The 70,486-nt window shown below is 44.1% G+C and overlaps 5 protein-coding genes across 8 annotated transcripts; 2 read left to right on the top strand and 3 right to left on the bottom strand.

The window, feature by feature from the left end:
- Nucleotides 1-22,244: 22,244 nt before the first annotated feature.
- Nucleotides 22,245-25,632, bottom strand: LOC133905214 (uncharacterized). The gene is made up of 5 exons (XM_062346951.1): nt 25,250-25,632; nt 24,586-25,090; nt 23,387-23,588; nt 22,802-23,275; nt 22,245-22,711 (listed from the first exon to the last, which is right to left on the bottom strand). The coding sequence occupies exons 1-5, from the start codon at nt 25,548-25,550 to the stop codon at nt 22,295-22,297; spliced, it is 1,899 nt and encodes a 632-aa protein (XP_062202935.1). The 5' UTR covers nt 25,551-25,632; the 3' UTR covers nt 22,245-22,294.
- Nucleotides 25,633-31,806: 6,174 nt separating this feature from the next.
- On the top strand, nt 31,807-33,856 carry LOC133904861 (psbP domain-containing protein 4, chloroplastic). 2 transcript variants are annotated; one of them, XM_062346480.1, is made up of 5 exons: nt 31,807-32,272; nt 32,826-32,929; nt 33,029-33,137; nt 33,252-33,479; nt 33,563-33,856. In XM_062346480.1, the coding sequence occupies exons 1-5, from the start codon at nt 31,822-31,824 to the stop codon at nt 33,625-33,627; spliced, it is 957 nt and encodes a 318-aa protein (XP_062202464.1). In that variant the 5' UTR covers nt 31,807-31,821; the 3' UTR covers nt 33,628-33,856. The 2 variants fall into 2 exon arrangements, with proteins under 2 accessions (XP_062202464.1, XP_062202465.1); XM_062346481.1 differs by having other exon boundaries at nt 32,064-32,272; nt 32,822-32,929.
- On the bottom strand, nt 33,593-39,483 carry LOC133904860 (O-fucosyltransferase 38). Of its 3 annotated transcripts, none has more exons than XM_062346477.1 (12): nt 39,282-39,483; nt 38,346-38,421; nt 37,800-37,867; nt 37,499-37,587; nt 37,234-37,411; nt 35,819-35,947; nt 35,555-35,688; nt 35,256-35,469; nt 34,992-35,176; nt 34,512-34,607; nt 34,274-34,418; nt 33,593-34,139 (listed from the first exon to the last, which is right to left on the bottom strand). In XM_062346477.1, exons 1-11 carry the CDS (start codon nt 39,456-39,458, stop codon nt 34,292-34,294), a joined length of 1,473 nt encoding a protein of 490 aa, XP_062202461.1. In that variant the 5' UTR covers nt 39,459-39,483; the 3' UTR covers nt 33,593-34,139; nt 34,274-34,291. The 3 variants fall into 3 exon arrangements, with proteins under 3 accessions (XP_062202461.1, XP_062202462.1, XP_062202463.1); XM_062346478.1 differs by having other exon boundaries at nt 35,819-35,884; XM_062346479.1 differs by lacking the exon at nt 39,282-39,483 and adding an exon at nt 39,139-39,183.
- A 14,856-nt stretch (nt 39,484-54,339) lies between these two features.
- On the top strand, nt 54,340-59,225 carry LOC133904393 (GDP-L-galactose phosphorylase 2-like). The gene is made up of 6 exons (XM_062345880.1): nt 54,340-55,022; nt 56,076-56,179; nt 57,171-57,476; nt 57,562-57,747; nt 58,061-58,321; nt 58,640-59,225. The coding sequence occupies exons 1-6, from the start codon at nt 54,893-54,895 to the stop codon at nt 58,958-58,960; spliced, it is 1,308 nt and encodes a 435-aa protein (XP_062201864.1). The 5' UTR covers nt 54,340-54,892; the 3' UTR covers nt 58,961-59,225.
- A 3,395-nt stretch (nt 59,226-62,620) lies between these two features.
- Nucleotides 62,621-64,741, bottom strand: LOC133904484 (uncharacterized). The gene is made up of 3 exons (XM_062345999.1): nt 64,681-64,741; nt 63,046-63,491; nt 62,621-62,952 (listed from the first exon to the last, which is right to left on the bottom strand). Exons 1-3 carry the CDS (start codon nt 64,739-64,741, stop codon nt 62,749-62,751), a joined length of 711 nt encoding a protein of 236 aa, XP_062201983.1. The 3' UTR covers nt 62,621-62,748.
- Between the last annotated feature and the right edge of the window lie 5,745 nt (nt 64,742-70,486).

The raw sequence follows: 70,486 nt of genomic DNA, 5'->3' as shown, positions 1-70,486 counted from the left end.
TCCCTAGGGAGGTGATCGAGCACCACCTGGTTGTGCATCCGGACGCACGCCCGGTGAAGCAGAAGGTCCGGCGGCAGGTGCCCGAGCGTCAGGTGTTCATCCGGGAGCAGGTCAGCAAGCTCCTTGACGTCGGATTTATCCGAGATGTCCTCCACCCCGAGTGGTTGGCAAACCCAGTTATCGTCCCAAAGGCCAACGGCAAGCTCCACATGTGCATGGACTACACCGATCTAAACAAGGCTTGCCCCAAAGATCCTTTTCCTTTGCCCCGCATAGATCAAATTGTAGATGCAACCGCGGGATGTGATCTTTTATGTTTTTTAGATGCAAACTCTGGTTATCACCAGATTCGCATGGCCGTAGAGGATGAAGAAAAAACTGCTTTTACCACTCCGGTGGGGACTTATTGCTATGTGTCGATGCCTTTTGGTTTGCGCAACGCTGGGTCTTCTTTCCAGCGTGCTATCCGCATCACCCATGATTCGCAGGTTGGCCGCAACGTCGAGGCCTACATCGACAATCTCGTGGTCAAGTCCCGAGACCGCGCCACCCTACTCGAAGACCTTGCCGAGACTTTCAATAGTCTCCGCACTACCCGCCTGAAGCTCAACCCCGAGAAGTGTGTCTTTGGGGTACCTGCGGGCAAGCTCCTCAGTTTCTTGGTTTCCAGCCGAGGGATCGAGGCCAATCCAGAGAAGATCCGGGCCATCGAGCAGATGCGACCCCCGGCTCGACTCAAGGAGGTTCAGCGTCTCACCGGCTGCATGGCGGCCCTCGGGCGCTTCATCTCCAAACTTGGGGAGCGGGGGCTCCCCCTCTTCAAGCTTCTGAAGAAGACCAGTCATTTCGACTGGACACCGGAGGCCGAGCAGGCCTTCCGCGATCAGAAGAAGTATCTCATCTCACCACCCGTACTGGTGGCCCCGTCCGAAGGCGAGCCACTGCTACTCTACGTGTCAGCCACTCCTCAGGTCGTAAGCATGATGCTGATGGTGGAGCGCGATGAGTGCACGGGGTCATGTGCTGGGTCCCAACTCCCAGCCGCCCCAGAGCACTCCCCCTTCCTCGCGGCTCCCCCCGAGCAGGGGGTCAAGCCCGAGCACTTGGCTCCCCCCGAGCAGGGGGTCGAGCCCGAGCACTCGGTTACCCCCGAGCAGGGGGTCGAATCTGAGCACTTGGCTCTTCCCGACCAGGGAGTACAGCCCGAGCACCCGATCAGTCCCGACCACGTCGTCGAGCTAGGGGGCTGTCGCAGACCCTCAGGTGAAGCCGCAATCCGGGCCTACCGAGTACAGCGACCGGTGTACTTCATCAGTGAAGTCCTCCGGGAGGCCAAGACAAGGTACCCCCAGTCTCAGAAGCTGCTCTACGCCGTGCTCATCGCTTTCCGGAAGCTGTGCCACTACTTCCAGGCACACAAGGTCTCAGTGGTTACCAAGTACCCACTGGGGCCCATCCTCCAGAACCGAGAAGGCACCGGGCGTGTAGTCAAGTGGGCGGTGGAACTGGCGGAGTTCGACCTGCACTTTGTCAGCCGCCAGGCGATCAAAAGCCAGGCGCTCTCTAACTTCGTGGCAGAGTGGACGCCCGTCCCTGAGGTCCTTCCAAGAAGAAATCTCCACATATCCCGGGCACGATGTGCCCGGGTACTGGATTATGCATTCCGACGGTTCCCTCACGCTGAAAGGCGCGGGGGCCGGAGTGGTTCTCACCTCCCCAACGGGTGAAGAACTCTGGTACATTGTGCAGCTGCAGTTCCGCGCATCCAACAACATGGCGGAATATGAGGGCCTCATCGCCGGCCTCCGAGCCGCGGTGGGCCTCGGGATTCATCGCCTCCTGATCAAGGGAGACTCCCAGCTGGTGGTCAACCAGGTGTCGAAAGAGTACCAGTGCATGGATCCTCAAATGGCGGCGTACGTGGCGGCAGTCACGAAGCTGGAGAAGCGCTTCGACGGCCTGGAGCTGCGGTACATCCCTCGCCGTGACAACGCTCTGGCCGATGACCTCTCCCTCCTGGTGTCCTCCCGTGCGCGCGTCCCTGCCGGAGTCTTTGAAGAAAGACTCACACAGCCTTCCGTCCTGCCTGCCGAACAGTACGAAGGGGAAACCTCAAGCTTAATTCAGGGGACCCCGGCGGCGCCCTCAGTGGGAAGCCCCGACAGGGTGCCACCGTCCGGCGAGTGCGCTGCGCTTGCTGATTGTTCTCAAGATACCTCGTGGATGGACGAGATCCGAGGGTACTTGAAGGAAAAGTTCCTCCCCAGGGATGAGGCTTCTGCCGAAAGAGTTGCTTGGCAGTCCAAACGCTATGCCATAGTAGATGGGGATCTCTACCGGCGTAGCGCAGGCGGCATTCTCCTGAAATGCATCTCCCGGGTAGAAGGCGGCGAGCTTCTCGCTGAGGTCCACGAGGGCGAGTGCGGTAGCCATGCATCGTTCCGCACGTTGGTCGGGAAGGCCTTCCGGCAAGGTTTCTACTGGCCTACAGCCCTCCAGGATGCTTCCGAGCTGGTTCGGCGCTGCAGAGCATGCCAGTTCCACGCAAAGCAGATCCACCAGCCAGCTCAGGCTCTTCAAACCATCCCCTGTCATGGCCTTTCACGGTCTGGGGACTGGACATTCTGGGTCCATTCCCCCGAGCAATCGGGGGCTATGAGTACCTCTACGTCGCCATCGACAAATTCACCAAGTGGCCGAAGGCGGTTCCAGTCGTCAAGGTGACCAAGAACACGGCGCTCCAGTTTATCCACGGTATCACCAGTCACTTTGGTGTCCCGAACCGGATCATCACCGACAATGGCATACAGTTCACAAGCGCCCTGTTCGGGGACTACTGCGAAGACCTCGGCATCAAGCTCTGCTTCGCCTCTATCGCTCATCCTCGGAGCAATGGGCAAGTCGAGCGTGCCAACGCGGAGATACTGAAGGGGCTCAAAAACCGGACCTACAACGTGCTCGCAAAGCACGGAAAATGGTGGATCGACGAGCTACCAGCCGTACTATGGGCCAACCGGACCACGCCAAGTTGTGCTACCAGGGAGACTCCTTTCTTCCTTGTGTATGGCGCTGAGGCGGTCCTCCCCTCCGACCTCACTCTAGGCTCCCCTCGGGTGCATGCCTACTCTGAAGGCGAACAGGAGCAGCAAAGGCGCGACGACATCGACTATTTGGAAGAGCGCCGGCGGCGTGCCGCCGTCCGAGCAGCCCGCTACCAGCAAAGCTTGCGGTGCTACCATCAGCGTCACGTCCGGGCCCAGTCTCTCGAGGTGGGGGATCTAGTTCTCCGACACGTCCAATCATGTGAAGGAAGGAATAAACTGTCACCTATGTGGGAAGGCCCCTTTACCGTGATCGGTGTCCCGCAAGAAGGCTCCTTCCGGCTGGCTGCAGAAGATGGGCAACCGCTCCCAACCCGTGGAACATCGAGCACCTGCGCAAGTTCTTCCCGTAGATGGCCATGTTTGCAGGCTCAGGTCAACCAGGCTGGGGGCTTCCCCCAGCCCAAGTTGACCGGGGGCTACCACTAACTGGGTAAGTCACCCAACCTTGTAAAAAAATTATCAATACAATATGTATATCAATCTGCAATCCTTATGTCAATTTTCATTTTTCTGGATTCCATATGTTTAATCTGTCTGGTGAGATGCTCGATTGTGCGAGAAAAATTCGCTCTCTCATTTTCCCCGTTGATAAAAGAATCCCGATCGGTATGCGCGCGGGCAGTTGCTGCTGACTTACGTCTGTTGTGGTAGGCTGTGGTGATCGGTGTCATGACAGTCTCCCGGGCACTACCGAGCCCCTGGGGTTCTCAGGTAATCCCATCGCTCGAGTCGCTCGAGTAGTCCGAAAACTAGGTCCCAGGGGCGGGCTGTCGGTGCTCGGTCTGGTCTGTCATACCCGGGCTCCACCGAACCATAGGACCTCTGGGTTATGCCTCTGCCTGCTCTTGTCCGCCAGTCTGGGCATTCAAGAGGTCTCGGGTCGAAAATGAGAGCAGTCCATAATGAGTACCGCACTAACAGAGCGCACCAAGAAAAGATTTTCTCTATTTTTCTCAAGTCACAGATCGACAATCAAAAGTAAAAGCAGCTCGACCGTGAAGGCCTCGGCGCCCAGGTCGCTGCTCGGCTTTAAGGGTCCTCGGGTGGTCCTACTGCTCAGGCATGAGTGGTCGGGATCACCTGATCTGAGCCCCCTTGCGCCTTTCCCTGCACGGGCGCCCCAGCCGTGGGAACCAAGCTTCCCGGGCACCCCGAGCTCGGAGCGCATGCCCCTCCTGGATCGGTTGGTCGGAAGGCTGACAACTGTCCGGTGAGTGGTTAAGTTCAGACGAATTTACATTCAGTAATATTTTGTTCCCGATCGGGGGCCCTCGTACTCTAATCTGTTCGGCGAGATGGTCTCCTCGCGCACAAAACCCTGCCACGTGTCCACTTTTTCTAAGAACGACAGAACGGACAGTAGGAAGGTGTACCGTGCGTACGGCAATGTCTGACCGAAGTCTTTCATGGTGGTCGTGGTGTTCGGTCCGCTTAAAAGGCCCCAGGCACTACCGAGCCTCTGGGGTTCTCGGGTTATTTCACGGCTCGAGCTGCTCGAGCGGTCGGGAGCCTAGACCCTGGGGGCGGGCTGTCGGTGCTCGGTCCGGTCCGTCCTAGCCCGGGCACCACCAAACCATGGGGACTCTTGGTCGCATTCCCGTCCGTACGTGTCACCAGCCTACTTGTTTGAGTGGTCGCAAGTGGGAAAGTGTTCACTGGTCATGGCGTGCTCCGTACTGGATCGATCTATCTCCCGAGCAAGGAAGTTCATGCCTTTGTCTTTTGACTTAGCCGTTACAGACTCGCGAGGGCTCGGGGGCTAAACGTGCCGAGAAGGTCGGTCGGGGCAATTTTGTTCTCGGGGAAGGAAAGGTCGGGCTCGGTCCGACTGAGTACTCTTCGGGGCATCAAGTGAAAACAGCAGAAACTTCATCAAGCACTCAGAAGAATACTGGAGTTGCAACCCCAAAGAAAGGCTTCCATTATATTCACAAAAAAGGACAGCTATACTGAGGGATCACTCCCATATTTACATCAAGACAAAGAAAAAGAAAAACTACAAAAGCCTACTCTAAGTCGGAGCCCTCGCCGCTGCTCCCCGGGTCTGGAGTCGGTGGCGCCTCTCGCGCAAAGCACGCCGCCACCTAGGTGGTGGCGCCCCGAACCGCCTCCCGGGCGGCCTCCTCCTCGGCTTCGACCACCCCTTCCAGAGGTGGTTCCAGCGGGAAGTTCAGGTCCCAGCTTCGGTAGCAGGCCAGGACATGTTCGGCCACTGCCTGGGCCAAACCACGCCCTTCCCGGGCGGCGAGTTCCTGGACGGCCTGGGGTAGCGCCTCGAGGCGCTGGCTGATCCTCTGAAAGCCAAGGGCAACCGGTCGAGGCCAGTCCCCTTCGCCTCCACGTCGACTCGCTCGAGTCCAGCCACCCTCACGGACCTCTGCGTCTGCCGGAGGATGTCTTCCATCATCCGCTTCACATTGGCCCGTTCGGTCTCGGCGGCCTCGAGCTCCACCGTCGCGCGCCGCAGCCGCTCCTCGAAGCCCTGTCCCCCGGCCGCCCCGGTCGCCTGGGCTTCAACCCGCTTCACCCGCTCCGCAAGGGCGGAGAGGGCTTACTCGCGGGCAATCAGCTCGGACTCCCACTTGGCGGCCCACTCCTCCCGAGCGGCCGCGGCCAGCACCGCCTCAACAGCCTCCGTCTCCCGGAGGATCAGCAGTTCCTCCCGGGCTTCCAGGTCCGCTGACGTGATGCCGACGTCGGTCTCCCTGATCGCGACGTCCTCCTCCCAGCTCTGGAGCTCCTCCTCCCGGTGTTGGAGGTCGGTGCGGACCTGGTCAGCCTCGCCTTTTAGGTGGGCCAATTCAGCCTGGGAGGATTCCGCCGCCCTCTCGCGGGCCAGAACCGTCTCCTCCCGCGCCTGCGCCTGCCTCTCCCTGGCGAGCGCCTCGGCAGCCTAGTGTTGCGATGCATCGGCCAGGCGGGCGGCTTCTTCCCGTTCCCGCGCGGCTTCCGCGCGGGTGCCCTCTAGGGCCTTCCGCTCCTCCTCCAGGGCGCGCCCTCGCCCTCGCCCTCGTTGGTGGCGCGCGCCGCGGTGACACGGACCTCAAAAAGGCGCCAGCCCGCGATAAGCCGCGCCCTCTCCGCAGCAAGGGCGGCGCGGTTCGCCTCAAGCTGCGTCATCTCCCCCGCCACGGCCGCCTCTAGCCCCCCGATCACCTCCCGGGTGCTTCCCAGCACGACTGGGAGGGGGTCGACGGGCTGGCTGGGCGATGACTGGGCGCTAGGTCCCCTACGAGCCTCCTCCAAGGGGCTCGGGGTCCCCGAAAATTGCCATGCAGGCACCGCCCACGACAAAGTTGACCGCCCCACGCTCGACGCGCTCGGGGCAGATTCAGCCGGCGCCGGATGCTTGGGCTCAGGCGCGCTCGGCTCGGGGGCTGGAGCCGGCCTCGATGCCTCCGCCGGCGGCCTGCAAAAGAAAAACGAAGGTTGGTCTCCAAAGCCGCTCCGGGCGAGGTATGCTCACAAAGAAAGGGGGGAAACTTACGCAGATTTGGGTCCTCGGTATTTCCACCTCGATGCTGGGATCCTGTACCCCGGGTCCGATGGCGTGGGCCCGGAGTCCTCCCTCCTCCTCTTCCGCGGGGGGCTCTGCGGGGCCGCCGTGCGGTCTTCGGGCTCCAGACCAGGCCCAAGCAGATCAAAGTCTGGTTCCAGAACCGCAGATACCGCCCCCGCTGACGGCCCCGCGCTGGACGACTGACCGCCCCGGCCTCCCTCCTCGCCAGGCGACAGCGACGGCGGGGACGCCGACGCAGGAACGAAAGTTCGGGGGCGCTTCCCTCTATTCCCAGGCGCTATCGTCGCCCCGCTGTCGGCGGTGCCTCCTTCTCCGACTTGGCGACTGCTGCCCCGCAGCAGCCCCACCGCTGGCCTGCGGCTCGCCGCCTGCGGCGCCCGGGCCACCGGTCTGCGCCAGATCGCTTGCGGCCTCCTCGTCGGCCGCCTCATCCGCCCCAGGGATCTGAATGGTCCCGGGGTTTCGGCGCCTTGGCCTATCGACCAGCCCCTGGGCGTCGAACTCCAGCAGCTTCGCCTACAGCGCCACCCGGTCAGGATTGGCGTAGAGCGTCAGCTCCTTCCACGGGAGCTCCGCCCGGCTCAGGTCGTCCACCCTGATCACCACCCGGAGCAGGCCCTTCAGCGCCGGCCTACCCAGGTCCCACTCCTCGCCGATCTGGGTTTGGGTGATGTTCTGGGGGCCGGTGTAAAACCAGCAAGGTCGGGCCCGCTCCCGCAGGGGCGCCAGGCGGTGGCACAGGTAGTCCGCCACCACCATCACCGAAGTAAGCCCAGCCTGGCGCAGGAAGTCGATGCGCTCCAGGACCGGCGCCATCCGCGCGTCCATCTACGGCGGCACCTCCCAGGTCACTTTCTGGGGTTCCGCCGCCATCTCCGGCAGAGTCAGACGGTCATGGGGGCTGACGTTGACGTAGAACCAGTCGCGCCGCCAGTCCTCCCACTTGCTCTGCAGCACCTGGGGAATGTATTGCTCCCCCAAGCCGTCCCGCAGCCGGAAGTTGTAGCAGCCGATGACGTCCGCGGTGGAGAGGCCCCTCTTCTTCTCGGCCGATCGCAGCACGAAGAAGTGCCAGAAGAGCATCACCGACGACGGCACCCCCACGAACATCTCGCAGAGGTGGGCAAAGACCGCCAGGATGACGACGGAGTTGGGGCTGAGGTGCACCAACTGGATCCCGAACGTTTCCAGGATTTGAAGAAAGAACGCCGAGAATGGCGGCACCAGCCCGGCCGCCACGAAGGAAGTAAAAAGAACGATGCGCCCTGGCCGGTTCACCACCAGCAGGAAGCTCACCGGCGCCACCACCGAGGCCCTCTGCTGGCTCTCGGGAACCATCAGCTTCCGAACCTTGTCTGCCGCCTCCTCGTTCACCAGCCGGGACTCCGGCAGTATGCTATCGGGGGTCTGGTCGCGGCAGCTTCCTCCTGCTCTTGACATCTCGTCGGGGTGGGGGACGATCTGGACGGTGGGGGAAGAAGGGTGCTCTGATCGCCTAAGGAAAGTCTAGGGCTCAAGAGCGCAAAGAAGACAAGAGCTTGATCGAAGGATGGCGTAAAGAGGGGGGCGGTTCGCTCCCCTCCTCCTTTTATACCCCAGGGAAATTCAAACGTCACCTGCCACGGCGCACTCGGCGGGACGGTTTCCTCGATCAGTGCAACCGCCAGGCGAATCTCCCACCATGCCGCTCCTCGATCCCACCACCGCAAACACACTAATTTTCCCCATTTCACACAAGCAAAAACACATATACATGAGATCAAACAATCATATGATATTCTTCTCCCTTTATGCCACAAATCAAGCTATTCAAACCAAATTTACAAAGAATTTACAAAAAAATCGAACTAACACTACACAATTCATCTATACAAATGAGCTCTTTTAACTTAAACAAATTCAATGATCAACTACAACCTCCGGCGACCATGATAAAGCCCTGCTCGACATTGACAATGATGAAACCCACCTTGGTGCACCTGCTGCATTCTAGCTACAAGGGCAAGGGGAACCGAATCAAGGGAAGGGGAAGAGGTAAGATTCAGATCGAAACAAGGGAACCGAATCAAATGGAAGAAGAAATCCACGGACCTGGGTGACGCGGACTGGGTAGTTGAGCTCGCCGAAGCTTGCTCCCGAACTCGCCCCGCTTGCAACACCACCTCGTTGTCACCCCCTTGTAGCGCCGCCTCGCCAGCGCTGTCCCCCTTGCCTCCCCATGCTGCCTCCCCATGGTACTCCTCCCCCTTCATGCCCACATCCCCCATGCCGCCACCTCCTCCTCCTCCTAGATCGAGAGAGAGGAGAGAGAGAGAGAGAGAGAGAGAGAGAGAGAGAGGAGAAATGAGAGGAGGAGAGAGGGATAAGGTTGAGCCTGGAATAGATAAGGTTGGACTTGGTTCAGTCGGTTTGTGAGCAGCCATGTGAGGATTTAGAATTTTTTCTAGCTTGGTTACTATAGCAATCATCAGTGGCGGTTCGTGGCTAGAACTATCAGTATCGGTTGTAGTTATGAATCGGCACTAATGTATCAGAGCCGGTTTGTAACATGAACCGGCACTGATTATCGGTTTTAGTCCCGGTTCTTAACAGCTCAATCATTGTTCGGACGCAAGAGGTTAAGAACTGACAGTAATACATTTTCAGTGACGGTTCTTGTACAACCGACACTGATGAGCTACTATCTACGGCCTGTTTTATAGTAGTGACATGAGTAGAACCACGGAAACTGGTGCTAGCAGTTTTTCCACACATGTTGTTTTCATTGTTTTCTCCCTTTTGAAGTATCGTTGTTTTTTTTCGCGGGAACCTTTGTGTTGTTATAGAAAAGAAATTAAAGATCATATAAATAAAATCGATACGTTGCATTTTTATAATGTTTAATAATCGCTCCCAAAAGAACTATCTGTGGACTGTGGGAACACCATCTATCAACGCTATTGAGAACAATAAAGAACCAACAAGAATTTATTTTTTCGTTGATTTATTCTCTTGTTCCGGAAAAAAGTTGTTATACAACACGAACAATTGCGAAGGGATATGATTACAAGCTACAAACCACAGAAAAATATTGAAGTACACAAAATATTGATTTGTTTGTATTACCGTGGAAAAGAAGGGGGAGACACTAAAAAGGAACATGAAGTTTTCATATTCTATTTGTTTGCACATATAGTAGCATATTTGATTTTTCTTTGTGAGAAACATTGGATTTTTTTTATTTGAGAGGTATAAACAGGACACACATAATCTACACATTTCATACTCACACTACACGCACACACGCGTGCACGACCATACATATGCTAAGAAGGGATGGGGAAGCAGACGAGAAACACCGGAGGAAAGGAGGGAAAAATATATAAAGCAACTGCTTGTCGAGCCCATGTTCACTGGGCTTCTTGGAGCAAAACAAAGAAAAGGTTCATTTTGGCTCCTTCAACTCTTACCTCAGTCTGATTTTGCTCCTTCAATCGGAAAAACAGTTATGCAATCTCCCTCAATTATAACCGTTTGTTTTTTTTCCTCTAGCGGTTTGGACAGTGATTTTGTATGACATAGATCACACATGGCAGTGGGCTCTACCTATCATATGACATTTCATCCTCTTCTTCCCTCTTTTTTATCTCCAAAAAGGAAAAAAAAGATCGAGGAGCCATGGTGTCGGTGTATCAGGAACCGGGGGTCCTCGAATCCCGATGTCAGGCCAGCAATCCGCCACATGGCGCCATCTCGCGGAGTCTCTCCCGCAAGGCGAAAAAGATCGAGTCCCGGGAGAGGGCGCTCGGGGCCACAGTCGGTGGCCCCCGAAGTACCCCAGTTCCCCGATGATCCACGAAATCTAAGTACCGGGAAGAAAGTGCTCAGGAAAGTGTACGGTGACCTCCGAGCACCCAAGTCCCCCGACGACCAGGAAAGCTAAGTACTGGGAGAAACGTGCCCGGGGTCGCTAGCGGTGGCCCCCTGGGCACCCAAGTATCCCAAGGACCCACCGAAGGAAGTTCCGGGAGAGTGTGCTCGGGGCTGCGTGCAGCAGCCCCCGAGCACTCGGTTCCCCGAGGATCCGTACAATTATGCCCAGGAGAGTGTTCTCGGAAGGTGAACAGTACCCCCGAGCACTCGGTACCCCGACGACAAGAAAGGGCATTCTCGGGAGAGAGTGCTCGGGGAGGCGAATGGCGACCCCCGAGCACTCGGTACCCTGACGACCCAGGGAGCTCCTTGGCAGTGGCCCCCGAGGGGCCCACGGATGAGGTGTCAGCCCGTCAAAGGCCCAAGACCGCATTTAAAGAGCGTGCGTGGCCTGTCACCTCCAACTACTCCCGCCGCGCTCAGCGTCAGTTCCTGCCACGTTCTGGCAAAGGGGCGTGGGGTTATTAATTGCACGGGTCACATCCCGTGCCATCCGGCCCGTCTCGGGATAATGTCGTAAGGGCCGAGGCGTTCCGTCTGCCGCGCTGCTGTGGCAGGGGAACAAGACAGGGCGGGCACGCCGGGCCGCTCTGCAGCTGCCCGGTGGGCCCTCTCCACGGCGCCCGTTGCCAGTGCATTTATGGTGACGGATGACCAGGCGTGCAATGCATTTTCCACCCCTGGTCACTTCGCCCAGAGGAAATGATGACGCCCTTTCCCTTTATGGTGTCTTGGAACTCGTGCTCCCCCTCCCGTTCGGGGCACGCTACTGCCGGCGGGTATTTAAAGCCGCCAGCGGCACAAAAAAAGGAGAGCTCAGTAGTGTGAGAAACACAGCACAAGAGAAACAACGCCTGAGAAGTGAACAACACGAGACAGGCCGAAGAACAATGAGCCCCAGGCTCTAAGATAGACCAATATTCTTGTAACCAGCAACATCCTTGAGGGACTTCCTCAGGGCATTTATAGTATCCATACAGGAGTAGGGTATTACGCCCCTGTGCTGCCCGAACCTGTCTAAACACCAGTGCATTTACTCCTTTCCGCATTAGATCATTCCGCACCACCGGCCATCGCATTCATACCCATTTATTTCTCAGGCGAAGATATTCAGGATCATCCCCCCGGCCGAATCTCTAAAAAAGGGTCCCCCAGGATCCCTGCGACAGGAGTTCACCCTCCGACACATGGATGCGGAGCTCCTCGACGCCATGGATGAGGTATGCTCGAGCCTGGCATCCATGTTGGCAGCGCTTCAGTGGGATATCTGCTCATCCTCCTCCCTAGGCGAGGCTGTCCCTGAGACCCATCAAGCAGTGCAGTTGGGGAGGTTGACATGGCGCACGGGCAAAGATTCTGTAGGAGAAAATGATCGACGGGCGAGCTGCATCCCCTCTACCAAGAAAGCATCAAGCACGGAACTGTAGAAATTCAATCAAGAACATACGTTGTTGAGCCTTGCAATAAATTATTCATGTCGAATCTTAAATGTCGTACGAGCAGCCGAGCTGCTGCTCGCCGCCAATCTCTGCGCTCTGGCTCAACATGTCCAAGCCACCCTCTAGATCCACACGGAGTGCTCAGAAGCACCGTCGCAGCTACTTGTTGTGGGGAACCGGAGCAAGATAGGAAAGATGAATGTGGCCGAGGCAGTTGATTAGACAATTTTTTCACATCCACCAAACTAGTACAGTGGCAGAATATATAGAAAGGTTTGATGAATTAGTTCACCAAATTTTACCTCAGGACTCCACCATCAATAGATCAGGCATTACCAATAGATTTATAAATGGTCTGAGAAGTGATATAAAGGTTGTTGTGTTGATTCCTAGGCCCATAGACCTAGATACTGCTAGTTCTTTGGCTATCTTGCAGGAAGAGGTACTTCAAGAGTCACCTAGGAGAGAAATTAAGAAGGTGGAGAGTGTCAATTTCTTGAGGAGTTCAGTGAAATCTGGGGGTTCTATTTCTGTAAATCAGTGGAAGGCTACTCCTGGTCATTCTAATCATGAAGAGAAGAAATCAAATCCTGGCAATTCAGGTCAGAAAACTGGCAGTAATGAAGACAAATTGGCCTCCCTCAGAGCTTATAGGAGGTCAAAAGGATTGTGTTTCAAGTGTGGAGAAAAGTGGGGAATGAGCCATAAATGTGCAAATTCAGTACCATTGAATGTAGTGGAAGAACTATGGCAGTTGATCTCTGATCCCTTAGAAGAAACTGAGTGCTAGCAAACAAATGTGGAAATTGAATCTGAAGAAGATTTAATGGCCTTATCACAATCAACCTGGATGGGCACTGAAGGAGTCAAAACTGTGAGGATGCAGGGTTATATAGCACATTGTGAAGTTATGCTTGTATACTCTGGAAGTTCTCACTATTTCATAAGTGAGCAGTTAGCTGCAAACCTGTCAAGTTGGTAGGAACAGCAGAGACCTATGAAGGTGAAGGTGGCTGATGGGAACATCTTAATATGCACTCATGAGTTGAGAAATCAGGAGTGGGGAATTCAAGGACACACCTTCTCTAACAATTTCAAAATACTTCCTCTGAATGGTTATGATATCATTTTAGGGATGGATTGGTTAGAAGACCATAGTCCAGTGCAAGTACATTGGGTGGAAAAATGGATGTCCTTCAACTACAAACAATCTATTGTCAAACTACAAGGTATAAGGCCTCAAGTCACCGTGGGCTCTCCTCTCACTGAAAGTCAAGTGAAAGCCATTCAAAAGGTTGATGGGCTGATTTGTATATTACAGTTAAAGGCAATAGACAATAACAAAAGTGAGCACTCTGAGTTGCCAGCAGAAATAGACGAACTACTCAAGGCATATGCTTCACTGTTTGAAGAGCCTAAACAATTGCCATCAAGAAGGCTCAGTGACCATACTATTCCTTTGCTACCAGGATCTCAGCCTTTCAAGATCAGACCATATCGATATAACCCTGCACAAAAGGATGAAATGGAGAAACAAGTAGCTGAATTGTTGAAGAATGGTATGATTCAACTCAATTCCAGTCCTTTTTCATCACCTGTACTGTTGGTTAAGAAGAAAACTGGTGATTGGAGATTATTTGTGGATTTTAGAAGGTCGAATGCTATGACAATTAAGAACAAATATCCCTTGCCTGTGATTGATGAACTCATGAATGAATTACAAGGAACTTGTTTGTTCACATCCCTTGATCTCAGGGCTGGATATCATCAAATCAGAATGGCAAAAGGGGAAGAGTTCAAAACTGCTTTTCAGACTTACCATGGACACTATGAGTACAAGGTGATGCCATATGGATTAACTGGAGCACCAGCTACTTTCCAAGGAGTTATGAACACTGTGTTTGCCAATTTACTTAGAAAGTGTGTAGTTATCTTTATTGATTACATACTTATCTTTAGTAAAAGCTAGAAGGAACATATTCTGCACCTGAAGCAAGTCTTTGACACTCTAGCAAAACAGTAGTTGAAGGTCAAGCTATCTAAGTGCTCTTTTGCTCAAAACAAATTGGCCTACTTAGGACATGTGATTAGTGCAAAAGGTGTATCAACAGACCCAGCGAAAATAGAGATTGTTGAGAAGTGGCCCACTCCAACAGGTGTTAAGGAGGTTAGAAGTTTTCTGGGGATGGCTGGATATTATAGGAAATTTGTGAGAAACTTTGGACTGACCAGCAAGCCCTTAACCAGCCTATTGAAGAAGGGTGAAATATTCTTATGGACTCAAGCTACAGAAGATTCATTTCAGGCCCTCAAACAAGCTCTAATTAGTGCTCCTGTTTTAGCAATGCCTAATTTTCAAAAACAATTCACAATTGAGACAGATGCTTCTGAAAAAGGAATATGAGCCGTTTTACAACAAGATGGACATCCAATTGCTTTTGTAAGCAAGGCATTAGGACCTAGAACTCAAGTTCTATCCACATATGAAAAGGAATATCTAGCAATAATAATGGCAATAGATCACTGGAGGTCCTATTTGCAACAAATTGAGTTTCTTACCAAAACAGACAGACAAGTTTGGTTCTACTCCTTGGCAACACAAAGCCCTTACCAAATTGTTAGGCTTACAATACAAGATATCTTACAAGAAGGGTTCAGAGAATAGAGTAGCTGATGCTCTGTCCCGAGTCTCACATATTCAAACAAATGAATTGGCTAGCATCTCAATAGCTCAACCTGCATGGCTAGAAGAGCTAGCTGCTGCTTACCAGAACAATGAAGAAACATGCAAATTAATGGTTGAATTAGCTATCAAGAAAACTGTTGGCAAATTTACCTTAAAGGATGGTATTATCAGGTATAAGAATAGAATATGGGTGTCTTCTGATGTTAACATTCAAACCAAGATCATGATGGCTCTCCACTCCAGTGCTATTGGTGGCCACTCTGGTTTTGAAGTGACTTACAAAATAATTAAGAAAATGTTTGCTTGGCCCAAATTGAAGAAGGCAGTCAAAGAGTTTGTAGCTCCGTGCACTATTTGCTAGCAAGCAAAATCAGAGACAGTAGCCTACCCAGGACTACTTGCTCCATTGCCAATACCAGAAGGTGCTTGGCAAGTGGTGACCCTTAATTTCATTGAAGGACTACCAACCTCTTCAAGGTTCAATTGCATATTGGTGGTTGTTGACAAATTCTCAAGGTATTCACATTTTATATCTCTTGCACACCCATTTACAGCTTTTCAAGTGGCAATGGCTTTTCTAAATAACATCTTCAAGTTTTATGGGCTACCTAAGGCTATAGTGTCTGATAGAGATAAAATTTTCATAAGTGTATTGTGGCAAGAGTTGTTTAAGATGGTTGGCACATATCTTAGAATGAGTACCTCTTATCATCCTCAAACGGATGGACAAACTGAACGAGTAAATCAATGCCTGGAAACTTATCTCAGATGCTTTGCCAACGCTTGTCCTAACAAACGGGCTCAATGGTTACCTCTCTCTGAATTCTGGTATAACACTGCATCTCATTCAGTTCTTGGGAAGTCTCCTTTTGAAGTTTTGTATGGCCATGAGCCGAGGTAATTGGAAATAGATAGAGTGGAGTCCTGTCAAATTCCAGATTTGCGAGAATGGCTCAAGGAGAGATAACTTATGACTAAATTGTTGCGTCAGCATTTGCAAAGAGCTCAGTTGCGTATGAAACAACAAGCTGATAAAAAGAGGACAGAAAGGCATTTTGAAGTTGGAGATAAAGTATACCTGAAGTTATAACCTTATGTTCAAACCTCAGTAGCAGCTAGAGCAAATCACAAACTTTCATTAAGGTATTTTGGTCCTTTTGCCATACTGCAGAAAATTGGAGTTGTAGCATATAAATTACAGTTACCCAGTTCATCTACTATATACCCGGTGTTTCATGTATCACAATTGAAGAAGGCTATACTCCCTCCTAACCGGGTCAGTTCAGAATTGCCCGAGACACCAGCTCTTTTGCAGGTTCCTGAGAAGATATTGGAACGACCCTTGCATAGGCATCAGCAAGGGGCAGTGCCTCAAGTGTTGATTAAATGGTCTTCCTGGCCAACTGATCTAGCTACATGGGAGAATGAAGATGCACTGTGCCAACGCTTCCCGAAGGCACCGGCTTGGGGACAAGCCGAAACTCAAGGAGAAGGGATTGTCACCGGCCAACCTGACCATTCTGACGCTACAGACATGAAGGAAGAAGAAGAAAGCGCCAAGATGCAGAAGGAGCAAGGAAGGCCGGTGTGCAGAAGGAGACCGAACTCCAAGGTCCATGGGCCAGAATGGTTAAAGTAGGGCGTTGGCCCATGTAATAGATTTTGGATTTATCCTTTTGAGTAACTGAACGTGTGGGTGTTAAAAAGGGAGGAGTTCTGTTCTTGAGAGACAAGAAAAAAGATACCCGTGAACTAATAGAACGGCGAGTTCAAGCACGGCAAGTCGCCGGCTGCTCTGGACCTATCCTCTTCTCTTTGATTTGCTTGATCATCTCGCTGGTTGGTTTGATTATGTTTTCGATCATTAACAGTGCGTAGGTTCCCCATAGCGCGCACCGTCGTACCCTGTCGAACGCCAACAACGCCGAACGCTGGATTGCGCCGGCTGCAGCCAAGGCCCGATTTTTTTTTTCTTTTTGGAGAGAGAGAAGGGGAAGAAGAGGAGGAAGAAATTTCATATGATATGTGGGGCCTGCTGCCATGTGTGATCCACATCGAATAAAATACTGTCTAAACCGCTTAGAGAGAAAAAACAAACGGTTTTAATTATTGAGGGAGCCTGCATAACTGGTTTTCCCGTTGAGGGAGCAAAATTAGACGGGGGCAAAAAGTTGAAGGAGCTAAGATAGACTTTTTCTGAAAAACAAAAGAAACTTTGTGAGCAGCTAGCAGTCCATGGGCCAGCCAGGCCATTTTGCATTGTCCCTTTGGGCCCCAACCGAAAATGAAAAAGAAAAGAAACATGAAAAGAAAAGGAGCATGCACAACTCCTTGGTTGTTCGTGGCACGGTTCAACACGATACTCGGAAAAACCATGAATAAGAACACTGTTGAAATGACGTCTGGATACATAGAATCAAAGAAAGGTCTTGACGTCTCTAGCCATTTTTATCTGTATTTTTTACTGCATGTGACAACAGGAAAGTTCATCAGCAAGCACTATAGTATCTGGAATTCTTGATCATGCGGCTATCTAGTCCTATGAGTGCTGCTGATCTTGACCGACAGATGAAAATACGTATACGAATAGCATGCAATCTCCACCACCATCACGTGGCAGCTAACGATTCCAACCGGTAAGTTTCTGCTCTCTATTCCTGGCTAGGACGCTGGTTTATATCTAGTCTGAGCATGCAAAATTGCAGAGCACTACCGGCCGGTCGCCGCCGTTGGCTACTCGATCGAGTAAAAACCAGGAGCAGTGTCAGCGAGAAATGGTTTCCAATGCTGACACATGAAAACTGACAGATCGACCGTACCCCATCCACTGCTACTTATGTCACTGTCAGCTCTAATTAAGGACAGTTTCAGCTTAAATTTTTTTTGAAATTGGTTATGTTTAACTTTAAAAATTATTACAGTTGAAATTATAAGTAGATTAAAAGTCTTTAGTTTAGATATCTTCTTCTTATTTTAGATTGAAAATAAATATTTAAACTATTTTATTTCATCCTACAAACTTCAAATTATATATGGATCTCGAAGCTGAAACTCTGTCAAACAGGATCTAAACCCGATCAGTAATTACAACTCTAGTAGCTTGTACAACAACTGCAACTCTGTAATTCCGACTTTCTAGACTTTGAATACCCTGATGCCATAGTTGAAATGATCGGGACTGATTATACGAAAATTTGTACTGCTAGATTTGTCTTTAAAAATACTTTCAGACAATAGTGAAAAATTATAAATATGTCTTAATAATGCAAAGTTGTAAAAAGTAGTGATTGAACTTATCGGAAAGCACAGATTTATTAATTCTGCTCTTACATATCCTAGAAACTGAACGCAGAAATTAAATCATGGTGTGGAAAACTGCATGAACATGAACAGAACCGTAGACACTACGGGTAGTCGTTTCCATTTCGGTGGGCAGGAAACCAACACCGTTCAGTTCGTCAGGGCTCCAATGCATGCAGACTTAGGTCGGTGTGCGTGCGTTGATAATTAATCGAGCGTCAGAAAGGACGCAACCGTATTGATTTTCTCAGGACTGAGGTAGCGTCAATTCTGCTGCCGCTGCTTTCAGACAGGTTCAAGCTCAACTAGCACCTATACAAGTAAGACATACAAACACAGGAACGCCTATACACATCTTAAGTGAGTGTATCCCACTCCTCCGTATCGTAATATTTATTATTACGATAACCAAAAATATTTTATAATATATTTTCCTGCTATGCCTCGAGTGTATGCATGTATTTACTCTAACGCTGGTGAGTTACTTGCTTTTATTCTTACATTAATTTCACTATATTTTTTTATTTAATTTTAGTATTTTTTATTTTGTACGTAATAATAAATATAAACAAACATTGTAAAACATATCTAAACGAGGTTGGATGGTTACTCTAACGTAGTGCAGGCACGTGTTTTACCGTTGAACACACTCCCCTATGTACATACTATTTTCTATCTAAAATTTAATTTTTTAAAAAAAATGAACACCCGTGTCGAGTCAGGATCCAATTCTAGTGGACAAGATCTCACACTATAACCAATTGAGCTTCTCAGTTCTCCACATGGTCAAGATTTTGCTAGTGGAGTAGAGCCGAAGTAAAAAAAAATGCAAACTACAAATTAGGACGTACAATATATAAAATGAAATATTAGTATGAAAGGAAAATAAAAGGAAATGGTCCATTTTACTTGTTTGAAGTCTTTTGGTAGTTTTAGATAAACATTAAAACTTGCTCCTTAAGTTGAAATTTTATGGAGAATTGGATAAGATCCTAATGCTGCACCTTGCCCACCCGGGTCCGATTTCTATACTCAGCACAGGTGCTCAACTTTCTTTCAGAATTAAATTCTAGGTAAAAATAATACATACACATGTCGATGTATTCAGTGGTCAAAATATATACCTACGCTACATGAGTGTAGACTTCCAATCTAGTTTAGATACGTGATGGGATATAGCCCCGTAGGGTGTGTGGATGTGTGTATGTCCAATTTATATTGAAAAAATTGAAATTGTGAAATGATGGATGACATCATCAAGGATCGGAAAACCGGATTAATAAAATTTACTATTGTAGGCCTGTACGACCCGTACTTCCCCGTCTATTTTGGTTTTTACACATTGTTTGCTCAAAATATTATATATGTTTCGCCTTTCATAATCATTAGCACCTAGATTACATAAAAATGGCATGAAAAATTAATCACCTCTTACCGGCCGGTACGGCATTTACTGGTCTAGGCCGATATGATCCGTATCCTCCTTGTTTAACCACACACTAATAATCATTAGTGTTGTAATATTCATGTTACGTCACACTGATCAAAAAAGAATTTAAAGTACCAGCACATAAAAGAGCGCAAGATATAGTCTGTTGTATTTTATTAATGATTATGTGTACAACTTGAGAACCCTTCTCTCTTTATACAGAGGGAGATGAGGGATCCCTTTTACATACATAAGTAATATGTGACTAAATTTTCTACCACTAATGGGTCTGAAGACCCATGCCCTATGAGTCTAGTTTAGATTAAGTGTCTACATGTGTAGCCCATTAGATAAGTTTATATTATAAAAATTAGCACTTAGATTGAAAAAATGTGTAGTTTCTGAAAAACAAATGTTTATCCACAATAATCCTGTCTTTATTTTAGAAATTAAACGCACAAATCACAGTGTAGATCAAACGGTGCGAATATGAACACTGCTGTAGAAACAACGGCAAGCCGTGTCAATTTCGGTAAAGCTGAAACCAAGCTCCGTTCGACGCTTCACTGCTTCAACGAACAATCAGGTCGGTGCATGTGTGTTGATCCGGGAAGAATTAAATCCGTGATAGATGTCCAGAAGGACGCCAGAATTTCTCAAGAGTTTGAACGTTGCTGCCGACATATCAAATGAAGAGTATTAGTTGGGAGCCTTACGATAAAAGTAAGCAGCTTGATTGGAGACAAGTTCAATTCAACTGTAAGTGGACTAGAACAGAAGAGAACAGAGAGCGGTAAAAGATGATGAGCTAGTGGAGCTGAACGGAGAGGAAAATGTCGCATCTGCAACCCCCTCCTCTTCGTCTGCTGAGTTGAAACTGTGGTTTCTTGAGTTGAAAAAGGGCATATGATTAGTTAAAAAGTTGATTATGAATTTATAGTTTTGGGGATTTGGGGTTCAAAATGAAATGAAACTTACATTAAGGAATATTTTGATATGATAAAAATATTCAAAAGTTTTTTTAAAACTTTTAATTTCTCTTACAATATATTGTTAATTGCTATAAAATCAACATCATATTAAAAACACTTTGAAAAATAATTACTATTTAAAACTTACAAAGTTTGATTATTTTTAAATAAAATACGCTTTATAAAACTGGACGGAGGGAGTACGGAACCTGTTCCATCTGTTCTTGGCCAGCCCAGCCTACGTTTCATGCATTCAACATGTCTGCGCGTTCAGAGCACTACCGGTCGATCGCCGCCGCCGTCAGTAGCGAGCGAGAAACGACTTTGGCTTGGTTGTGATCGATAGGCTATGGTGAATGCTGATACATGACATGACCTATGACCCCAGGCTAACCTTCTCCCGAGTCGTAAAAACATCTTTAATAGTTATAGGTAGTTGCTATCTCTTTTTTTTAGCATACTTTTCAAAATTTATACAGATCTCATCATTTCTAGTTTTTAATAGCTCATAATGCTTAGAGTTATCTTTTGATTTCTTTCTTAAAAAACTAGCTTTTCAAAATTCCCCTCTACGTCAGTAAATTAAGAGCTAACTATTTCAACTCTACTTATTTTGTTCTCTTTTTATATTATAATAATAAAAACTAATGCTACCTATAAACCATTAGAGTTGCCCTCAAACTCAGCTCCAACACTTTTGTCAACTCGAAACCCGATCCGTCAGCAGTCACAGCAGCTGTGGCTCTGGTGACATGCTTGCTCTGACCACAGCAGTCAGTAGCTGCTGGAGTAAATCACAACATTGACCTGCTTGTACAGCTGCATGTACCGTTCAGTTTTATCTTTTGCACTTGCTCCCTCCGTTTCATAATATAGTAAGGGATCCCATAGAGTAATTCCTTTTGCTCGTAAGGTCGCCGCTTCAAAAAAGAAGAAAGAAAATTATTTTTTTCCTCAGGACTTTGAACGTTGCTGATGAACTGATCAAACAAAGACCTGTAGACTCTCCTGCTAGTTTGCTAGTGCTAGTATGCAGTTGCTGGACTTAACCTGCTAGTTTGATATTAAGCTGCTGCTGCTGCTGCTGCTTTATGATAATACAGGTTCAACTTCAACTAGGAGCAGAACAGACAATACAGGTTCAACTTCGCCGTCGTGACGCAGTCGCAGTTGGCGTGTACGTGGTAAAAAATTAGCTTCGTTTGTTCTTTAAAAAGTAGTCGAATAGAACCGAGAGGAAAATGTCACATCTGCATAGTGCGAAGTTTGGAACGGAAAAAAGGGAATAATAATTATTGAATTAGGGTGCATATTGAAAATAAAATGGGTTCACTCTCATGTGGATATTGACAATTTACTGTTTGGTATCTGCAATGGGAAAGCGATTTCCTCGCAATGTTTTCTACCAATTAGGTCCAAATAACCCGGGATCATTCTTACAATCATAATATGATACTCGACCGTGTGCCAAAGGAACAACATTAAAAATTGTGAATTTGGGTTCTATCGCTTTCAATTGTGGAATGCCAATCAGCCGTACGTCAGAGTAGTTTCATGGCAGTGATTGACTTGCCACACAGCTGTTAATTCTTAGTTCGGACTCAAGAAGCAAGACTGCAAAATCAACAAGCAGACATAGAAAAGGAGGGCACCATATGCCATTGCAATCAACTATTGCCGGTGTAGCATTCGTAACAGTAAGAAATATACAGATCACCTGCACAATAAAACTCTTTGTGATGTACATGGAAAATAGCATTCTCATAATTCGGGAGCCACTTTCTGCACAAATTTATTTTCTAAATATTTTATTGACTCGGCTCAATGATCTCGGCTAGTACTATTCTCATATATTGTCAAACAAGACATTTTTGGTGAGCAATTACCGAAATACTCGACAAAGTTTTAGTCTTATTGCTATAGCCGAAATGTACTAAATATGAAAAAGAATCATGTCAGGGTCTACTCCTTTTGGGACAATGACAACCTGATGACTGATATCTGTCAAGGAGACTGCAATTTTCTTGGCACTCTCTAAGTAGCTCTCAAACTTCTTATTATTTGCCTCAAATTTCTTTTTCGGTTTATCCGCAACCTTTGATATGCCATTTTCATCTAGGAAACCAGCACTTGCGGCAAGAGCCAGCTCCTCCTTCATGATGTGGTACTTGATCGCCTGTTCTCGAAACGTCCAGTCACCAGTGATCCAGTCGAATTTGTAGAAAGGGAGGAAGCGGTGACCGTATGCCGCAACAAACTCAATGGCATCGAGGATGAATTTGAACTCCTCCTTCGATAGATAGTAAGCAAAGCTCAACCTAGTCCATCCTGGTTTCAATCCATTATACCCCTGGGGAAAAAAAGGTGATGATGAACAGTAATATTAGTAAAATATTACTGGATAAGTATTATGCTTTACTCCTGGCACATTCGACCATACCTTGAGAATTGCAGACCGAATGCGAAGGGAGAGATCGTTCTCAATGTTGAGCAATGTATGGCCGTAGGGGCCTGCGCATGCGCAGCCACCCCTCGCCTGAATGCCGAAAAGATCGTTAAGAAGCCTTGTAACAAAACGTCCATGGAGAGGGAGACGCTTGTGCCTCGCATCATTCAATATCTTGTCGCAACATGGCTCGTCAGCCACATCAAACAACGAATTGGACTCCGGAGGGTAGATGAGGAACGAGAAGATGGGTAGGCGTTCAGCATTCGTGTTGCCTAGCACCCTTACATTTGGGTTGCTAACAAGCCTTTTCATCGCCATCTCGGAGTATACTCGCTCTCGAAGGCTCATGGTGTCATATCCGATGTACTCCTTGACCCAAAATGCGAGAGATTCACGGATCTTTTGGATGATCGGTGGCGTGCCAGCATCCTCCCGCTCCTCAATGTCGTCATGGTACAATGTATCCTAAATGTTATACACCAAAATTTGATTAGGTTTTCAGGACACAACAATGAACTGTGGCATCAAACATAGATAGTAGTAGCTGCTATCTGCTAGGCAAAAGTAGCTGCTCACCTCCTCGTTGAAGCCGTTGACATAGGCCACAGTGCCACCGCCGCATGTCGAGGGAGGCTGGGATTTGAGCCGGTACAGTGCTTTGTTCAATACAAGGATGCCTGGTGTGCCCGGGCCGCCGACAAATTTGTGCGGGCTCAAGAAGACCGCATCGTAGCCGTCGATTTCGCCAGACTTCATGTCAATCTTTACATATGGGCCACTACATAAATGGCAAAGTTAGACCTGGTGCTGAACAGCTCTGATGGTTATTTATGCGGGACTGAAGTTATGGCAATGCTGAAAAATGAGAAATTTCGCAGAAAGCCATAAAAAAATTGCAGAGTTGTCAGACTTTTTGGTCCTCCTGTCAAGATCCACAAGGAGTCACCATACATAGTTCCAGTTCATACTTCGCAGGGATATATAATGCAAAACAATTCGGATCAGATCAGCAGGCAGGTGGATTGTGCTGTCATATTTAATGCAAAGAGTAGAAAAGGATAGAATTACTGACGAAGCAAAATTAAGCAAATATAAGCAAGACATTATATATCAATGTTTGCTTGTCAACTTTGTAAACTTCTGTATTTTTTCAGTAGTAGCATAGTAAACTCAGGGTTCGCGTTATCACTGGTTACCGACCAAAAATTGGCGGCAACCGGCCCTGTCGGCCATCGCAAATCCTGATTAGGAGGCGCCCCCTCCGACAGACCCAAACTTTCCATTTTTGGGGAAAAAATCTGAAAACTTTTTCTCAAAATTTGTCTGAGCAAACTTTTCTCATTAATTTTTTTCTTAAAACTTGTGCTCAAAACTTTTCTCGTTAATTTTTTTGGAAAACTTGTTCAGAAAACTTATTCGAATTTTTTTTTCCAAAAACAGAAAGTTGGAGGGATTGTTTGAAAAGTTGCTACTTTGCCTCATGGCACGTGCGTGAAATAGCAGCATTCGTCGGCCATCAGATTGTCGGTGTCCAAAAATGAGTAAATCTTTTAAATCTTTTCCAAAAAAAAGTAAAAAATTTAAACTAGCAACATTAACCCTAAGTTAATTTAATCATAAGAATGTAAAAAAATAACCGACAAATCTGACCAAAGCATAGAGTGTCAAATAGACACGTGATATGTTCCACGAAAATGATAGTAGTAACATTCCATCGCATCGTGAAAATTACGTATGCTTTGCTTAATTTTCATATGATTCTCACGGTATCTCACCTGGCGGCGAAGTCGAAGCACGCGAAGGCGCCGTGCTGGTGCAGAACGCGTGCTAGCTCGCGCGTGTCCGTCATGACGCCGGTGACGTTGCTGCACGCCGAGAAGGATCCCAGCAGGGGCCGGTCCGCGTACTCGTGCGAGGCAAGCGCGCGTCGAAGCGAGGCGATGTCGACGAGCCCGTCGGCGTCGACGCCAATCTCCACGACCTCGGCCAGGCTGCGCCGCCACGACAGCAGGTTGGAGTGGTGTTCGTAGGGCCCGACGAAGACCACCCACCGCTCCTCGGGGCGGAGCTGCGCCGCCAGGCGGTCGCGCAGCTCGGCGGACGGCACGGCGATGCCCATGACCTCCTGCAGGCGCTTGATGGCCGCCGTGGTGCCGGAGCCACAGAAGAGCAGCGCGTCGCCGGGGCCCGCGCCCATGCAGCGCTTCACGTAGCGCGCCGCCTTGTGCACCAGCCGCGTCGTCTTGCTCCCGACGTGGCTGTCCTCCGTGTGCGTGTTGCCTGCACGTATGTACGCATGGACAAAACTCATGAGAGACGTCGTCACAACTCACACGTGCCATATGTGCAACGACTTCTTTAAAAAAATTAAGTTGCATGCAGCCATGCGCACGAGCAAGAAGCATCAGCTCATGTCCATGCATGCTCGTGCGTGCTCACCGTAGAAGGGGAGGACCTCGTTGACGATGTAGTCCTCGATGTACCGCAGGCTCCGGCCGGACGCCGTCTGGTCGGCGTACGTCAGCGCGCGCTGCCCGAACGGCGTGTCGAACTCGACGTCCTTCCCGATCAGCTGCGACCGGAGCCACTCCACCTTCTCTTCCCCCGTTCCGGCGGTGGCGCGGGCCTTCTCCTCCGAGGTCGCGACACTACGGAGAAGGCTCAGCAGGGTGGCCATGCCCTTGGTCTCCTCCGCTGCTGGTGCCTTCGCCATGGCCGCCGTTGCTTGCACAAATGGCATTATGCCCTCGATCGGAAACGTCGGCTCGCTATTCACGTCAACAATGGCAAGGGCGATAATGGCGATGGCTTGTAGTTGTCTCCCTGTGTGTGTGCTTTGAAGGCTTTGCATGGACACACGTATATATAGCCATGAGTGATATTACAAATGAGTTGGGTTGGTCGATGTTCTAGAGGTGGAAGAAGAAAGTTGGATTGTGAGTAGCTGCTTAATTTAATGCTAGGTCAACGCAATTGCATGCTTCCTTGTGGTCAATCCTGCGTTTCAGCGGGCACTTGTTGGTAATATCCGGTAGACCTTTCATTCTCACATCAGATTGGACTTGACTCGAACAACCCTTTTTTCAAAGTCTTTTAGTGCTTTGCATGAATGAGCTAGTAAAAGTATGTGGTACGTACTACACCTACGCGTAGTCGCATAAATACATACAAGATTTGATCAGGGGAATGATGGGCTTTCTTTTTCTTAATTTCTTACTATTAAAAAGAAACCATTGGCGTCAAGATCATAAATCTCGTGTTAGCTACTTGTCAAATCCGTGTTTAGTTGAATTCGTTCTCACATATGTGGAACTCTTTGAGATGTATACCATGCATATGTACGTACTCCAAGTGAAGTCCGTGGCAAGGTGTGCCTTATCTTTGACTAAGCGGTGAAATATTCACTTGGCTCTCAAATAGATGTCATTTAAAAATGCATGTACTCAAATTATAAAACCTTTTACAGCTAAGGAATACAAAATTGATATGATTTGACATATGAAATTGACATTATTATATTTTTTTTAACATTTTTTTACTAAGAGCTAGTTATAAAAATAGTGTTCCAACGGGCAATGTATCTTGGAGACAATGTCGATGTCTTAAAAATGACAAGTAAAAACTAAATGGATGGAGTAGAGCATAGAGATTGATCCCTGCTCAGATCAACAAAGGCGTGGTGGCAGCTATAACTATTGTCGGATAAGGAACACTGTTTCAACCGGCAGTAGAGATTATTGGTGTTAATTCGGATACAACCACAGCAACGTAGAGAAGCAAGATTGAGATTATGTCTCTGGTTGGAGGATGAAAATTAAGCTGCTGCAAGCAGCTTTTGTTTTTTCGATAAAGGAAGATTTTATTGATCTCAAAGAATTACATCTAGGTGATACAATAAATCTGAGAAACCTTCCGGCCTCTGCAAAATATGCACATAGCCAAAACAAAAGACAAAAGACATTAAAACCAACGAAGACATGAGATGCTATGACGCCCGATTGACCATCTAGACCGCCACCCATACACCTGGATAAAACAATCCTTGACCACCCTCTCCAAATACTGACAAGCTGTCGTAACCGTAACCCGAGATTCTGGCTTCTGCAAAATAGCCCAGGTACGGAGCCAGTGTGTACAAAGGTAGATAAACTGCAAAGGAGATGAAATACATCTTTTGTCAAAAACCATGTCATTCCTGCATAACCAAAGCGACTAGCATACAGCCGCCGCCCCTAGCAGGACTTTCAGTTTCAAGTCCTTCCTAATACCATATAACCAGGCATCAAACATATGTGATACACAACGTGGTCGGAAGAGTCTTGAAGCCGATTGTATAATAGACCAAACGGTACGGGCAAGACGGCAGTCGAAAAAAAGATGTTTAATTGTTTCTTCATGGTGACAAAAACAGCATCTCGTACTACCTTGCCAATTCCGCTTAGCCAAATTGTCTTTAGTGAGAACAACACCTTGTCGTAAGTACCAAAGGAAGATTCTAACTTTAAGAGGCACCTTCAGTTTCCACAGTTGGTTGTTAATATTTGGAATATCACAATGCACTAAGGCAAGATAATGAGATTTCACCGAGAACATCCCACTCGGGGTTAGATTCCAACAGAACTCATCTTGCTCATGAGTAAGCACGATATTAGTGGTTTGAGAAAGCACAGCATCCCACGCTACTAATTTTTGCCCTATTAGGTCTCTTCTAAAGGAAATATTTGGCGGGAAAGTTTGAAGTACTTCTGCTACAGTATCCTATTTGTTCCTTACAATATTGTAAAGACATGGATATTGTTCTCGCAGAGGTGAGTTTCCCAATCAAAGATCTTCCTAAATCTGATCTGAGAGCCATCTTTGATGAAGAAGGTTCCGAAGCGTAGAAAATCCTGCTTCACCTTCATAAGACTAGCCCAGAAAATGAGAATCCCCGGTTTTGCACTGGACCTGCGATAAGGGTTTAGACCCTAGGTATTTATTGCGAATCAGCTGTTGCCACATTCCATCAGACGTGAGCAACTTAAAGAGCCATTTACTGAGTAAAGCAATATTTTTTGTATCTAGATCTTGAATCCACAGGCCTCCTTGTTCTTTGGGTCGGCACAAAATGTTCTATTTAGCAAGGCGTTATTTTTTCTTTTGACCGTCACTTTACCAATAGAACCTAGATCTAAAGTAGTCAAGTTTTTTTAGCACTCCTCTCGGTAAAGAAAAGAAAGACATCATATACATGGGAAGACTACTGAGCACTGAATTTATCAATATCAGTCTCCCACCAGTTAAAAGATGCTTTCCTTTCCAACTACTAAATCTCTTTTCCAATCTTTCCTCGACCCCTCTCCAATCCGCATTCCTCAGTTTTCTATAATGAATAGGAATTCCTAAATAACGCATAGGGAGGTTACCATTCCCACAGCCAAAAAGCTCAGTGTACTGATCGGACATGAAACGGGTCTCACCAAAACAAAATAACTCACTCTTATGGAAGTTGATCTTAAGACCCGATACAAGCTCAAAAGCACAAAGCAGAAGCTTCATATTGTGGGCCTTTTCGAGATCATGATCTATAAAAAGAATTATATCATCTACATATTGAAGTATAGATATATCATCATCTATGAGATGAGGCACCACTCCATTAAATTGGTCATCTGCTTTGGCCCTTTTGATAAGGATTGCAAGCAGCTTTTGTAAAGGCTGAAACATTCCAAGCTCACTAAGTGGGATCCGAACATAAATTATTTCAAATGTTGCACTGGCCAGAGCCTTAGACTCGGTACTGGACTGGGACACCGTATCCCATTTTTGTGAACTCTAAAAGACTAGGTTATATATATCACCAAGAATATTGCAACCCAGTGGAGCCCTATCATCAGAACAACCTACTCAATCAGCATCGGCGCTAAGCAACTTAGTTTGCTGACTCGTGGATCATAAGTCACGTCTGCATTGGGTCTATAATTCTGATATATTAATCTCCTATTCACTGCAGACATATATTCATCGGTTGGACCGTTGGAGAGTGAAAAACCGTCACACCTTGTTTACTCAGAAACATATGTCAGGCCCAGTGAGGGTTAGATGTACTTTTGCTATGTGATCCCTGACCACTGGAGATTTGGGCTAACACCCAAATAGTAAATCCTAAAGCCTACTCATGCATGATAATAGTTCATATGCATGAATGGTTCGGTGATTTTGTACCTACTCGGTTGTGTTGTTATCGTGGCACCTCTGTTCTCTTGGCCACCATTCTGGTTACTCCGTTCTTGTGGTCATCCATGGGAGGAGTGGTGTCTCCAAAGCCAGCATCTCTCAACATCCTGTATGGTTTGGAGCGAATCAGGTTTTTAAAAGCGCTTACATGATTTGTCATTGTTATCTACTCAAATAATAGAATCAGATTTTTTTCAAAAAGAAAATAATATAATCGAACAACCTACTTACAATTCTACCATGCACTTGTCATTACTTAAAAAAGTGAAACGAAACAGATCTCTCCTGCAACCCCGAAGCTGATCTGCCGAAACCCTGGACAACTAATACGCTTCACCATTTCATAACTTTTTTTTTCTGAAGTACAAAAAACATAGTAATAATGTCATTTCTAGAAATTAGAAAAGTAACCATCTATATCCTTTTGTCTTCAGCGCCATAAACTACTTCTGCCATTAACTCTGCATAAATTACACATTAAGACAACTGATCTCGTCGACAACCAATATAAGAACTCTCCCTTGCGAAACAAAAAGAAGAGTAAAATAAAATGTTTCCTCCTTGCCAAATACCAATCTATATATGTTCCTTGTCAGAAACAGTTTTGCAGATGTAATATGCATATACCTCGGCCAAACAGTTTTTGGTGCGATCAAGAGTCAAGCGGTAGACATCAAGGTGCCGTTTAATTTGATCGCAATCGTGTTAGCAATTTTCCCACATTTTTCATACTGTACTTGTTGAAACCAATGTCTCATCCTGAATTTGACCCCAGAATAGTTGCCGCACGCAGGTGAAAACGATTCTGACATAGGATTAGCATTCCGCGTTCCAAGGCTGCAAGTTTGAAGCAATCATAGATTTTGACACATCCTTCGATCTGATCTTCAGACTGACCATGCTAGTCAAATATATATATATGTTCTATTTTTCTTGCCATGAACTATAAATAACCAAGCAAGTCAAATAACTAATTCAGTATTGTTCTAGCAGATAAGGTTTAGGGTAGCTTAACTAGGAAAAACTTGGTTTCCCAGAAATTCAGCAACTGGAAAATAATAACGAGTAGAGGATTCATAATATATAAATTTAGGCCGATGAAAAGCATGCATGGTCTAGTATTAATATAAGGTACATACAAATGACAATCATGTGGGAAGAACAAACGGAGCTCTTGAATCTTGAGATGTATGTACGTGAGCATCCTAGTCTGCTACACATGGCAAGACTAATTATAAACTGAAACCTTCCATGAACAAGTAAACTTAAACCAAATCGGTCTGAATCTGCGAACGAAGAATTCATGGTCGACGTACGATGCGGCTGATGTAACAGATCAGCTTATAATTTTCAACACGAGCGTATCGCGTACGCGTAGATCAGATCCAGCAAATGCATTGTGGAGTGCATTATATATCAGGCCAATTTGCTGTCGTTTTGTTGTGCTATGTTTTTTTCTTCAATTTCTGTCCAAAAGCAGTTGTGAAAAACTTAGCACCATATTTGACAGATCACATTATAACTTAAAAAATTCGGTCATAAAAATTCCGTCTTTTTCTCTCATGCAGACATTTTTTTTTGTTACTACTAACTAAACCATGTTTTCTGTTGTGACATGGTGGTTAACTGAAGATCAACTTCACATGTTGTAGAGTCAAACAGAAAGCTGTCATGTTGTATCGTCAAACAGAAAACTGTCATTGTGGTTAGCTGAAGATTGTCAACTGAAAGATTGTCATGTTGTAAAGTTAAACAGAAAGCTGTCATGCTTGTAAACTTTGGCACAAACTTGAGTAGAAAGAAGCACATGTAAATTGTGTTACAAACTTTGGCTTGTACAATTCAGTGTAATATCAGTGTGTACTATGATCGGTAATCAATATAAATTGTGTTATCAATTTGAGTGCTTCTGCATGGATCTGAACAAGCATTCATACAAATGTACATGACATCTGTCTGAACAAAAGAGCCAAATAACATTTTGTCTGAACAAACATTCATAGAAATGTACAGGACATCTGTCTGGACAAAAGAACCTTGCATCTGTCTATCATGCAGACCCAAATATCTTGTGGGCATGCATCTGTTTGAACAAAAGGACCTTGCATATGAACAAAAGGCCGTCGCCGGAGTTCATCGTGGACGTCGTGCAGGCGCAGAACAAAGTGGCAGGTCTCACGTCGAGGCAGTCGTCGGATCGCCGCATTCGAGGTCATCGCCAGATCGCCGCATTCGAGACCGTTGCTGGTTCTCCGCCCTTGCCGCATTCGAGACCTTGGTTCTGCTGCGGGCGGGCAAGATAACAGACCAATTTGTCAGATTGTCAATTCGCGCAGGGGGGTTTTCTGAGAAATCGACGCCGTGTGATGGTGGGATCAGTTTCAATCGTTGGATGTGGATCAGACAGATGGGAAAGGGTGTTTGCACCCAAATGGTCGTCTTCACAGAAAATTTCGCCTTTTTTTAGACCACGTATATGCCATATCTGTGACACCTAGTCTCACACATGTTCTACCATGCACCACAAGAACATTCTTTTCTTTGCATGTCGTTCATGTTTTTAAATTGTCTGACAAGAAAAACAAACCTGAAGAAAACACACATGAAAGAAAACCTTGCTTTGGTAGAATTTGATTTTTGCATCAGGTTATATCTGCAAAACCAAAGTAAATGGAAAAAAAGAAGATTAAGGATTGAAGAGGCAGTACTGAAATAATTTAAGGTGAGGAGTTTTGTCTGAACTCTGAGATCATCCTGTCCACTCATGTCTTGTGGTCCAAAACAGCCTATGGAGCATGGATCAGAAGTTCAGAACTCAACAGAAGAGGACTCTCTCTTGGAAAAACCAGAAGCAAAGCTCTTCAGACTTCACGAACAGCCAGAAAGGCAGAAGACTAAGGAATTACAGAGAAGCAAGCTCCCAACTAATCTCACATTTTCTTGCAGAGATGAGCAGCACAGTGCTGTTCTTGCCAAGCTCCTCTCTGTTCCTCACAAAGCAAGCCCTCCTCACCAAGGGCAGGGCAGCTGCAGCTGTGAGGTGCAGCAGTGGGCCCACCCTGTCAGTGTCACATCAGGAGGAGGGGGAAGGGGAGGGAGTAGCAATGGTGGGGAGGAGGCATGCATTAGCTTCTTCAGCTGCTGCCTGTGGAGCTTCTGTGTTTGGTTTTGCAGGTGATGGCCTGGCAGCAAATCAGGGCCTGCTGGCAGGGAGGGTCCCCGGGCTGTCTGACCCTGATGAAAATGGTAACTTCTTGCCACTACCGTTCTAGTTCCAAGTTTGCCGAACATTAGGATGTTTTTTAATATGTTTGAATTTGGTAGATGTGTTATGGGTTTGTTGGAGCAGTTCAGAAATTATAGTTTACAGACAAACAAATGGTCCATGCTCTTAGGCCTTCTTGGAACATTTTTAGATAATGGAATGAAGTATCTCAGCCTCTTCATCCATTGGATGCACACAGCCGTAGGCCTTCTTTGAACTTAATTGTGCAGAAGCTCAGTTATGATAGACACAGTGTTGCAGCTTGTGGGAACTCTTGAGTTTCAGCTTTACAAATGAAACATTTCAGCTTTTCTGCAATTTATTTTCCACAAAAAAATATCTACAAAAGTGCTTTAGAAGCTAGATTTTGTAACATCTGAATCCTAGTTATGCAACAGTGCACTAATAACATCGTCTGGATGAGTAACTCTATTTCTCCAGTCGAAAAACTACAATAAGGGTTCGTATAGCAATAGCTATCATTTTGTCTGAGAGAAAGTTGAATTGTTTTCATGATGCTGATTGTTCAGACAGGTTGGAGAACATATCGTAGGCCAGACGATAAGTCCGGCGGTCACGGAGTCGGCTGGAGTCCGATCATCCCCTACAGCTTCAAAGTTCCTGATGGCTGGGAAGAGGTGAAGCCTGAAGCTACTGACAGAACTTCAATTTCACAAAACAGTCACATACTTTCTGATCTGGTGCAAAACTGGTGCTGTCACCATGCTACAATTTAGGTCCCTGTGTCGATTGCTGATCTCGGTGGCACGGAGATCGACCTGCGGTTTGCAAACTCGAAGCAGGGCCGATTGTTTGTCATCGTTGCACCGGTACGCAGGTTTGCAGGTGAGGAACGCGTCCTTCTGAAGAAAATGATGTACTGCAAGATCTTCTCGGGATAGAAATGGTAACTTCGTTGCTCTGCTGATATGATTTTTCACTGGTGATGCTGTCATTCAGATGATCTTGATGATGCCACCATCCAAAAGATCGGCACACCTCAAAAGGTGATCAACGCCTTTGGGCCAGAGGTCATCGGAGAGAATGTGGAAGGGAAGGTCTTGTCCATGGAGACAGCAGAGCATTCAGAAAGAACTTACTACCAGTTTGAGCTGGAGCCACCCCATGTGTTCATTACAGCTACTGCTGCTGGAAACAGGCTATATCTATTCAGTGTAACTGCAAAAGGTAAAACCATTGTCCTTACCTAAAAAACGTTGACATTCTATTCAAAACTTTGGATCCTGAACAAGAGCCGTGCATTTTTGCAGGGCTGCAATGGAAGAGACATTACAAGGATCTGAAGCAAATAGCAGAATCATTTCGTGTCGTCTAGTGTTTGATACAATTCTTTTACAGTGCCTGATTGTGATAATACAATTGGAGGACATGAGGGATGCTATTATGGTGGAGAGGATTAGTAAACATCAGTTTTGATGATCACTTAAAAACTGCAAAACTGAAGCAGTTCAACAGTATGTGTAAACCTCCTCCTTAGAGGGCCAAATTCTAGTTACAGAATTTTTCAGATATTGCCCTTAAGGCAACAGATCCTCCCAAAGGCACATACCACATGTGTTCTCCAAAATTTTCATGGCTACGACCTACATATCAACTCACTGTATTTTGTGGCAATGAACTGATTCATGTACAGTTGCTTGATTACAATGACCAGACCTCCGTCTGGGCCAACAAGGTCATTGGATGATGATCACTGGAAGTAAGACGTCCTTGACTGAGTTGCGTCATGGAGTATCGGTGTAGTTTCAAAGCATCCGTAGAGCTCCAATGGCCAAAGAGAAGCACTAGCGCAGTTCCAGTGCGAGTGAGCCCATGGGATGTACATAGCTGCGATTAAAAATAGACACCAGTTCATCCGAAAGGTTATCTGAGATGCTAAGGCTTGGACAACACACTTTAATCAACAGTGTTGTATCTTCAAACTAACAAATAGTATCATACTGCGTAGGATAGTGGCATACCTATGCATCAGCATAACATCAGTGCTTCCCGGTCAGACAGATGCACTCTGGAAGTGGGTTTTCATAGAAAGATTCCTCCGTCCGAAGACGTGCTTTGCCCTTGCTTCCTGGTAAGGATCCGTATCTCTTCCTAGGAGCCCCTTGTCTTCAAACAGAGATGCATTCTTAGTACAATATGTGAATTGTGGAACAGAAGTACTGTACATATGACTATCTGTAAATATAAATAAAAAATCACCTGTATTTATGCATCTCAGTAACAAGTGAGGACAGCTTCAGACCTTCCATGAGCTCCCCCTTCTCCAGTAAATTAAAGAGTTCCACCAATCCTCTCCTGCAGATTAAATAGAACAAGAATACAAGATATTATTTCTAATGTTGAAAACGAAATAAACATACACTTAGATACCTAATGAAGATTGATAGACACCAAATATCAAGAATAAATGCAAGTATAAGGATAGAGTACTACTAATGGATCTCTAACTTCATCCACACGTGAAAATGTGCACTGACAAAAAAACCATCCATGAGATATTGGGATCTAAGAAAAAATTTCAAGATCAGTGCTCACTTATTTACATAAAAGCCTTGTTTTGGAAGAACAATATTTATAGAGCAAATAATATAGAAACAGAGAAAAATCATAAGTCATAAAGCGAGGAAATAGCAAGATTGGATAAAGTAACACCTGTTCAAGGAAAATTCCATGGTTTACCTATCAGGAGTGATAGTTTTGCGATGCCCCAGAAATCGACGATGGCCTTCCACAGCTTTTGCCATATTGCCAGAGTGTGATGGAACAAACACATCGCTTTCAACTGAAATTATGTAATCAAGGGCTGCAACTTGAGAAGCATGATTGTCGAACTTCTCAAGCTCTTCTTTTGTTGCTAATGCCTCCTGCATAAGTGCATGAAGTTTAGTAACATAGCTAGGAAGCAGTCAATAGAATCAACAAAATAGGTAAGTTTCTAACAACCTTGCTAACCAAATTTGGGAAGTACAATCTCAATTTTGATATATACTTCTCACCACCATAAATTTCGCCAGCTGCAAGGTAGATCCATGTGGATTCAGGATAGCCCATTGCGCGCAGAAAAATCCCCACCTCCTTTGGAGTCAGTGGACAGTTGCCTTCAGATCTCTGTTCAGTTGAGTTTATGTCCTTCAATTTCCAGTGGCCTGTTCTCTCTCTATTGAGAAGACAAAGCAAATTAATACAACCAGCATGTACAACTATAGTTGTATGGATGTGGTTTGGTTGTTAATTAATAATACCGCATAAGTCTCAATTCGTTTGCTTCTGAATCACTCAGACCGTAGGTGCATCCCGTAAATGCAAGCATATCTTTTTCATATCGTAGATGAAGAGCAATAAATTTTCCACGAGATCTTAGGCGCTCCACTAGCTTCTGTTGTGTAAGTGTTACGTTGGCTCAGAACCTAGTTTAAAGAGTGCCATAAATCTCCAACTGCAAATTGAAGACTACAATGCAGATCCTGAGTAGAAGAAATGTACAAGTTATTAAGAGTTGTTCATGCCTTTCCAAGGTCCTCAATTGGATCCGAAAAGCGCAGTGCTTGGTAAAGACAGCGGCATCTCAATCTCTGGATATCAATTGGAAGTCTGCTGTTAGCAAGTCGTGAGTCAGATTTTGGGATGTGAACTACCTGTAAGAAATAGTGAGGTGAGATAATATAAATGAGTTGTAGACTTCAGATCCAGGAAAAAGTAGTACTTTTACATTAACTCAAATAATGGCTGCAACTTACTTTTGCAAAGTGAAAATTGTAGTGCTAAGAACCATTGTTCTCGAGTGTCCAGTCGCTGGCACCAACAGACTGGAGCCATCGACCCAACTAGCAGACCAGGTCAGGCTACTTTTACATTAACTCAGATAACGACTGCAACTTACAAAATTGTAGTGCTAAGAACCATTGTTCTCGAGTGTCCAGTCGCTGGCACCAGCAGACTGGGGCCATCGACCCAACTAGCAGACCAGGTCAGGCTACTAGGTAACAGAGCCTAGTTGTAGCAATGGCTGGTTAGGCAACTTGTTGTAAGGCAGATCAAGAGAGAGGTGGGAGGAGAGGCAGCGCAATCGGAGGAAGTGAGAGAAGAGAACATGGGAGAGGGAGTTTAGCAACACCACGGGCCACCATGGGAAGAGGAAAGTGAGGGAGAAGCAGCAGGAGCTTAAGGTTTCCAGGATAAGCTTACTTCTTGGGCCAAGTGAGCTGATGGCCTGGGCCAAGTGGCCAAGAGGGAAGGCACATAACAGGGTATCCAAATACTACACACCCTTACTGCATCTCTTCAGTCAGCCGCAATCCCCTGGCTCCACCTCGCTGCTACCTCATTGTGCTACTACCACTACCGCCTCCCACCCTCACTATGCGTACTGTTCCAATATCCACTTTCTTTTCTTCCTCCCATCCTCCACCCTCAATATATCCCTAGACAAGTCTACCAAGTTGTTACTTATTTGGCAAGTCGTCCCCTGATGACTCAATTCGATTTTATGCTTAATAACAATGCTAACAACAATTTGTATCAAGTTAATGTCTCTCATGAAAGTTCCGTATCAAGAACAGCTACTCCATATGTATTTATGTTGGTAGCATAGAAAATTCCAACAACCACATCAACGAGAATGTGTGATGTTAAAACTGCATATAGGCAACATTAATGATAGTGGTATTTCTCCCTCAAGCAAAATGCAAATGATTGCAACAAGAACTAAAGCAGTAACATTCTCAATTCTTTTAGCCAGAACCAAATCCAACATAACGTATCACATCAGTTTAAAATCTTAAATGATAAGGAGCAAAAAGACAGTATGCCGGTTTACCTAGTTTTATTAAACAGAAAGGTCACTGTTTTATTTCATAGCAAATGAAATATTCTTATGCACAAATACTGAGGGAACAATTGTGGAATTAAATTGAAGAACTACCTTGTGATCCTTCCAGAGTTCTTTCAATTCCTCATAATAACTTGCACTGGACCATGATGTAAAGTGCTTACGGGCTCTTGGAACAGATTGCAAGCTTTGAGGCAAATCACTCACAATGTGGACATCCCCTTCCAGAGCTTTGATAAAATGAGGCTCATCAAAGATGTCTTTAAATGTACTGTAGACAGGGGTGCAAGCTGTTAAACACAACAAATGAAGGACACGATATATGCCAACAAGCCAACTATATCCTAATAGTCAGCACCTGGTATCTTGCCAGAAGGATCGCTTATCTAACTGAGGGATAACAAGTGTTGCATTCACCAAACGGGCAACTGCAACCATATCACAGATCTGCATAGGGAAGATTAAGCTCCAAATAAATCTTGGTAACCATACTTTTTGGAAAATTCATACAGAAAGGACAAGTAACATGATAATAATTGTGCAAACAACATAACAGCACTGAGTACTAAGAAGGGCACCCGGCACCAGCAAATAAGAACATGTTTGCATAAGTGAGATAACATAAAGCTATAAGTTAAGTTTTGGTGCGATGGACTTACTCCAGTGCGCATTTGGTTGAGTCCTCCATTACTTCTGACGGTCATATAGTGATCTGACTCTCTGGGAACTGATAATGCAAAAGGCAGTGTTAGAGCTGTTAAATGAAGAATCATATTGAAGAAAACATTATCACATACACATGGCATACAGGTCGATCCAAGCTATTAAAACCAAATAAGAAATTACAATGGTATCAGAAAAGAATAAGAAATCTAGACTATGAAGCATATGTACGAAGTTGATGTCAACGCGAAGAGATGGAATCTCCACTAAATTCTACCTTAAAAATCAATTTTCTTTTCTCGAACACGAAGGAGAACTGTATGTCACTGTATTAAAGTAGGAGGAAAAGGGTCCAAATGCATCCCAAAACCAACAGAAAATGGGAAAAAACACACACAGAGACCCACTGCTTATGGTAAACCTTAACATCAATTGCAGCTAGCATTTTATGTTACAGACACCAACAAATTCTATTTTAGTAAATGAAAAGAGAGCCATCACAGTTTTGATAGAAAAAACTGGCACAAAAGAAAGAAAATTACCCGTATATCTAGAGGTTGGTGTAACACAAGCATGATAACCGTAGCCATTAGAAGCCCAGAGCTTGTCACTTGACACCTGAACATTAATAATTTATTTCGTTCAATGATTTTGGATTAGCAAAAGTAGTACTATCAATTTGTCAGTATCAGTTTCTTTAAACAGGAATGACCAGTACACAATGTAACCTTAGACATTTAAAATCCAAAGAAATATGTGCCTCTACTAGTAGTTCGAGAGTCTCCTATTGCACATGTCGGTGCGTAAGAAACATTTATAGCATAAGAGAAATCGTAAAAAACAATATTTCTCGTGTATCTAATTTGACCATAACAAAAAGAGGGAAAATTCAAGCACCAAACTTAACGATCAGGCCCTTTTGAAGTTCCTCTATCTTAACATTTCAAAGACGCTTTCCCTAGCTACAACATTTCAGTTTATCTTGGCGACATATTCGGAGTTGCCCTATTTTTAGTCTCTGGAAAACTAGGAATGCTTCACCCTGGTTTACCCTTGAAACTAGAATTGTACCACTACCACTACTATTTTCAGGAATAATTTGCTCTGTGTAGCCATAGCATTCCACCTTAACCTATCTTTTGTTCAAGGACACTAATAATGTTTCTTGGCCTGCCACTAGTACTAGTGTCAAGAAACCGATAAATCCCCAATCAGGAAGGTCAGCTGAAAGTTAACCATGCCTACATACTCAGCTGTTCAATCAACAACCAAGACAAAATTATGGCGAGGGACATGTCCACAGACCACAGATCACAAGAAATGGGATAAACTTACTTACGACATGAGCACAAACCAAGACCGATTCATCCAGGAAACAGCTGCATTGCACTCGAGAACCTAAGCCTAACGCACCAATTCGTGCGGTAAAACTGCAATAGCAGTAACAAAAGTAGAGAGAAGGGGACCAAGAAACGGGCCTGGCGGGGCGGGTCCGGGCGGCGGAGGTCGACCCGCGCGACCTGGCGCAGAGAGTAGAGGAGGAGGAGCGCGGCGAAGGCGAGGAGGAGCCACGCGCAGCGCGAGATCGGCGACCGGAGGAGCCGCCGGAGGCGGGGGTGGAGGAACGGAGGCGCCGCCCCTCTCGGGTTCGCCATGGCCGGGAACGAGAGAGAGAGAGAGAGAGAGAGAGAGAGAAGGCCCACGCAGCGCCCATATTAAACCCAACAACGTGTAAAAAAGCGTCCGGCCCAGTTGTGAGCTATTGGGCTTCTGGGCTTTTATTGGGCCACAAAGTTGGGCCTATCTTTCTTCGGCCACCTCTCTAATTGTCGACGCGATTTCGGCAGCCTAAAAAAATAGAAGCTCTCTTTTGTCTGCATATTAGTGGTATTCGGTGTTGGTGTGTGCTAAGACTTTTATTGTTTGATTTTTCGTTTTGATCAGGAGAGTGCTTTGTTGTAAAAATGCTTTTTTCTTTTTTAATGAATGGTAGAGCTCATGTCCTCTTTTCGGGAAAAAAAAACTGTGAAGCCTGAGCTCCATCAACTCACCAAGACAGATATCTTCTAATCGGCTGCATTAGCGTCATTCGGCAGCATAACATACTAATGGGATTGGGATGGTTTATCATAATTCAGTCGGCAGCGAAAAGTGTCGTCGAGTTCATATTGTTTTTGTTAGAGAGAGATGGAGAGAGAGATGTGCAGAGAGGAAGATAACGGGCTCAAAAGTGTCAACTAAAAAGAAACCGATCGAATGCGTGGAGAAGAGTTGGAATTTTTGCAAGTGGAATGGGAGGAAGCCTTCTCTCCTCGTGGCCTTCGCCACAGCCGATCGAGCATGCTGTAGGTAGGTAGGTCTCGTGGCTATGGAACCGGCTCCTTTAACAAAGTCAGAGAGCCACCGTACCGGGAACAATGTTTTATGAGGGTGCAAGCAGTAATTTACCGTAGCATCTGTATTGTGCTGATTTTACTACATGTACTATAGCGGTCTTGTGTCGTTGAATGTAGATGGGCGGTTTCCAAAAGCTCTCCGACTTTGCTTAATCAGAGGAGCCGATTATCATGGCTATAGATTAGTATGTAGTTCGATCAGTGTCTACTTCTCAAACTCTTACCTGACAGGGAGGGATCGTCGTCATGGCTGACGTCTTGCTGATGTGCCGACTGGTCATATTCATCGTCGTCTCCGACGAAGCCAGCTTCTTTTGGTACGATGAGGTGATTGGGTCCGGAAGATCAGATGACACACCAGTACGCCACATCGCCTTTTTTTTTTTTTTGGCCAAAACCTCTATCACGCCTTGCTGGAAGCTACCGCCAAACGTGCAGTTTTGATTAAAATTAAAGAATTTATTTAAAAACTTTTGAATGTTCGGATTAAAATTAAAAAGCACCGCGAGCTAGGACGCCTTATTTTCAAAATTAAAAATGCTTAGGCTTGCAATTGAATGCTCGGATTAGTTGTGATTGGAAGTTCGATTTGTTTAAAGGTTTAGAAATGAATTTTCAAAAGATCCCACGTGACGAGAAATTGCCCACAACGATATTGGTAGTACATGGTCTAAGCGCACAACCACACGATATCAGTTGGTCCGCAAAATGGCCGGTGCATATTCTCTCAACAAAATCATTTTGATGCTACTGGACTTCAGCAAGCTCATTTTTGTGCTAGAGAAACGATACATGACTGTCTATTTATATGCTTTGGGCTGAACCATTTTGTGGGAATAATCCAATTAATTTGCTTTTCCTACACCATTCCAATATTCAATCTATAGGAATGGGGTACAAACATTACTCGATTCCGAATTTCCGATACGATTAGTTTTAAAAAAAATAGTTCAGGCCAGAGAAAATATGAATGATGTGCCCCTCCCCCCCCCCCCCCAAAAAAAATAATAATCTGCCCTCTATTCATCAGGAACAATTCTCGTGGAATATTCTTCACAGCTTTTTTGGCTGCTTGCATAAACCTGAAAGTTATGGTAAAAGGTGGTCAAAAAGCATATTCATGTTTTCGTAATTGAGAACGACTTCAGTACTACATTTCTTCTCGTCCGTGTAAAATAATCTACTTTTATCAAATCATGTCACCTGATATCTTTCACATATTTTTGACAAAATTAAAAGATTGTAAGAAACTCTAGCAGCCAGGAGTATTTAGAAACAAAACCGGACCACACTTTTTTCTGGCCAGCGATGAATTCTCCCATGATTTTGGTCGAGTTCATGATAATCTTGGAATGGTGTCTAACACAGTAGCAGTCTTCGATGTTCACGAGGTCCTTTCACGTGTGGACCTAATTATGCTCTCTCTTTTATTTTCAAAAAAATGTATGCTCTTTTTAAACCTAAAAAAAATACAGGCCATCGCATCATGTGGGCACCTATTAGAATTTAGGTGAAGACAAAATGTGGTCACTCTTGGTCCCAACAACAACTTGTCGCATGGAGATCTTAGGCTATTTTTGGTTTCTAGATTGCGAGCCATATAATAAATCGATCTTGGGACGTTGTCAAATGTCAATATCAAATTTGGATACGTATCAGCTCCGATTTTCATTAGATGGTTCATAAATCATCAACCGGCCGGGATGCATGATTGATTAAATAAATCGATACAAGGGTCTAGTCGCAAAAAGATTGATAAGGTAAAAAAATATTATTTCAAAATAAATACTATAGATTTTTTTTAAACGTCTCGTGACATTGATTTCAAGATATTATTACAAATAAATACTGTAGAAATTATTATCTATTATATATAGTATCGGACCAAGATTCGATGAGCACGACCAGTAGCACCAAAAGCAAGGGGGCAACCTCTCAAGTCATCTTCAGTAGCTACTCAAATTTTTTATCTTTAAAAATACTATTATAGCATCCTCAATCACTATTACAGTATCCTTTATTTTCTCATCTTCAACAGCTACCCTATTTCCTTCCTTCTACTACTCTTTTTCTCTCCTTGAATCCACTGTAAGCCTCTGTAAACAGTACTGCTACAGCACTGTTACAATGTGCAACAGTACTACTGCAGTGTTCCTCCGACTCCGGGCCTACCGTCAGCCTCTGTGAACAGTACTGTCATAATGTTGCGACTGCTACAGTAACCCAGCAAAAAATACAGGCCCAAGTTCTCTCCGCAATACTGTAGCAACAATGTGCGGTACTTTTCCAGTGCTGCAGTAGTCCGAAAACACTGTAGCACTGGATTTGATTTTAGAAGCTCTGCTGGAGTTGGCCTCAGGCCACCTAGTCCTGTAGCTACGGTATCTACTGTAGCTAACACGGCCGGCAGCGCTCTGAAGCATAGGTGGCTTCCGGCTTCCCATGTCACAAAATACTGTAGCTACCGTGCTGAGAATCAGCGGCCCCATACAGGCACTTCTAAAGAAATTTAAATAGTCGGTTCGGCCTGGCACAGCACGGGCCCAGTCAGGCACGGCCCGTTACAGCCTGTTAGCTAAACGGGTCGTGCCGTGCCAGCCCACGTGCCGTGGTTGCAGCCCAGATATGACCCGTTTAAGATCGGGTCATGCCGTGCTGGCCCGTGGCACGATAGGCCCATTAATATTTTTTTGCCTGGCGGCCCGTTAACACGTGAAAATTCGAAAAAAACATCAAAAAACTGCCGAATGTAGGAATCAAACTTAAGATCTTATACATGGGAAGCAATAACTCTACCACCCTGTTAAGCATCTCTTTATGTATTAAGGATAAACAAATTATATAAAACCTTAGAAAAATAGAAAAACTTAAATAGGCTGTGCCGTGCCGGCCCGACGTGCCGCGGCTCCAGTCCAGGCACGGCCCGCCTAACCGTGCCATGCCAGCCTGACCCATTTACTCTCGTATCATGCCGTGCCTGAGTCGGGCTATTTTTCCCGTGCCACGGACTGACCTGTTAGACCCGGCTCAGTTAATCATCTTTAGGCACTTCATCCAGTCAAAACTATTCAGTCCAATAACTCACATAACACATATAATGTTGAGTTCAGCAGGTGCGCAATACAGAAAGCTTACAATGTTGGGTTCAGTGGCCTCAACGGATCGCATATATTGGTTTGCTCTCTATAATATATACATACTATTTTCACATGTTGAGTACTTCTTATCTCATATACTTAATTTCAAATAATATTATTGTATACATATTATCTAGATATTATCTTTTTTTTAAGATAAAAACTAAAATCCTATAGACGCGCCTATCACCTAGTTAGATACTGGAGCAATGTCTCTCCTGTCGATGCGACTGGCTCCCCAATAAAACAATCAGTGTTTGTGCCACACTCAGAGTTCAAAGGGAGGATAGGTTTTCTCATGAAAGCTAAAAAAAAATAGGGACAAAATTTTTCTATACTATATAAAACACGAATTGATTCTCACATCATATCTTTTTCTACTCTCCATCCATCTAATAAAACATCTAAAATTTGAATAATATACCAACTTTTGACATGCACTCTCGTCCTTCAGTCTCCCCGTCTGTTACTAGCTACGGATATAGGATCTATTTTACTAATAAAAATAAATAAAAAATTAGAAGAAAAATTAGCGTCGGGTCATGTCTGAAATCAAACTACGATATCGCTCCCGATATTTTCGTTAGATAGCGGTCCTATGACATATTCATATCTCTATATCTTAAGTTTATACTTAATGTTATCACGTCTAATATTTATATATTTTTTAACGTATAGGTACTCATCTAGTTTTATTATAGGATCCAGATCAGCTAATATGCACTCCTCTCGTGGGAGGAGCGTCGATCCAGTGGATATGAGCCGTCCATCTCTCTTGATGGTGCCCCTCTTGTCTTCCACCATTGGATATCTGAATGTGGGAGCTACAGAACTAGGATCCTCTGTCAAAGACTCCAGAGAAACATAAAGGTAAACTATTGAACGGAGAAGATGGCACCAATTCACCAGATATATAAATTTTTATATTTCTTCTTCCAATCACTGTGCACTGTAGTCGACGCACGTTCAGACGTCGTCCTGAGTCATGCCCATAGCGAGGCCACTTGTATATCGACGGTGGGCACTGCTCCGTTCTCAAGCTCATCCTGCATTATCTGACACTATCGCAGCATCAATGTTTTTTTCTTTGCAAACGGGGCACAAATTATATCAAATTAATATCAGTGATTACAATTATGGTATTTAAAAAGAACCTAGAGATTAACTAGTGTTTTCTTCCTTAAATGGGTTGGTACATGTACACGATAATCCTAGATATACATATGTCTCTGTGTTTAGTTGTCTGAATCGTAGCATCTAACAAATTGTTATATATTTTAAGAATATTTCTTTAATATTATATACTAAAAATTGCTCGAAGAACCGTACTGTCAACTTCGCTAATCACTTTCGGTTAGTGACGATTACGGACTATTGGTGGTTATTAAGGATCTTTAGTTATCATTAATTACAATTAGATGTTATTTACCCATAATAAAAGTATTTAGTGATAATAGTTGGCAACTTAACTTATAATTAACTGAAATTAGTAATGATTAGTACTATTTAAGTATAATTTGATGATAATAACAAATATAAAATTATTATTTCTATAAAATAATTAAATTATACATGGATATAATACTTGCATTTTAATCAACTAAACATATTCTTATATCATCCAATGTATCTAAGTTTATCCAAGACAATCTTTGGTTATCATTAATTACGATTAACACTAAGACTATAGATGTTAGTTGCCCGCTCTGTCGATCACTCACCAATGCTTGAGTGTCCAGCTCGATCTGGTTCAATTCGTACGCCCTTAGCTCCTTAGAATGCTAGGACGGACATCACCATTGTACGACAATTTTGTGGGAGAGAATGTATATACCGTATTCAGTAGCATATTTTCTCTGATCATAAATACTTATCACTTTGACCAAGAATCGATCAAAAATTTAAAATTTTGACCGATAATAGCCTCTAAGTTATTTAGTTTGGAAATATAAAAATTACACGTGTAGAATTATCTTAAAAAATATTTTCATAATATTATTTTTTATTAGATATTATAACTATATTTTAATAAAAAATCATAACTAAAATTACACGCAGAAGATCAGAAGTGATAAATATTTATGATCAAGTAAGTATACGCATTGCAAGCAACACATGAATATAGTATTGAGTACGTACGTGATCATAGTGATCCGTCGGCATGCATATATCAATAATTTTCTGCCGTACTTATAGATATGCACGGACACGTATCAGACATATATTTTTGCTTCAGTAGTTAGTAGTACTACAAGTACGAGAACCAAATTTTGATTTAAGTAGTTAATGGAGATATTTTTCATTAGACGATGTGTGATCGTGTGTGTATATTGGGATCTGTTTGGTAGAGCTTTCAGAACAGCTTTTCAGTTGGAATTAGAGAGAGCTCTGCCAAACAACAGCTTTCAGCTTTTAGCTCTCTGAGTGGAATCCATGGAAGTGATTCTTTGAAATGAACTAAAAGTTGAAGAGCTGAAAAAAACAACTTCCCGTGATTCACTTTCCACAGAGAATCATTTTTTTTCATATTTTTTATTTTAAAGAATTATTTTCAGTCACATAATTACTTCATCTAGATAATCACTTTCCGTAGAGAATTTAAATCGAAAAGAGTTGTATCAAAGAACCCTTAGTATAAGTGTATATATATGTTTGCATATTGTATCGGAGTTTTAAAAAAAATAGTACTACATGTACCATTACGCAGATCAAAAAGGCGCAAGAGAATTTCGTAGCAAGCTGCAGTCGCTGACATTCCAGCTGACCATGCAGACTGCCAGCGACGTGGCCCTGTGCCAGTGCAACACTGCTGTGTGGATCAGAATTAACCGACGAATCCGTCAGCAGAAATAGAGTAATCAATTGAGGACAAAACAACAAGAAAGAAAAAGAAGACCACGAAGAAGGAACGGCCAAACTAAATGGCAAGTTGGCAACCATTCAAATTTCAAAAGCACGCGCGGCTGGAGATGGCACCACGTTCGGCGCGCCGCCAGCTTTCGTTTTACGTGGCTGATATGATGAATAGATTCCTCCTGTGCCACTGAAAAATCATCTAATTTCTTGATGTGTCATTAACATATTTAATGGCAAATAAGGAATTGAGTGAACTTTTTGTAACAAATATCATAATACTGCTCCATCAACACGTACGGATGGGACTTTCATGTTTGGCCTCTTCTGTTTGCAGACACTACACTTTACTTGTTTTGCACAGTAAAACGGGAGCTTTACGGTTACAAAAGCTTAATTACCCTTTGAATCTAGCTAGTGTGAGGCCGACTGACAAGATGATCCATCGTATCCAGGCAAGTTCTGATATACAAGACCATGCACCGTAAGATTAATTCCTTCGTAATTATGGATCAAAGTATTCAGTGACCGATCTAAGTTCATCAAGTAGGAACTCTTCCTCCTGTACGGCTGTACTTCTCCTCTTTTTCTCTTCTTTTACCTATTACGTGCCTAAAAATTGAAGAGGAGCCTTGGGACTCCAGGTGCACGATGCACCCAGGGGAGGGAGCCCCTGATGAATCCACCCCTTAAAGTATCCTATCTAGAGAGTAGAATGCACCAAATAGCTACAAGAACATACTCACTCTGGTCATAAATACATATCATTTTAGATAAAATATGGTTTCCAATACATACCTTTAATCACTATTTTCTATTAGAATATATTTATAACATCCATTGAATTTATAATATTATAAAAGTATTTGACTGAATTTTTTTTAAATGACACGTATTTATAACAGGAGGGATTATTATATACAGGAGGTTGCTGTAAGGTTGCTCGATCATGTCTAAGCAACAGGGCAATCTTACCTAGAGCAACAGCAAACAGAGAGGCACTAGCACCTTGCAAGCTGTTGCACCCTGATATCCATGGTGCAATTTACTTGCCGGACCAGTTTTGAAACAAACTGTTAATTATTTATCTCATCACGGTATTGGAACTATTAATTAGTTTATGCACTCCTAACTTAAAATAGCACCCACTGTAGATTCCCTTCTCCCTCTTATTGTTTTATTGGCTTTTTTTCCCGGCCCACTAGCACAAGCACATGTGCATCCATGCATGCGTAAGAGAGGACATCATCTACGTAACAATCCGTTTAGTCTTGACTCGTGATCCAACACAAAATAAGAAAACCATTTCGTGTTGACTCGTGATCCAGCATGAAAGTATGGTCTGGTATCCGGTTTGTTCTACAATGTGTGCAACCAAAGGTGAGGCAAAAATAGCACAAACGACAAATATGCTACTCCCTTCATCTTAAAATATAGAACATATTAGGATTTAAAAAAGTCTTTGAAAATATACTTTAACTATTAATTTATTTTGCAATATACTATCAATTGCTACAAAATCAATATCATATTAAAAGATCTATAAAATACAGATTTATTGATATAACTTTTGTACATTGCGTATAATTTGATTAATTGTTGAACAAAATTTACGAAGTTTGATTTTTTTAAATCTTAATACACTATATTTTGGGATGGAGGGAGTATATATTATTTATAGTAGCTAGGCAAGTTAGGGTTATTAGCTAGCGACTAAAGGGGGTGATGATAGAGTAATGACGGCATACATAATGACAGCACGGCAAAGGATTGGGCTAGGGGCACATAAGAACGTTGGTAGGTCAGTTAGGTTTAGCCGGAGTGCTAGAAACGTACAACACCGACATTAGGGAGGAACTAGAGTAACACATAAAGAGTACGAGAAAGAAGATGGGCAGGGTTTTAAAATTTGATGGTTACCGAGTGAATATCGTGGTTACCAACCTTACTGCTTTGGATCAATTTTGAAATACGAACCGTTATTGGATTTGAATTAAAATTTCAAATCAGATTTGACAAAAAAAATCCAAAAAAAAAAACTAGAGGCAATTCTAAGACTGTATGTGAAAACAATTTTTTTTTAAAAAAAATAACGTTTGCATCGAGAAATATGTGCTCAAGTATTGTAACTTTGGAAAAGGCTGAGAAAAGAAAAAAGGCCGAAACGGGCCGAATGCACAGTGCAAACGGCCTGTTTCGGCTCAACTCAATGGGATAAGATCACTGGCTCCATCGCGAGCTCATCCCCATGTTCATCGGTTCGGCCATAGCAAAAACTTCACCTCCGTCGTGAGCTCCACCAGATCCAACGAGTGAGCGGTAATCGAGTGCATCGCGGGGAGCTTCTCGTGTCTGGCGACCGAGCGCATCGCAACGGTAACTGAGCTTGTGCGGTCGGTAAGTCACTAAATCTGAGCGATTTATTGCTTAAATAGGTCGGTTACCACTAGTAGGAGCTCGACAATGCGATTCGGTGTTGATGCAGTCGATTTTTTGTGCGATTCGCTCGTTTATCGGCAGGATTTGCTCAGTTACCGAGCTTGGTTAGGGTTAGTTCAAAGTGGTTAGTGTTGGTTAGCGCCTAGTACTTAGGTTAGCTCAATGTTTACTCACTGTTGGAATTTATGGAGTGCTAATAGGATGATATATGTTGTTTTGCAGTAATCGATGACGGATATAGATGTGGTGTGGCAGCACGGGGATAATTTGGCTCTTGGGTTTAGGTGCAATTATTGCAATAAGGAAAAGAAAGTTAGTGGTGCCACAAGGTTGAAAGAACATTTTGGAGGACGCGGATCGAATGTTATATATTGTGATAGTGTGCCTCCAAATATGCGTGATTACTTTAAGCGTGAGCTGGATAGGGTAAGAGATAAGAGGAAGGGAAGGTCTGAGGAGAGGCTTCAGAGGTAAGAGTCAGCAAAAGGTCAGGTATATTTGATAAGTGATAATGAGGAGACGGAAGAGGAACAAGTGTAGCGTGCCATGGCTCAGTCTAGGGAGGAGGAAGAGTTCAGGAGGAGGACAAGTGAGTCCTACGAGCATAGAGGTGGTAGTGAAAATATCAGAGAAGGCAATGTGTTAAAGAGGATGTTTAGGAAGGCATCTTCAACCAGGGAGCCACCACCAAGTGTCAGGGATTACAATGTTGATGTAGCAAAAGCCCCTATTGAGCAGAAGATTGACACCAGATCATGGAGTGCGAAGGGAAAGAATGCAAAGGTAGCTATTGGTTTGGCATGGTCTAAATTTTTCACACTTTAGGTATTTCTGGTAGAAGGGCGGACGACGCATTCTTTGTTGCTGCAGTGAAAGAAACACAGAAATAGGGTGAGTGATAAAGTTTGTAATAAAATTTATTGTTGTCATATTTTTTTTCATTTATGACCATCTGTTGTATAACTGGAGAGGGTGTCCTATCTCCAACTGACCGGTATATAGATGGTAATTACCTAGACGAGAACGAGAGTGCATTGAAGAGGATATTTAACAAGTGGAAGCTAGAATGGTCAGAGTATGGTGTGACCATCATGTGTGATTCTTGGACTGGACTGATGCATATGAGTATCATTAATTTCCTTTTATATTGCAATGGTCGTATGTTTTTTCACAAGTCCGTAGATGTAACTGGCTACATCCAAGATGCTAAGTATTTGAATAATGTACATTGTTTTGCTGCGTTTTTAACTTAGTATTGCAATTGTTGCATATTTATTTGGTTGATTCGTTTATGCAGGAGATAAGATCAGCAGTCAATGATGTGGGGCCACAAAATATTGTGCAGATCGTGACTGATAACAGGTCCAACTATAAGAAGGCATGTCAGGTTCTCAGAAGGGAGTATCCTGCTATCGCGTGACAGCCTTGTGTGGCGCATATAATAAATTTAATGTTGAAATCAATTGGTGAATTTAGGGATCACGATATTGTCATTCAAAATACAAGGTCCATATCGCGATGGTTGTACAATCATTCAAAGCTCCATTAAATTATGAAGACCGTGATTGATGAAGAGTTGGTGAGGTGAAATTCCACAAGATTTGACACAAACTATCTATTTCTTGAAAGCTTTCTACGTCAAAAGGATAGGTTCATGCAATAGATGGCATCTAGTGATCTACAACAGTCTCGCTACATAGGTTCTGACATTGAGAGATACGCATATGGTTGCCTATCCAGTTTAACATGGTGGGACAACTTTAAAATTGTTGTCAATTCCGTTCATCCATTGTATGTCTTCCTCTGATTTGCAGATCCAGATAAGGTGCCGACATTGAGTGAGGTGCTCCTGAGATACAACATTGTCAAGCAGGGTACGATTCATTGTATCACAATGATAGGGATACCTTTGAAAAGTATATGGTAGTTGTTGATCGCAGAATGTATGATCTAACGAATGGGAACTACTTGAATGCCGGTGATACACTCTTACCAATTGCATTCTTATTGTATTAATGCTTATGGTACTAATGCTTTGATCATCAACTTGCAGCGACCGCATTGAATCCCCGAACGCACTACACGTATGGCATGGGTCCAACCTTGTTAGAAGATCTCCGGGAGGCATTCGAGAGGATGACCGATGTCGGTACTGCCGTGAAAGTACTTAATGAGGTTGAAATGTATCAGATAAAGTCTCGGTCATTCGCTGATCCACTCACTTCACGGATGGCATGTGACGGCAAGACTCTACCTGGCACGAATTGTGTTGATATATTTAACTGTTACATTTATTTATCTATTTTTCTAAATGTTAGATCACTATACCTACTTGCAGCGTAATGGTGGTCTATGTTCGGTTCATCTGCACCTACACTAACGATGCTTGCCAGGTGCCTAGTGTCTCAGTGCGCTTTATCTAGTGAGTGTGAGAGGAACTGAAGTACATTTTGCATTTATCCACATGAAAGTTCGCAACTGGTTAAGCTACAAGAAGCTTCATAAGTTGGTATATGTAAACTACAACCTGAGAATACAGAATAATTTGGATGCAGGCATCAAGTCGACTGTTGATGATGATCCATTTTAGTGGCTTATGGAGTTCACATTGAATGATAAGAACAATCCACTCAAGGACTGGATGGAGACCGGTAGATCAAATGCTACCCCAGAGTTAATGAGGAGGACACAGGCAGTGACATACTCCTGCCAACTCACATGGTGATAGATACAGTGAACCCACATGATTTGCAACGACAGACTGGGGAACGTACACTATCACAATGGGTTGCTAAAGTGGTAGGTGACACACACACGGGAAAGAAAAAGAAGCAATTTACATATCTAAAGAAGAGCAAGAAGATTAAGGGTAAGAGCAAAAGGCAAGTGCAAAGCGATGAGAGCAAGGATAATGCCTCAAAGAGTCCAACTTACCAAGAGTCTAATGACAGCAGCTCAAAGACAGATAGTGGTGACGATGACATTCAGGGAGGCGGTGCTCCTCCACGTTCATCCTCTGTCGTTGCTCTCGTGCAATTCACTGGTGAGAGTCAGTTTACACATACCACATAGGCCGATGAACATGATGCCCCATTCTCACAAAGGCATGTCATATAGGGTGGTTATGATGGACCACAAGATAGTACGAGCTATTCCAGCAACTATAACACAAAGAGTAGTTTTGGATCGTATCCATACGACTATTCTGTCTCTGATGCTTAGTCAGATCCTCCTATTCAGTGGGTCTATGAGTGGCAAGACTCTGAGTTTTATGCCTTATTGCAAGGACAATGGTCAACCACTTCTGTATGGACGGGGCAAAGTTGGACAGAGTTTAAGGCAGGGTTGCTATCTACACGACGGATAATGCTCATGTCCACCGAGGAGTACAATACAACCGAATTTAATCGGCTCCTGTTAGAAGCTGGTGGTACCGAAGGTGATGATAATTTACTTTCTGCAACTACTTTTATCTACATACCATGGTATTGTACTAATTTTTTCCATCTCGTAGGTTGCTTGTGGTGTGAATACTGTATAAACTACATTTGGTAAGTATTGATAGATGGCATGTGATTGTATTTCTAGCTTTTGTATGCAGAATTTGATAAATATATTAATTTAAGGTGATGCTTACGTAATGTATGCATATATTCGATGAAATAATTATATGATCATGCTCATATTGCTATTAGTATCTATTTATTTTCTTGAAAATTTCCCAAATATAACAAAGTTCATGCCAAAATTTTTCCTCATTTTTTACAAATTTTTTTGCCTATGTATGATATATGCAAGGAGTAGATATTATGATTAAACAAAATATAGCAAATCTTATGCCATATTTGTTTCTATTTTTGCTGTATTTTTTGTTATTTTTTTATGATTTTTGTGATTTTCCTAGAACTTCATGCAAATTCAAATAATTCGTTCGATAACCGCCAAAATTCGATGGTCATCGTCCAAAATTGCTTGAATTTTGACTAGTTCAGTTATCGTAAAAATTGTTCAATAAATCGCATAAACTGATCGGTTATCGATCCAATTCGCTCGGTAACCGACAATCCAATTTAGTTGGGTTTTGGCACTGATTTGCAAATTTGACCTATTGAATTTGTACAAATTTTCGATGAATTTTGAGCGGTTATCGCGATAACCACAGTTTTTGGCAACTGCTCGGCCTTTGGTTTTCATGCGTCAAACAAATTTGTAAACCTTGATATGATGTTGTATCCTTTCATACCATGCTTCCATGCCCTATCAAAATTCTTTTATTTTAAGGTTTCAAGGATACTAGTTTGATTGGCGTAACTACGCTGCATCTGTTTTTATTTTGCTGTGTAGAGTACGACAAAAAAGACTAAAAAATTAGGTTCACAAATTTTGTATATTTCGATATTTATTTATGGAATTATTAATATTAAATATATTCAATTAATTATAGAGAAAACAATAGTACTTTTATGCATGCACATAGTTTTAACATGTAGGTGGAAGTAATACTAACATAAAATAATTTGTTTCATTTTTTTGAGTGTTAGATATTTTTCTTTGCATTTTAGATTTTTTCATCTGATTTATTAATGTAACTAATATTTATTTTGATATTTTTTAGAACGTCCGAAAAAAATACATATACACGTATATGCGTATGTATATACATACATATAGTAGTTGATTCCAGGCACTTCAATATATAGTACTAGTTGATACGTGGCGGCTAGAGGCCGCAAGTACGACAAATGTGAGGCAAAAGAAGCACAAAGGATAGGAAAAATGACTCCATGCATACCGATGACTTAACCAAGGATAGGAAAAATGGACAACAGAGAGAGTGTCGATTGGTTTAGCGGGTGTGCCAGCCGGTAGAATATCAGCGCCCGGGAGGAGGTAGGATTACGGAACACGGGTAGGTAAGGTTACGAAACACGAGTGGGCGAAAGAAGGTGTGAACCGCAAACGGAAAGCACATGCTCTTGGAGATCCAAAACCCTCTTGTTGTCCGTACGGTAGCAATCTAATATGACGTATTCGTATAATCTTAAACGGATATTTGTTTAGTTGCTTGTATATATTATTTTAGTTTGTTTGGTGAATATAAATGTATGTATGTAGTCTAGCCTATGATTTGAGCTTCTCTTCGTAGCCTGATCTGATAGATATAGATCATGTAGATGAACTTATTTGTCAATGTCACATAATTATTTTCACACGAGCAATCAATCAGAGTTTCAACTTTTATATCTACTTAGATGGCTCAAATTCAGTCAATCAAATAGAAATTCAGCTCTATCTATATAGACAGATACAACCAAACAAACACTATTCTTTTTAACAAATACTTCATTCGGTCATAAATACTTGTTGCTTTTGATTTTTTTAGTTTACGACGTGCAACTTTGACTATTATTTTCTATTAGAATATAGTTATAATATTTAATAAAATATAATATAATGAAAATATTTTTCAAGAAAAATCTACACATATAATTTTTATATTTTCAAACTAAATATTTAAAAGTTATTAATGGCTAAAGTTTTAAAATTTAATCAGATTTTAATCAAAATAATAAATATTTATAAAAAAAATATAACTTTACTTAGCCCTATCTTATCTCAACCTGCATTTACTATATATACATGCAAAACCCATACATCCAACGAATCACACTCACAGAGTCTCCTGCCGTTCAGCGTGTCCGCCCAGATCCACCATACAAACCACACCACAGATCCACCACCACACATTCACACAATCGGCTCCACCCCTATTTATTAACGCCGCCTCCACCTCTCCCAAACCGAACCCAAACCAACCCCCAACGCCACCGCCGCCGCTCGCCGGAGAAGAGAAAGAGAAGAGAGGAGAGCCCCTCTGGCGGGGTTCCCGGAAGCTTCGAGAACCTTCCCCCGATCCTAACCAAGCCTTCCCCTTTACCCCTTTGGGCGTCGCGGAGTTGTAGGCATCACGGCTAGCGTTGCAGCCCTCCGGCGCGGCGCCGCAGCTGCGCAGGTGGAGCCCACGGGCACCATCGCTTCCACCACCAGCCCCGCCCCGCACGGCGGCCGCGGGGCCCTCCCCTCTGCCGGCGGCAGCCCCTCCGACCTCCTCTTCCTCGCCGGCGGCGGTCGCCTCCTCCTCTGAGTCGCTCCCCCACTAACCTCACCTAACCCCCCACCACCGTGCTGACAACCGTCGTCTGCTGACCGCCCGGAGAACCCCGAGAAACCCACCGAGAGAAACAGAGAAACCCAGCGCGCGAGATGGAGATGAAGCTCACGATCAGGAGGGTGCCCACCGTGGTGTCCAACTACCAGGAGGACTCGAGCGCCGGCGGCGACAAGCCGCGCGGCGGGTGCGGGAGGAACTGCCTCGGGGACTGCTGCCTGCCTGGTGAGCCGCCCGGCCCCTCCCGATTCCTTTCTTTTGTTTGCTGTTACAGCGAATCTGATGTCGTTTTCGGTCCAAATCCGGATGAAAAGCCTGCGATTCTATTTCGTCCTGTTAGATTATGCCCTTTTTTGAGGTGCACTTGGGATCCAACCATTTAAAAATTTACCCTGATGATTTGTGCGTGATTCGTTAAGAAAATACGGGAACTTTGCATAGTGAAGTGTCGTGGTGCTGCAAGAAAGCTGGGGGCCTTTGCATCTAAACAATTGCTCGCGACGCAAGCAGGGTGCTCTTTTTTTATCTTTACTATTTTTACACACCCTCAGGTTAAAAATTGTCATCGTGGATGGTTTTGGGTTGACCATATGTGGCTGTAAACCCCCTCGAATTAGGTCGGATAAAAAAACAGATAAGCACATTGATGCCTGAGGGCTGTATATCTTAGGGAACTATGCAGCGCAAAAAAAAAAAAAAATTCTGTATTTGCGTTTTCTGACTTACCCATCTGGAATGCGATGTCACAACCAAAGCACAAAGCCTTTTTGTATGGGAGTTGCTAATTTTCACTCGAGTGAAAATAAAGGTATGTTTCACTTGACAATAGCAACAGTTGGATGAAGATCTAATGGCTGATAAAAAAACTGATTCACAAGTGAACAATATTTTTCTATAGTAGAGACATATACAATTTTCTGGTGCATGTCAGACAAAAATCCCTGACTGAGTACAGATCAAAAGATAGACGCACGATCGGATGGACGTGTCGAGTGAAACAAAGCTCCGATTTCAGTTGATTGAAACATAGTAAATCCGTTTTTGTATTTATGTGCTTGATTTTCTTAATAACCCTTTTTTATGTGGTGATTGTTTAAACATACCTTTTTTTATGTGCTTGACTTTTTTATAACTCATTAGAAAGGGTGCGTCTTTTGATCTGTTGTTGCATCACAAGAAACTCCGGGAATATAATATTCTTTGCTTCACTTCACATGAAAGTTTCAAAATTTGCAGTACTTTCAGTGATTTCAACATTTCATCCATTTTGTTGAGCAGTTTCCAAGCTTCCCCTCTATGCTTTCAAGGCGAATCCGGCAAAGCTGCGTTCACAGGAGGATGCTGCTACAACTAAGTCCCTTGTCAATCTCCTCCTTACTGAGGTAAATAAAAGCTCGCCGGTTTGGTTATTGCACAACATCATTAAACTTTAACTGTGCTAGTTATTGCTATGTTAGGAATGATTTGCCATATGTAGTTAAGATATGTGAAATTTTCTTTTAAAAGTTAAGGAATTCTATTTGGTAATAATCCTCTCGTTAGCTAAGTTGTGGACCCATGTAAAGTGCACTCAAGCAGTAGCAAATGCATGCATATATGACTTGTAAGATGATTGTGTTGTTGTGACTTGCGAGAACCTATGGACAAAAGAAAGAGTAATATTGTTAATTGTAAGCATCCCACGCATGTGTGAGCATATGTATCCACTTATGAGAGTTGTTTGAATGGCCAAGCAGCTATTCACATGCAGCTTACTAGCAGTGTTCATCTAGACGCTAGATGTAGACAGACGGTCGTCGTCTAGATGCGCTAGACGACCATTTAGTCATCATCTAACCTGGACGCCAATCCCTCGACTAGCGTCTTGTTGTCGCCTAGACGCTCTAGTTGACCGTCTACGCAAACAGTGCTTACTAGCCATATATGTGGGAAGTTGCTACTACTTCAGTTACATGTCTCCCGTTTAGCTAACTAGCAGATATACGCCAAATAGCATCTCTGGTGGGATACTACTGTTACATAAGCAATAACATACCACATCAAAAGATTCAAAAGTGGTACGCCTCTAGGAATGTTCTGAGTACACTGCAACACCAACTCGGACATTGTAATGCTAGAATTTAATTTATTTCACCTTCTTTCCATGAAAATGATTAATGCTTATATAGCTTAATGTATGGTTCATTCTCATAAGTACAGTATGGATCAGTATCAATTTGGAAGTGTCCTTGCAGTTTAAATTTCTGATAGAGATAATTAACCTGCAATGGATAATGAAAGGTCACTGAGATTGATGGGCAGTGAAGTTTAGTTACCATGTTTCCCTACCTAGATTTGAATTTGACTTCAGTATTTTGCTTTGTATCCTGACAGTGGGAGGACAGGATGGCCCGAGGCTTATTCCGCTATGATGTCACTGCTTGTGAGACCAAGGTCATCCCTGGCAACCTTGGGTTTGTTGCACAACTCAATGAAGGGCGCCACCTCAAAAAGCGCCCTACTGAGTTCCGTGTGGACCGTGTGCTTCAGCCTTTTGACCTTGCCAAGTTCAACTTCACCAAAGTTGGCCAGGAGGAGGTGCTCTTCCAATTTGAGAATGGTGCTGGTGATGACAGCTACTTCCTGAGGAGTGCTCCGATCACTGTTGCTGACCGTGCTCCCAATGTTGTTGCGATCAATGTACATATCTCAGTCACACTGACAATTTACTTCTGTTCCAACTTGAGTATTCTTAATGCCAACACCTGTTTGCAATGGTTTGCAGGTGAGCCCAATTGAGTACGGACACGTGCTTCTCATTCCCCGTGTTCTGGACCGTCTTTCCCAGAAGATTGATCCAGAGAGCTTCTTGCTAGCGCTGCAAATGGCGGCTGAGGCAGCAAGCCCATACTTCAGGCTTGGTTACAATAGTTTGGGTGCTTTTGCCACCATCAATCACCTCCACTTTCAGGTATTATACTTTGCACGGCATCTAAAAGTTTACTTATCACAACAAAATGCCGTGCACAGCACGCATTAGTAATCTCATATTGCCTTAGTGTGTCAGCCTGTACCCTTTTTGATAACATAATTAAGCATAGACCGCTTGAAGATATCTGTTGTAATTTTCATAGTGATAGTGACCTTTGTTCATTTAGAGAGCAAAAAAACTGTCGGATGCATTTTGGTCTCAACAATTAGCTCAGAAATCTGTTCATAGCACATTGCAGTTTTGTGTTAATGCGCTCATTATTGTATAATAACATATCTTGTTTTCTTCACAGGCATACTACTTGTCAGTGCCTTTCCCTGTTGAGAAGGCAGCTACCCACAAGATTCCTCTTGCTGAGGACACGATGATGAGTGGGGTGAATGTGTCCAAGCTGATAAATTACCCTGTGAGAGGGCTGGTTTTTGAGGGAGGGAATACACTGGACGATCTGGCAAACGTGGTTTCCAGTGCTTGCATTTGGCTGCAGGACAACAATGTTCCTTACAATGTGCTCATCTCTGACTGCGGCAGGAGGATTTTCCTCTTCCCCCAGGTAAATCTTTACACAATTTATAATTTTCTGAAATCTTGAGTGAACTACGTGCTCATGTATTTTTAGTAGCAATTTAGCATTCACAAATAATCCCTCAGGAGTTCTGTCCTGTAAGATACATGTGGATAACTGCTATGCAATTTGTAACACTTGAAGCAATTGTAATAAATTACTCCTGGTTTCTATTAGAGAAACAGAGGATATACACAACCTAGACATGTTATCTTGTCCATAGGTCTGTTTCCTGTATATATAGTAGCATTGCTGGAAATTTCTTTATGATGTTGTACTAAACCTTTGTCTGTTTCAATAATGCAGTGTTATGCCGAGAAGCAGGCTCTGGGTGAAGTGAGCCAGGAGCTGCTGGACACGCAGGTGAACCCCGCCGTGTGGGAGATCAGTGGCCACATTGTGCTGAAGCGGAGGAACGACTACGAAGAGGCATCTGAAACTTCAGCGTGGAAGCTCCTCGCCGAGGTCTCCCTGTCAGAGGAACGCTTCGAGGAAGTGAAGGCCTACATCTTCAGCGCCGCTGGTCTGGTTCAGTCCGACGAGGAGAAAGTTTGCGAGGGCAAGGACGCCGCGCCTGTCCCCATCGCCCCTCGGCCTGTCGGAGAAGGCTGCCTCGTCCTTCAGTGAGACTGTACTGCAGGTCGTCGTGGCCATGGTCGTGGTCGCCTATAGTTGTGGTTGCTGGTCTTAAATAAGATCCATGTGATCGAACTGCCTGGTCTGTTGTATGCGCGTGAGCCCTGTTCTCTGCTACCTGCTCGCGTTCCTGTGTCCTTTGTTTCTCATGTGGTGGTTACTCGGTGATCCAGTGCTCTCTGCAGTATTAAGCGGAGGCTATGTGTATTGTTTGGGTCGTGTAGAACTAAATTAAATGTGATGGACGTTGTAGTTACCGCGTTCTGTGAATTCGCTTTGTTATGTGCAGCTATGGCGTCGAAGTTGGACGTGCGTATATACAACATGAAACTGATTAAACCTTGGTGCCAGACAACAGAACCGGCCACAACAATTAGAACAAAGTCTAGTGAAATATTTGCTTGAGAACAGGTAGGTGAGAATTAGGACCCATCAACAGAATAATTTGCTCTTCGAATCGATCTTGTTCCTTTCTTACTGGCCAACACCAAAGGAAAATGGGACGTCTCCCTTCAGATTTGGGTCCATGACTGCTTCCAAAGGACTTGTAGCAGAGGTATTGCCCTCATTTCTGATAGCATTTCTTCTTTACCGAATCAAAAAGAGAGAGAGAAGCCATGGGTGCAGTATACTCTCATTTGTAAGAAGATTTAACTGGAAAAAGCCTTCGGTATCATAGTGCCAAGCAATTGAGTTTTCCACTCGCTCAACTACAGGAATAGACAATATACTCTCAGCATCTTCTCGACAGAAAATGTTTGCTCCACTAAAGCATGGTCCCAGGAACCTGTAATCTGATCAATAAGATCAAAGTTGCTCCTAGTAGTGTGCATGGACTGCGTGTGACTCTTCTCAGCATCCAAAGGTCTTCTCATACAAACAACACCCTCTTTGAGCAGCTTGACCCCCTTGAGAATACTTCTCCAAGTGTATGGTGTGACAGCAATATATCTCCATGGGTGCAGTATTTAGATCGAAGAACTTTACCACACAGAGATTCCAGTTGTTTCAGTAATCTCCAAGCGATCACAGCTACGCAATAACCTGCTTATTGCTTCCGCCCTTGCTTCATGTAAAACGTTCCGAATACCTGACTATTTAAGTTGGATCAATTCTGTTTAGAGCACCGATATGGTAATAACTTGCTTCTTCACGATCGGAAGGCAAGCTGAGCCAACATGCACACGGCTCACATGAGCTGGCCCATTGGGCCTGTCAGCTCCCAGCTAACACCCGCCTGGCTGGTAGGGCCAGCAGGTACAAAAAGGCAGCAAGGACACCATGGGGATAGGGATGAAAACGGAACGGGAAAATCCCGTCCCGTTCCGGTGTCGTATCCTGATTATTCCCTCTCGTTTTCGTTTTTTCGGGATTTATTCGGAAACGGGATGAAAACGGTATAGGTCGTGCGAAAACGGTACCGAAAACGGTTTGATATATTTTCGTCCGTTTTGTTATTTTCCCGTTTTTATTCGGGATATTACCGTTTTTGTCCCGTTTTTTCTTCGCGGGATAAGGCCTGAATACATGAAGGTCCATCTACTTTTATTATCCATCGTAGCCCACGAAGGCCCATGCTGTCATCCACTCATCCAGGGTTCCAGTGCCACTGCGCCAGCGGCCAGGCTCCCAATCCCAGCTGCCAGCCGCCGCCCGCCAGGCCGCCAGACACCAGTACCCAACGCCCGGTCGGCGATCGCCAACTCGCCCGCCCTCCAACGCCGCCGCCAGCGGCCAGCCATGCCGCCCGCTCGGCCGCTCCACGGCTCCACGCTCCAGCATCCAGCGCACCTGCGCACAGCGGCACAGCGCACGCCTCCACGGCTCCACCTGTGCGGCTGCGCACGCGGCAGTCGGCACGCCTCCACTGCGCCTGCGCGTCTGCGGCTCTGCGTGCTCCTTCCGCTCCAGTCGCCAGGCCGCCAGTACCCAACCGGTGCCTGCCACGCCGGTGCCTGCCACGCCGCCCGCTCCAGCGCACCTGCGCTGCTGCGCACGCCTCCGGCCTCCACTGCAGGGCAGCAGCGCCCGACAGAAGATGAGCTCATGGGAAATAGAAATGATGAACTAGAAAGCTTCTTATATGATGATTGTGGCCCTGATAGAGATGGCCTAAGTGAGTTGGACAAATACATGGCAGAGCCACTTTTGAAGCAGAGCCAATTTGACATTTTAGCATATTGGAAGAACCATACAGAAGATTATCCTATTCTTTCACAAATTGCCCGTGATATGATGGCCATACAAGTGTCAACGGTTGCTTCAGAGTCTGCCTTTAGTGCTGGTGGCCGTGTCATTGATCCTTATCGCAGCCGTCTTGATCCTGAGATGGTACAAGCATTAATTTGCACCAAAGATTGGGTAGCTGCAGGAAGAAAATGTGATAATTTAAATAGTTTGCTATTTATAATTGTGTATTAATTAGTTATTTTCTTTGTCATTGCATATGATGTATGTGTCTTTGTTTGATTTTTTAGATTCCAAGAAATTTTCTTCCATTGTGGATGATCTCGAGGTTCTAGAGACCATTTCTAATAAACTGATGCATGAGGTACTTACCATACTTATGCTATCCTCTCATGGTACAAGGCTGGAGGTGCATAGAATCTCTTGGTCATTTTGATACATAGATGTCCGAAGCTGATCACACACTCGCTCTCTAGCTATGCTCTTTTTTTTTTCTTCATGTACAGCCTGACTAACATATCCTTTTTTTCATGCATTGTAAAATTACAGGAGAAAGAAGAAGAAATAGCAAGTGATCCAGATGTGATGAATGATTATGAGCAGCTGTAGACCGAGAGTGATTGAAGAATGTTTATGTTCATGTTTTATTGTCCTATTATTGTCATATGTTGACGTTGTGGTAGACTAGTGGTTCGATGTTATTATGTTAAGACTTTGTGTGGTTGTATGGATATTTGTACTATCGTTCACTTATATATCTATTTGAGACTTATTGTTTGTGTGGTTAAATATATACATGTCATCGTTATGTTATATCACATGTTATCTCACTAAGCATGGATGATGCATTTATTGTAGTCATGTTAAACTTATACATGTTGACACATCTTGATGGTTTTGTGGGTTTTTGTTTTCGTTATGTTTTTCGAATCCCGACCGATACCGCCATTTTCCCTATCGGATTAGTTCGTTTTCGACCATCCGATTATGTCCCGACCGTTTTCGTTCCCGTCTATCCCGTTTTCGTTTTCGTTCGGCTGAGAAAATGTGAAAACGAAAATGGTTAGAGGGTTTTCCCGACCGTTCCCGTCCGTTTTCATCCCTACATGGGGATGGGAAGTTCCACGAATAAAAATAAGGTTCCATCAGTAGGTTTTTTCGATTGATCCCAACATTTCAAATCTAAAAAATAAGGTTCCATCAGTAGGTTTTTTCGATTGATCCCAACATTTCAAATCTAAATAATACTCTTTTCAGTCACAAATACTTGACGTTTTAGACAAGATCCGATCAAGCTTTTAAAATTTTGACTGTCATTGACCTTTAAGATATTTGGTTTAGAAATACGAAAATCATTTGTGTAGATTCGGCTTGAAAATGATTTCATAATCTCATAAATTTATTGTATTCTACAAATATATTATAATATAAAATGATGGTCAAAGTTCATTATTAGAAACCGTATAGAAAATAGTAATCGACTCATCTCAGGGACGAACCAATCCATATATAAACCATTGTACGATGACTTGGTTCCTTGAATCAAACACTCATAAATATACACGATGTACTATACTACCACTAGTCCACTACTAATTGAGGCTCCAAGAGTGCCTTCCTACGAGAGTAGTCGTGGAGCGATGCGACGAGTTTGGGCGGCCAGTGCTTGGTGTCCCTGACGCAGGCGAGGTCCGTCTAGTGCGGGTCCAGCAGCGTCGCAATGGCGAACTGGTTCTCCGCCAGTAGCGCCGCGTGCTTGTCCGCGTACAGCGCCGCCGCCAGCGCCGCATGGATCTCTGCGAAGTTCATCAGTGATCACTTGAGAGTTTGTTCAGATATGTGCATATATGCATGGAGATCGATGTACACACGGTCGATCAGTGACAGACCTGGGTACCCCTTGAGCGCGATGGAGACGTCCCTCCCATCTCGGCGATGGACTCGTCGCGGTCGCCGATCTCGTACAGCACTAGCGCCCGCCCCACCCGCGCGCACTCCCGCACCACGCGCGTGAACGACGCCAGCGCCTCGGGGAACTCCCCGCGCGCCTGCAGCTCCCGCCCGCGCTCGAGCAGCCCCACGGCGTCCCCGACGCGCCGAGACACCGCCGCGCTCGCCGCACGCTCTGCTTCCGTCACCACCGGCCCACCGTACCCTACCAAAGCTCCTTCTTCTCCCCCGGCAGCGGCCCGCGCGCTGGCGGCACTGCTGCTACCGCCGGCCGCGAGGAGCAGAGGCCGGACACAAGCAGCTGACGCCTCCCTGCCCTCGGCGATGCTGATGGTGATGGCGGCGGAAGCGGGGCTGCTCCGGCGGCGACCGGCGTCGCAGGAGGCTGCATGGGGAGGCGCTCACATGCCCACGCGTCTCGTCGTCCAGAGGGAGGGAGATAAGGTTTCAGAGGCTGTTCAAAATGCGAGAGAAAAAAATCCTTGAAAGAAACGGAAACTGGATCGCCTGCTGTTATGAGCGGCTCAGATTCATTGAAAGGAATGGTCGGGAATGATCATGGAATCGACGGCTCAGATCGACGCTTTGCTGTCGCATTGAACATGAGTGATACAGATATTTGGAGAACAGGAGTTGCAGCTTGTAACTAAAAGAATCCAATCCACGATATGACTCTGAACAATTGCAGGTCGTTAATCATGCGCATTTGTTTGTTCAATTCTTCTTCAAGTCTACTAAATGCGCAATGTTGTTACTCTTAATTTTGCTTTACCACAGAGAAAGGGACCCGCTTCAGACAATTTTTTTCTCTCCCACCATCTCCTTCCCCCGCTCTTCGATTTGAGTGAACCCTGCCCGGCACCCGAGAGTCACCATAGTCAATAGGAAGGGACTCTTTCCTTCAACAAATTGAACTGGTGCAAAAAGAAGTCACATATGTCTCAATATACATGGTCGATTTTATTCTAACTCTACTCCTTCCTTTTTCTTCAACAAGTAGCTTCAATTCTCTTCAATATAAAATATGAGTTGGTTCCGACGTCATCACTTCTCCTACTCCCATCTCATCTAATAAAAACCTATAAAATTTAAATAATTTATCCACTTTTGCCATCCATCCTATTTCTCTAGCCTCCCCACATCTTACTAGCTACGGATATGTGACTCATTTTACTAATAAAAATAAATAAAAAAATTAGGAGGAAAATTATCGGATAATCTCCTCCTAATTTTTCAGATCACATCTGAAATCAAACTATGGCATCACTCCTGATGTATTTGTTCGACGACGCTCCCATAGTGCATCCACATCTCCATATCTTAAGTTTATGATTAATGTTGCCCCGTTTAATATTTGTATTTTCGTTGTAACGCACGGGCACTTAGCTAGTACTAATTTACTACCAACTGTACACGTATTTCACATACATAGAATCGATCTAGGATATAGCAATCCGAAGAAATAAAATAATATAGCATTACAAAAGACATATCTGCATACACGATGATTGAATCCAGGTGCCCGTGCGATGTGGAGATGGATGTTGTTAAGGAGATGGTCATCATCGATCAACGGAGGTGGACGCCGTTGATGAGGTGGGTGCGAGCTGATGAGTGGAGGTAGCTGGTGCCCATCCGCGGAGGTGATCGGCGTATGACTGGAGTTGAAGTTGTTGCCTGTTATTTTGTGTAGGCGGTAGTAGGGACCGGAGACTATGTCCAGATTTTGGAAATAGACTAAGAGAAGGAAAAAGAGCACAATCATTGGAGATCTTGTCATATTTTTAAAAGAGAGAAAGAAAAGAACACACTGTTGATTGGACTTGACCTTTCATTATGTGATGATCATTTATCTTGATTTAAGTTTTGGAAATAGAGTGACATAAGGAAAGAGAGCATGTTGCAATCAAGGATAACATGTGGGGAGTAGGTTGATTGTTAATTGGTTAATTGATTCCAACTTTCCATATTATAGGAGAGGGAAGGAGAAGGGGGCCAATTTTGATTGTGGACCGCTTGATCGTATAAGATATACGATGGAGATTATTCGGATTTACCATAATTTATCTATTTTAGATGAGTATAGACTTGGGCATGTTTTAAAGAGAAACTGAATGACGCGAAAGATATATATGGCAAGGGAAAATCATAGATCATCACATATTTAATATTAGCTATGTTGTTTTATTGAAATGGTACCATTCCATTAACAATGTACATGCTCATTTCCATGTGGATCCATGACGAATCTAGTGCAGGTCATGGAAACCTACCAAAAACTTGCATAAGCTTTGAACAGTGCTAAAGTTATTTGACGATGAGTAGTGTAAATCTACTGTATACGATGATCTTACCCGTATACGAATCCCTGGTCGTCTCCTAGATACTCGGAGCATACGGTTGTATCCGGGAAAGGAATCCCTAGATGTATGAATATCTCCCGCTGGTATCAGGATATCCCTTAAACAAGAAAGTTTATCCCTAAGTTTAAAGACGACAGAATCCTATTCGGAAAGGAGTACGGATGCCACATAGCAACCCCCTTATATATGGAGCCGGGGGAACCTGCAGAGAGGAGAGGATCCCAATCAGAAGCACAATCGCCATCTACCAAGACACAATTGCAATATGTAGGGGAACGAGTAGGCTACGATAGCACAAAACAAAATTTTCTACCGCGTTCAACCAGGAAACCATGCGAGTAGGGGATCATGGATCGTTACCACTAAATTTGCAGTGCAGCAGAAGAAGAGTTGGAGTAGACTGGTCCAACATCGTGCGCTTCGATGTAGAGGAAGCAGCTCCGATAAGCTCCCTGCCAAGCTTTGATAAGCTTTCGATAAGCTATCTAACAAGATCTGAGCTTTGCTGTCGCACTTTGCCATCATCGATCCGATTAGCAACACAATAGCAGTAGCGCTTATATGGTATCCACACGTCCTGGGTGGAACTTCGAACGCCAGTGTGCTAGCACCGCACATACTACTAGGGTTTCAAGAGGTCAGGTGGAGAGCGCGCAGCTAGGGTTTCAGAGTGGCTTAACCGTAGGGGCCCCTCCCCACACTTCCTCTTATATAGATCCTACTATGGGCTCCCATGTTAGAATCCCATTAGGACTCTAATCCCTTATGGATCACAATCTGTTTAAACCCTCTTACGGATCTAATCCACATGTCTTGTTCTAACCCATTAAATGTGTGACCCATTAGGTTCATGTACAAACGGTTACGACTCTGAAACCCCTTTCCAAACCGAAATCAACAACAGTCCCTAGCAGGACCTATTGACTCCCGAATATACATAAAAATCATATCAACTGAACCTTGGTATACACACGCACTAATTCCTTTACCTCACGATATCAGTCATGCTCAAGGCAAGACACGTGCCATCCTTGTGATAGCTTGACCATTGACTCAATCATGTAGCGGATTACTCAACTCGTGATTAACTCTTTAATCACATTAGGATGGCACGCACTTTATAATCCAATCACATTGAGGAGCCCATAGATATCTCTCCCGTTATATAGGAGGGGTAAATTCCATCTTGATCGCTCACACCCTATGACATGTTTCATGGAAAACCTGAAAGTTACCTTTATGAATACCCAATAACGGAGTAGCATTTGACAGCCCCTGAGTATACCATTATACATTATGGAAATCAATAACGATCTCAGATCTAAGGATCATAAAAGTACACCATTTGAGATTACAACTGATTGCACATCATATAACAATCCCAACAGTATCTCAAGATGGGTCTATCCAACACCATGTTCTCTAACATTTGTCCACATTATGGATTTGATATCTCTATATCTATGATATGTGAAATATGACCATCAATGAATATATGTGATAGTTTGTGAATCATTAATTTCCCACATAATGATATAAGACTAGTGATAATTTAGAATAACATCACAATAAAATAAAGAGCTTCACAAACAAGTCAAATATTTGCTAATCAATGTAAATGATAATTATCCAAGGAATCGAATAACACATTATTCAAAAGTATATAAACATAGACGTGATATAATCATCTTTATAATTACCTCTAGGGCATATCACCAACAATCTCCCACTTGCACTAGAGCTCTCATGTGTGCCTTATGCTTGGGCTATGAGAGTGGTTTTATTAACGGATCAGCAACATTCAAATCCGTATGCACCTTGTATATCTTTACGTCACCTTTATCTATAATCTCTCGGATGAGGTGATAGCGCCCTAGTATGTTCTTGGACTTTTGGTGCGACCTGGGCTCCTTGGCATGTGCAATGGCTCTACTATTATCACAATAGAGATCCATTGGATTGGAAGCACTAAACACCACACTCAACTTAGAAACAAATTTTCTGATCCAAACAACCTCCTTTGCAGCTTCGGAAGCTGCAATGTACTTGGCCTCCATCGTGGAATTAGCAACCGTTTCTTGCTGTGAACTCTTTCAAGTCATTGCCCCTCCATTGAGGCAAAACACAAAACCAGACTGCGATCTAGAATCATCCTTGTCAGTTTGGAAGCTAGTATTGGTGTAACCACTTACAACGAGCTCCTCCTCACCTCCATAGACCATGAACATATCCTTAGTTCTTCTCAAGTTTATAAGGATATTCTTAACTACTACCCAGTGAACTCCACCTGAGTTAGATTGGTATATGCTCGTAACACTTAGAGCATAGGAAACATCCGGGTGTGTACAAAGCATGTCATACATGATGGATCAACAACAGAGGCATATGTGATTGCACTCATCTTGTCTTGCTCATCATATGTTGTGGGACCCTAACTCTTACTAAGACTAATGCCATGTGACATTGGCAATAAATCTTTCTTGGAATCATGCATATTGAACATTTTCAATACCTTGTCAATATATGTACTTTGGCTTAATCCAATTAGCCTTTTTGATCTATATCTATAGATCTTTATGCCCAATATGTACGCCGTCTGTCCTAGATCTTTCATTGAGAAACTCTTTCGCAATGAAGATTTGATAGCATCAAGCATTGAAATATCATTTCCGATCAACAGTATATCATCTACATATAAGATCAGAAACACACATGGCTCCCACTAGCCTTCTTGTAAACACAAGGCTCTTCTTCATTCTTAATGAAACCAAACAGTTTGACCACTTCATTGAAACAAAGATTCCAACTCTAAGATGCTTGCTTCAATCCATAAATAGACTTTTGAAGCTTGCATATATTCCTAGCATTTTTTGGATCGACAAAAACATCAAGCTGTGTCATATACATATCCTCACTTAAGTTTCCATTAAGGAAAGCTATTTTGACATCCATTTGGCATATCTCATAGTCATAATATGCATCAATTTCTAGGATGATCCGGATTAGACTTTAGTACTACGACAGACAAAAATGTTTCATCATTATCAACACCTTGAATCTGCTTGAAACCTTTCGCCACCAATCGTGCTTATAGATGTGAACATTTCCATCCATACCCATCTTTTTCTTAAAAACTCATTTACACTCAATAGTTTTAACACCATCGGGTGGATCAACCAAGTTCCAAACTCGATTATCATGCATGGATTCTATTTCGGATCTCATGGCTTCAAGCTATCTCTTAGAGTCTAGTCCCACCATTGCTTCTGCATAAGTTTTTGGACTCATCATTGTCCAACAATGATATGTCACGCTGCTCTGTGGTTAGGAACATCAACCTCTCAGGTGCATGGCGGGCCCTCTATGATCGTCGTGGGGCTGGTGCCCCACCACATGCTCTACAACATTTTGCGTTTCCTATTTGAGGTTCAGTAGGAGCTGAAACACTTTCTGATCGTTCTCGAATTTCTTCAAGTTGCACCATGCTCCCACTAACTCTTCGAGAGAAACTTATTTTTTCCAGAAAGACACCGTTCTATGCGACAAACACTTTGCTTTCTTCCCAGTTATAAAAGTAATATCCTTTAGTTTTCTTAGGATACCCCACGAAGAAGCATTTATCTAATTTAAGAGTGAGTTTACCAGACGTCAAACATTTTACATAAACCTCACAACCCCATATCTTAAGAAAAGACAACCCAGGACGCTTCCCGGTCCACATCGCCAAACTCTGGAATGTTCATGCTTTCGCTCTAATGTGTGTTCATGCGTTAGTGCTAGTGTTTCATGTTGATTAGACCAATTTTATGTCAACAGAGAGAAACACGCCTAAGATTCCTGAACGGATGGAGTATCTATTAGGTTTGTGCCTAATCAATGCCGAGAATCAGTTTCCATGCATAGCGTTGATCAATTCTAATAATCGTTTTCCATGCATGGCATTGATAACCACTCAGAATCAATTTCCATGAAGATTTCTGGATGGAGGGAGTATCTATCAGACATGTGCCTAATCAATGTTGAGAATCAGTTTATATGCATGATGCTGATTAATGCTAAGAATCAGTTTCCATGCATGGTGTTGATCAATGCTGAGAATCACTTTCCATTAATGGAGGTAGTATCTATCAGATATGTGCCTAATCAATGCTGAGAATCAATTTCCATGCATGGCGCTAATCAATGCTGACAATCAGTTTCCATGCATAGCGTTGATCAATTCTAATAATCATTTTCCATGCATGACATTGATAACCACTCAGAATCAATTTCCATGAAGATTTCTGGATGGAGGGAGTATCTATCAGACATGTGCCTAATCAATGTTGAGAGTCAGTTTATATGCATGGTGCTGATTAATGCTAAGAATCAGTTTCCATGCATGGTGTTGATCAATGCTGAGAATCACTTTCCATTAATGGAGGTAGTATCTATCAGATATGTGCCTAATCAATGATGAGAATCAATTTCCATGCATGCCGCTAATCAATGCTGACAATCAGTTTCCATGCATGGCGTTGATCAATGCTGAGAATTAGTTTCCCTGAAGATTCCTGGTTGGAGGGAGTATCTATCAGATCTATGGCTAATTAGTGTTGAGACTTAGATTGCATGCATGGCGTTGATTAATGTTGAGAAATAGTTTCCATGTAGACTTCTGAATGGAGGGGGTATCTATGTGATCTATGACTAATCAATGCTGAGAATCAGTTTCCATGCATAGCGCTGATCAATGCTGAGAATCAACTTCTATGCATGGCGTTGATCAATGCTGAGAATCAGTTTCCATGAAGAGTCCTAGATGGAGAGAGTATCTATCAGATATGTGCCTAATCAATGTTGCAAATCAGTTTCCATGTATGTCGCTGTTCAATGCTGAGGATCAATTTCCATGCATGGCGTTGATCAATGTTGAGAATTAGTTTCCATTAAGATTCCTGGACAGAGGTAGTATCTATCATATGTGTGCCTAATTAATGCTGAGAATCAATTTCCATACATGGCGCTGATCAGTGCT

This window comes from Phragmites australis, chromosome 22 (assembly GCF_958298935.1).
Source record: "Phragmites australis chromosome 22, lpPhrAust1.1, whole genome shotgun sequence".
NCBI classification, from domain to species: Eukaryota; Viridiplantae; Streptophyta; class Magnoliopsida; order Poales; family Poaceae; genus Phragmites; species Phragmites australis.
The sequence above is the reverse complement of the archived record's forward strand: the minus strand, read 5'-3'. Positions and strand labels throughout refer to the sequence as shown.

Bases quoted from the DNA above. Each gene is read 5' to 3' on its own strand.
- LOC133904860 (XM_062346477.1), bottom strand. From the start codon at position 39,458: ATGGCGAACCCGAGAGGGGCGGCGCCTCCGTTCCTCCACCCCCGCCTC. The intron at 35,689-35,818 runs GCATGAACAACT...CTTACACAACAG, and splicing joins CAATTGAGGACCTTGGAAAG to AAGCTAGTGGAGCGCCTAAG. The intron at 34,608-34,991 runs GTAAACCATGGA...TTTAATCTGCAG, and splicing joins AAAACTATCACTCCTGATAG to GAGAGGATTGGTGGAACTCT.
- LOC133905214 (XM_062346951.1), bottom strand. From the start codon at position 25,550: ATGCCATTTGTGCAAGCAACGGCGGCCATGGCGAAGGCACCAGCAGCG. The intron at 23,276-23,386 runs GTGAGCAGCTAC...TATAACATTTAG, and splicing joins TCAACGGCTTCAACGAGGAG to GATACATTGTACCATGACGA. The intron at 22,712-22,801 runs GTATGGTCGAAT...TTTTTTCCCCAG, and splicing joins TTCGGTCTGCAATTCTCAAG to GGGTATAATGGATTGAAACC.
- LOC133904861 (XM_062346480.1), top strand. From the start codon at position 31,822: ATGGATCAGAAGTTCAGAACTCAACAGAAGAGGACTCTCTCTTGGAAA. The intron at 32,273-32,825 runs GTAACTTCTTGC...TTGTTCAGACAG, and splicing joins GTCTGACCCTGATGAAAATG to GTTGGAGAACATATCGTAGG. The intron at 33,480-33,562 runs GTAAAACCATTG...GCATTTTTGCAG, and splicing joins ATTCAGTGTAACTGCAAAAG to GGCTGCAATGGAAGAGACAT.
- LOC133904484 (XM_062345999.1), bottom strand. From the start codon at position 64,741: ATGGGCACCAGCTACCTCCACTCATCAGCTCGCACCCACCTCATCAAC. The intron at 63,492-64,680 runs GTTGATCGATGA...CTCCCCATGCAG, and splicing joins CATCAACGGCGTCCACCTCC to CCTCCTGCGACGCCGGTCGC. The intron at 62,953-63,045 runs GTCTGTCACTGA...TGAACTTCGCAG, and splicing joins CGCGCTCAAGGGGTACCCAG to AGATCCATGCGGCGCTGGCG.
- LOC133904393 (XM_062345880.1), top strand. From the start codon at position 54,893: ATGGAGATGAAGCTCACGATCAGGAGGGTGCCCACCGTGGTGTCCAAC. The intron at 56,180-57,170 runs GTAAATAAAAGC...GTATCCTGACAG, and splicing joins TCAATCTCCTCCTTACTGAG to TGGGAGGACAGGATGGCCCG. The intron at 57,748-58,060 runs GTATTATACTTT...TTTTCTTCACAG, and splicing joins TCAATCACCTCCACTTTCAG to GCATACTACTTGTCAGTGCC.